This window comes from Emys orbicularis, chromosome 25 (assembly GCF_028017835.1).
Source record: "Emys orbicularis isolate rEmyOrb1 chromosome 25, rEmyOrb1.hap1, whole genome shotgun sequence".
Lineage (NCBI taxonomy): Eukaryota > Metazoa > Chordata > Testudines > Emydidae > Emys > Emys orbicularis.
The window spans coordinates 17688666-17759540 of NC_088707.1; the positions used below are offsets into that span (position 1 = coordinate 17688666).

A 70875-nucleotide genomic window follows, 5' to 3' on the forward strand; every position below is an offset into this window, starting at 1 on the left:
CCATGGAGTATCGCATCCAGCTCTTTGTAGAAACAGGAGCTTGTGGGTGCAGCACCGGAGCGGCGTTTTGCCTCCCACGCCTTGTGGTAGGAGTTCCGCAGCTCCTTCACTTTGACCCTACACTGCAGTGTGTCCTGGTCATGGCCCCTTTCTCTCATGCATCGTGAAATCTGTAGGTATAACTCCTACGGCTGGAGCACAGCTGAGACTGGACAGGCTCCTCTCCCCAAATGCTGATGAGGTTCAGCAGCTCAGCATTGCTCCAAGCAGGGGATCCCCTGGTGCGTGGAGCAGGCATGGTCACTTCGAAAGATGCGCTGAGACCACTGCATGCGTCACCGAGGAAACAGGAAGGGGATTTTCAAAATTCCCAAGTAATTTAAGGGCTGGGTTTCACAGTTGGTCACCTGAGGGCAGTGCAGTAGAGTTCAAACTGATGTCCAGAGAAACAAGAACAGGGAGTGTGGGACACCTCCCGGAGGCCAGTCACAGCACTGTAATCCACCAGGGTGTCTACACTGGCACCACGGCGCTGTAGCCCCGGTGCAGAAAGATGTACAACTCTCATCAGGGTGGGTTTTTTACAGCCCTACAACTGTGCTGTTTCTGCGCACTAAGTGGCTTGACAGTGCGTACACCTCAGAAGTTACACGACAGAAAGCTGCTTTCCTGAGCAGAAACTTGCCAGTGTAGACAAGGCTGTAGATGGCTTACATAAGAATTCAAGACTGGTCATACTGGGTCAGACCAATGGTCCATCTAGCCCAGTGTGCTGCCTGAGAGTGACCAGTGCTAGATGTGTCAGAGGGAATGAACAGAACAGGCTTGTTGACCTGCACGATGAGGGTCTTTCACCCTTACCTTTAACTTCATTATTGTCAATTCCTACTTATCCTATCTTACCACACCTCCCCCGAGGTCTCTGGACAAATCAGGAGTGAACCACTCCTTTGATACAGATGTGTCCCAATCCAGCTGAATTGAGACAGACTTTGAGCCAATGTCAGTTTGGAAAAGGCCCCGTTAACCCAGCAGGTTTCTCAAAGTATCTGTTGCTGTGAACCACATGTAGTCTGGATGTTTGAACCCCAAAGATATCAAACATGAAAGAAACACAAGACCAGTTCTGAGGAGGTTTCCTCACAGATCTTGGGAGACAGACCAGTCCTCGCTTACAGCCCCCCAACCTGAAGCAAATCCTCACCAGCAACCACACACCACAAAACAAAAACACTAATCCAGGAACCTGTCCTTGCAACAAAGCCCGATGCCAACTCTGTCCACATATCTATTCAAGTGACACCATCATAGGACCTAAGCACATCAGCCACACCATCACAGGCTCGTTCACCTGCACATCTACCAATGGGATATATACCATCATGTGCCAGCAATGCCCCTCTGCCACGTACATTGGCCAAACCGGACAGTCTCTACGCGAAAGAATAAATGGACACAAATCTGACATCAGGATTCATAACATTCAAAAACCAGTAAGAGAACACTTCAACCTCTCTGGTCACTCAGTGACAGACTTAAAGGTGGCAATTTTGCAACAGAAAAGCTTCAAAAACAGACTCCAACGAGAAACTGCTGAACTAGAATTAATATGCAAACTAGATACCATTAATTTAGGTTTGAACAGAGAATGGGAATGGCTGAGTCATTACACAGATTGAATCTATTTCCCCATGTTAAGTATCCTCACACCTCTTGTCAACTGTCTGCAATGGCCCATCTTGGGCCTGGTCTACAATATGAGTTTAATTCGAATTTAGCAGTGTTAAATCAAATTAACCCTGCACCCATCCACACAACGAAGCCACTTATTTCAAAATAAAGGGCTCTTAAAACCGATTTCTGTACTCCTCCCCAACGAGGGGAGTAGCGCCAAAATCGATATTGCCATTTCGAATTAGGGTTAGTGTGGCCGCAATTCGATGGTATTGACCTCCGGGAGCTATCTCACAGTGCACCACTGTGACCGCTCCGGACAGCAAACTGAACTCGGATGCACTGGCCAGGTAGACAGGAAAAGCCCTGCGAACTTTTGAATTTTATTTCCTGTTTGCCCAGCGTGGAGAGCACAGGTGACCATGGAGAGCTTATCAGCACAGGTAACCATGCATCCGAGAATCGAAAAAAAGCACCACCATGGACCGTACGGGAGGTACTGGATCTGATCGCTATATGGGGAGAGGATTCAGTGCTAGCAGAACTACGTTCGAAAAGACGAAATGCCAAAACTTTTGAAAAAATCTCCAAGGGCATGATGGAGAGAGGCCACAATAGGGACTCATATCAGTGCCGTGTGAAAGTTAAGGAGCTCAGACAAGCCTTTCAAAAAACAAAGGAGGCAAACGGTCGCTCCGGGTCAGAGCCGCAGACATGCCGCTTCTACGCTGAGCTGCATGCAATTCTAGGGGGGGCCGCCACCACTACCCCACCTCTGACCGTGGATTCCGAGGCGGGGGTAATCTCAGCCACACCTGAGGATTCTGCGGACGGGGAAGAGGAGGAGGACGAGCTTGCGGAGAGCACACAGCACTCCATTCTCCTCAATAGCCAGGATCTTTTTCTCAGCCTGACTGAAGTACCCTCCCAAGGCAGTATCCCAGACCATGACCCCATGGAAGGGACCTCAGGTGAGTTTACCATTTAAAATATAAAACATGGTTTAAAAGCAAGCGTTTTTTAATGATTACTTTGCCCTGAGGACTTGGGATGCATTCGCGGCCAGTACAGCTACTGGAAAAGTCTGTTAATGTGTCTGGGGATGGAGCGGAAATCCTCCAGGGACATCTCCATGAAGCTCTCCTGGAGGTACTCCAAAAGCCTTTCCACAAGGTTTCTGGGCAGTGCAGCCTTATTCCATCCTCCATGGTAGGACACTTGACCACGCCATGCTAGTAGCAAGTAATCTGGTATCATTGCATGACAAAGCCTGGCAGCGTATGGTCCCGGTGTTTGCTGGCATTCAAGCAACATCCGTTCTTTATCTCGCTGTGTAATCCTCAGGAGAGTGATATCGCTCATGGTAACCTGGTTGAAATATGGGAATTTAATTAAGGGGACAGAGGTGGCCCTTCCTACTGGGATGTTTGTCTGTGGCTGAAAAGAAATCCTTCCCTGTAGTTAGCCAAGCACGGGGGGGGGGGGCGGGGGGGCGGGTAATTGGCGCTGAGCTTTTCGCGTTTGGCTAGCAGGGATCTTCCCTGATAACAGCCACGCGGTGGGGGGAGGGATAAAGCGATCATCCCAGAGAATTGGATTGGGGGGGGGGGGGGTTACTTTGTTTTCTGCTGCTGAAGGTTAACAGGAAAACCGCAGTACTCAACGGGCTTTGCTTGCTTTGTGGGAAAGGAGAGGGCAGAAGCCAAAAGACAATGGCTTACCATGGCCGCATGCAAGCCGAATTCTGTTGCCGGGACCTACGTCTGTGATCTCTAACACCAAAGCCACAGGCACTCAATATTAAGATGCAAAATGCGACCTTGCACTGAAATCACATGTGCTATGTAATGTGAATAGCGTTGTTCACCGTGAAAGAGTATAAGCATTGTTCTGTAAAATGTATCTTTTTAAAAACTTCTCTCCTTTTTTCCCTTCCTCCAGCAGTTGCAAATTTTTCAAGCCTCCCTCCTCCGTCCTGAAGGCTATCTCAGATAAGGCGGCAGAAAAAGAGGACGCGAGACGAGATGTTCTCGGAAATCATGGAATCCACCCACAATGAAAGAGCTCATTTGAATGAGTGGAAGGACACGGTATCAAAGTACAGGAAAGATGCCAGTGAACGTGAGGTCATGAGGCACGCTCGAGATGAGAGGTGGCAGGCTGCAACGCTGGGGCTGCTGCGTGATCAAACGGACATGCTCCGGCATCTGGTGGAGCTTCAGGAACAGCAGCAGGATAACAGAGTGTCGCTGCAGCCGCTGTATAACCTCCCTCCCCCCTCACCATGTTCCATAGCCTCCTCACCCAGACGTGTAAGAACGCGGGAGGAGGGGGGGAGGCTCCGTGTACCCTCCCACTCCACCCCAGTGGACAACCCAAGCAAAAGGCTGTCATTATATTGAATTTTTTTAGTGGCCTTTTCCTTCCCTCCTATCCTCCTCCCAAACCCCACCCGGGCTACCTTGTCAGTTCTCTCCCTATGTTTATAATCAAATAATAAAGAATATATGATTTTTAAACGATAGTGACTTTATTTCCTTTGAAAGCAAGCAGTGATCGAAGGGGGGAGGGTGGTTTGCTTACAGGGAATGAGTCAATAAAGGGGGCGGGTTTTCAACAAACAGAACTTTCACACCGTAGCCTGGCCAGTCATGAAACTGGTTTTCAAAGCTTCTCTGATGCGCAGCGCTTCCTGGTGTGATCTTCTAATAGCCCTGGTGTCTGGCTGCACATAATCAGCAGCCAGGCAATTTGCCTCAGCCTCCCACCCCCCCATAAAGGTCTCCCCCTTACTCTCACAGAGATTGTGGAGCACACAGCAAGCAGCAATAACAATGGGGATATTGGTTTGGCTGAAGTCTGACCGAGTCAGTAACGTGCGCCAGCGACCTTTTAAACGTCCAAATGCACATTCTACCACCATTCTGCACTTGCTCAGCCTGTAGTTGAACAGCTCCTGACTACTGTCCAGGCTGCCTGTGTATGGCTTCATGAGCCATGGCATTAAGGGGTAGGCTGGGTCCCCAAGGATGACTATAGGCATTTCAACATCCCCAATGGTTATTTTCTGGTCTGGGAAGTAAGTCCCTTGCTGCAGCCATTTAAACAGAGTAGTGTTCCTGAAGACGCGAGTGTCATGAACCCTTCCCGGCCAGCCCATGTTGATGTTGGAGAAATGTCCCTTGTGATCCACCAGTGCTTGCAGCACCATTGAAAAGTACCCTTTGCGGTTTATGTACTGGGTACCCTGGTGCTCCGGTGCCAAGATAGGGATATGGGTTCCATCTATCGTCCCACCACAGTTAGGGAATTCCATTGCAGCAAAGCCATCCACTATGACCTGCACATTTCCCAGAGTCACTATCTTTTGTAGCAGCAGCTCAGTGATTGCTTTGGCTACTTGCATCACAGGAGCCCCCACAGTAGATTTGCCCACTCCAAATTGATTCCCGACTGACCGGTAGCTGTCTGGCGTTGCAAGCTTCCACAGGGCTATTGCCACTCGCTTCTCAACTGTGAGGGCTGCTCTCATCTTGGTATTCTGGCGCTTCAGGGCAGGGGAAAGCAAGTCACAAAGTTCCATGAAAGTGCCCTTAGGCATGCAAAAGTTTCGCAGCCACTGGGAATCGTCCCACACCTGCAACACTATGCGGTCCCACCAGTCTGTGCTTGTTTCCCGGGCCCAGAATCGGCGTTCCACGGCTATAACCTGCCCCATTAACAGCATGATCTCCAAAGCGCCGGGGCCCGCGGTTTGATAGAATTCCATGTCCATGCCCTCATCACTCTCGCCGCCGCGCTGCTGTAGCCTACTCCTCGTCGCCTGGTTTTGCAGGTTCTGGTTCAGCATAAACTGCACGATAATGTGCAAGGTGTTTACAATGTTCATGACTGCTGTCTTGAGCTGAGCGGGCTCCATGCTTGCTGTGCTATGGCGTCTGCACTGTTCACCCAGGAAAAAGGCGCGAAACGGTTGTCTGCCGTTGCTTTCCTGGAGAGAGGGGGAGGATGTACCCAGAACCAGAATTTTGGAAACAGATTGTATAAAGTCAAATGTATGCGGACACACTAAGCACATTAATTCGGCAGTGTGCATCCATGTACCGGGGCTAGCGTCGATTTCCGAAGCGTTGCACTGTGGGTAGCTATCCCATAGCTATCTCATAGTTCCCGCAGTCTCCTCCGCCCAATGGAATTCTGGGTTGAGGTCCCAATGCCTGACAGGGCCAAAAACATTGTCGCGGGTGGTTCTTCCATCATTTGTCCAGCATGGAAATGCTTCTTGTCCAACAAGGCAGCCAGTTTGGGACCCATAGGCATGGAATGGCTCTGAAGGAATCAGCTGTTTCTCTCTGTGCTTCATCTAACTTTGGATCCAAATGGTAAGAGACAGTTGTTCCCAATTTAATAATGGCATCTTTTAGGAGTGTGATCACTGCCACTTAACTAGGGAGCAGCATTCTAAAAATAGTTTACCTGGGCCACAGATCACCATAGCTTCCATATCTGGGGTGAAAATCAACCACTAGTACCTGCAATTTCTACCTGAGTCCCTATCAAATCTTTGACCTTAAGTATAAAATTACTCCAAGTCTCTGGCGTAGAATTCTTCACCAACCACACAACATATCAGTAGCGATAGTGAGGTATAACGCCCCCAAATATGCCCTTTTATTTCTTTAATCTGGTGGCACAGATTTAAATTAGGGACTAAATTCAGGTGCAGTTTAGAATCCCTGTAAGACAACAAATGTCAGGTATCTATTAAAAATAGGTATCTTTCTGCAGCTATATCACATTCAACACAGATTCCATTTTCTACACATTTGCAGCATCTCCCAGGGGTGAGCTGAACAGAAACATCACTTCCATTTTTCCCATCTCTACCTAGAAAGGGATTGCATTTCCCAAATAATAGGAAACATGCACCTGATTAGGAAGGAGATATCTTAAGGAGAGACCTCATGCAGGGCCTGGGCCACAATTGCTTTGGGAGCCAAATGTATGGGTATTTTGCCTATTTACATGTCATTTACTAAGGAATCCTCTTCCCAACCCTTTAGAAAAAATATTGACCTAACCAACTGAACAACAGGGGGGTGATGGGGAATAAGGGAATCTCTCTGACTTACCCTAACTTCTTCTGTTGTTACAGAGGGTGAAATGACATTTTTCCCTATCCCTGCCCTGTTCCTGCTCTTTGTTATAGTTCAATATATTTTAAGTGAGGAAAATGGTAATAAAAATATCTGCTCTCCAGCAAAACTTGAAGCAACATCAAAGCAACTGGGAATGAAATAATTTGTTCCCGAAGGGGAAACTTGATGACTAACAATTGCTTTGAAAAGGGGGAACAGTATAACCGTGATGCTCAGGGTTTGTTTAGACTAGGAAAAGTGATGGAGTTTAGGTTAGGTCAAGGGGAAAGCTAATGCCAACCACTGCAACTGGGCTGCATCTGCACTACAACTATAATTGTCTTTTTACACCAAGATCACTAACATGAGCAGCCAACGCCATGTACAGTCCTAGTGGATATAAGGCACAGGTAGTTTTTGCCTCAGTGTAGCTTGTTGGGATCAAACCTCTCTCCCCCACCTGGAGCTGATGAACATTCCTGGCTGGAGGGACACACTCTCCTACGACTCAAAAGGAAAGGAGTTGATAGAAAAGATCACAGGACTAACCCCAAAGCAGGGTGAGCTGCAGAAGCAGGCAACTCATCTGGGGGAGCTGAGAGACCCTGGTGAAGATGGTGCAAAGATCACTATATTGGAATTAGCAAATGTGATTTTTTTTTTTTTTTTTTTTAAAGAAATCTTTGGCCAGCCCTAATCAAGGCATTTCTCACAGTTCTCTCCCATTTGGATTTTCTGATGTCTAATAGGGAATGACCTCTGATTGAAGCTTTTCCCACATGCAGAGCATGTGTAGGGTCTCTCTCCACTGTGGATTCTACGATGTCTGCTCAGGCTAGAGCTCTGTTTGAAGCTTTTCCCGCACTCAGAGCATGTGTACGGCATCTCTCCCGTGTGGCTTCTACGATGTGAGATAAGGTTTGAGCTATGATTGAAGCTTTTCCCACATTCAGAGCATGTGTAGGGCATCTCTCCTGTGTGGATTCTCCGATGTGTGATAAGGGCTGACGTCCGACTGAAGCATTTCCCGCACTCAGAGCAAGTGTAGGGTTTCTCTCCTGTGTGGATTCTACGATGTGTGATAAGCTGTGAGTGCCGATTAAAGCTTTTCCCACACTCAGAGCATGTGTAGGGCGTCTCTCCTGTGTGGATTCTCTGATGCGCGATAAGGGCATAGCTCCAACTGAAGCCTTTCCCACACTCACAGCATCCGTAAGGTTTCTCACCCGTGTGGATTCTCCTATGTGTGTTAAGGTATGAGCTCCGACTGAAGCGTTTCCCACACTCAGAGCATCCATAAGGTTTCTCACCCGTATGGATTGTCTGATGTGAGATAAGGTGTGAGCTCCGATTGAAGCATTTCCCACACTCAGAGCACATGTAGGGTCTCTCTCCTCTGTGGATTCCCTGATGTGTGAAAAGTTCTGAGCTCCCATTGAAGCTTTCCCCACACTCATGGCATATGTAGCGTGTCTCTTCCAAGTTGATTCTCTCGTGTGTAATAAGGTCTGAGAGGCTACTTAGGTTTTCCTCTGGCCTCTGCTGAGTCTCACAGATTTTTGCTTTTTCTGGGAGTGCACAACTCCTGGAAACATTCCCTTTGGATCTTCCTGATAACGTTCCATGTGGTTCTACTTTCTCAGCATCGTCCTGCTGGGGATTCTCCTCATTCTCACTCACCATCCCAACACCTGATGGGAGACAGAGAGAATCCAGACATAGGTCACTGCCTGTGCCTGAGAGAAAGGAAATCTCAGAGACAGGAATGGAAAAAGGGATGAACAAACCAAAATATGTGCGGGAGAGATCAAACCTATCAGGAGCTGATTTTCCCCAAACCCTTCCCCAGAGGAGAGAGGAAGGGATCAGTTTTGGTCCGCATCTCACCAGAACACGCAGGGGAAAGTGGGATCAGGGAGGGATCTGCTGCCAGTTGTCAGTCAGGATAGGTGGGAAGCCATGAGTGACATCTGCCTAATGATTCCACATCTGCAGGGAACAATCTTGAACTTGGAGAGCTCACAAGGTCTTTGTAGGGCATCCCAAATGTTTCCTGTTTTCATGGACAGTTTTTGAGTTGGTTTAACCAATTCCTCACCTGTGCAGGCAGCTCTAGGGAGCACTTTTTTCTCAGAGCCGTAGAGGTCTGGAACCCACGGCTCTTCCCCTCGTTCCAGCTGCGAGATCACATCAGGTTTGGAAACTGGAAACCCTGCTCAAGGCAAAGAAAACAAGGGAGGTCAGTGGAATTTGTGGGATACTTGTCACAAACAACATTCCATGGTTTTAACCCCAGCTCATTTTTAAGCAGTAACATCCCAAGGCCAGCTTCCTTGGCTCAAAGTGGCAGGAGAGTTGTTATTATTATAAATCATATTCATTACCTTAGTGCCTAAGGACCAACAGTGGGTCTCCATTGTGCTAGGCAAAGTACAAACACAGAATAGTAGATGGCCCATGCCCTGAAGAATTTACAATCTAAATAGACAAGACAAACACAGAATGGGGGAAGGGGTAGAACCCACTGTGAGAATATAGATATTCAGGCCTCCCTGTAAACCCTATTATTTAAGAACTTAGGTGCATTTTTATCACTTAGCTAGTTACAAGGGTATAAAAACAAAGAATCAAAATCTCAGTCCGCTTGTGTATGGGCCTTCTCTCACTGGGATAGTCTGAGGCCTTGTTCTTAGGCTAAGGCCTTTGGCTAAGCAGCAGGGGCAGCCAAAAGCCGAGAAGCGAACAGTCACGTCCTCACATCCCAAACCAGTCACATTGAAATAAGGTGATATTGGGCTGTTAGGCAGATGATCCTGTCCAGATAGTGCCCATCACCACCAGATAAAGAAACAGATCTTAAGATGGTTAAAGAAAATTTAGTTTGATAGCATCCTGTCTGGCATGAAATCACTTATCAACGGTTGTGGTACCCTCATTTCTGTATTGTTTTATCTTTATGGCCACCACTTTTCTATTGTTAATCTGTCTGGTTCTCTAATTGTTTCTGTCTGCTGTATAATTAGTTTTGCTAGGTGTAAGTTAATTAGGGTAGTAGGATATAATTGGTTAGAGAATTATGTTACAATATGTTAGGACTGGTTAGTTAAATTTCAGTAAAATGATTGTTTAAGGTATAGCTGAAAATATGACTATATAAACTGGGGTCAAACAGGAGGGGGAAGGGAAATTGGAATCAGGTTTATTAATGGGGGGAATGGGAACAGGGACACAGGCAAGGCTCTGCGGCATCAGAGCTGGGAAGGGAACACTGGGGAACAGACTCTCTGGGCATATAGCGATAAACCCGACTGGTGTAACGGACTTTGGAATATGCTTGCTTGGAAACTAACCCCAATAAACATCGCATTATCTGCCCTTCGGACTTTTGCCTTTTGTGGTCTTTTGCTGCTTGCTGTCTGCGTGACAAGAACCAGGGAAGTGGGAGGGTGAAGGGAAAGCCCTCTAACAAAACTGACATGACCTGATAACCAAGAGGTAAGCCTTAGAGGAAGGTTTTCATACACTTTGTAACTGATGAGGGATTCCCTGAGGACTGATGAGGGTGCAATGGTAAATACACATTTAGATCCTTTTCTTGTTTTATATCTTTTTCCCATAAGGCTTAACCTCTGGCACACTGTCATGGATGCATAGCATCTGTGCAATGCCCTGGCTTTTAAACAGTCCTTGAGAGGTGCCCCTTGAGTGCGCTAGACCCCCAGGGGGTCCCACTCTTCCACAAGGATAGGCCATGTAGCTTCAGCACCTGAGACTGAGCCTCTGGCTTCAACACTCCTATTTCAACCTGTGAGCTCTGCCAGCAGGTCCAGCTGAACTACACTCCTGTTCAGAGACTGTTCCTCATTCATGCTTCAGTGCTCCTCAGCAAGTTTTTGCTGTGACACTGGGCAGACTGTTAAAATAGAGCAGGGTTTATTAGTCAACTGAAACACAGCATTAGAAAGTCTTTAGATTAGGACAGAGAAGCAAAGAAGATAATATAGTCCATATTGGCCAATGCTCTTGAGCCATGCTGCTGTTATAAACAGTTTGGTTTCCTTTCAGTTTGCCTGTCCATTTGTCTTCGCTCCAGTAGAGCTCCCTGCATCAGCAAACCCAGTTCTTCCTGCTCCCAGAAACATAACGAGTCCATCTATGCTTCACTCAGCAAAGCTGAGATCCTCCCATGGACAGGTGACAATTATTCCCTTGTCTCTGTCGGGTATTCCATTGATGTAGGTTGGTCCCAGCCTGTCACACATTCGTATCACCCCATAACAGCTACGTGACAAAACACCTCAAGTCTCCTGCTCTTTATAATCATAGCAATACCAATCACAGAAGGAAACTGAGGTGCATATTGGCAACATAGAAATATCACGAAAATTCCCACCTCTATCACACACACACTGCTCACAGCCCTTGGAGAGAAAGCAAAGCACAGGAACTGGATGTTAGTCCAGCAAACACAGTGGAGGACAAGCTGCAATCCTCAAACCCTGGTCGAAAAGGACATGTGGGTCCCTATCCATAGAGAGGGGCTGGCTAGAGGCCTGATACTTGAGAGGGTATTCCTTGAGCAGACCATGGAGGCAGGTAAAAGGCTTAGCTACCCCAGAACTGTGACATTGCAAAAGCACATTTTGGGGAATTAGGAAATCTAGTGACTTAGGTGTAATGGGAGGCAGAATTAAACTCCCCCAGTGTGTGGAGAAGGCTGGGGAATTAAACACTGAAATTCAGGAACAACAGCCTCTAATTCTTCCAGAAAAGGAGAAGGTAAGAAACAAGAACTGGGCCACGCAACGTCAGGAGGGACAGGCTCAAAGATCCAAGGAGCCTGGAGGGAAGACAGCTTGTGGCTGCTGCCGATGGGAGAGTGGGGCCAAGACTCTCGCCAAACTCTCACTCCTGTTGACCCCGACCTGATTTTATGATCTATGACCTAGTCACATGTCTTGTGGCAATTTTATACTTGCTAGAGGTAAAATGTCATTATCAGAGTATTGCTTATTAGCTTGGAATGTGCATGCAGGGGCAAGGAGGTGAACATAAGTAAATGGGTTATTAAGCTTGCTACAGTTAAGGGCCTTATATTAGGTGGAGGCTTTGTGGGAGTAGTTATGCTGAAGTCTGGGATTTACCTGAATAGGACTAAGAAGAGAATCCCAGGTCAGATATTTTGCACCCTGATTTTGAGAGACTAACGAGGAACCACAAACAGGTGCAATACGCCATAGGATTCTGAAAGGAAGTAAGTTTGGGGCGGGCTTTAGCAATTAGGTTGCTATGCAGTATCTCAGCAGTTGGACGCATTCATATATTGGAATTAATAAATAAGTGATGTAAATCATGAGTATTAATGCTTGATGCTTAATTATAGACTTCCCAAATGCCACATATGGGGTGGGGCAGCTATTGACATTATTTTAATCAGAATAAAGGAGCAGATATGGTATATAGCCATCCTATTACCATAAGGAAGCGGATAAAATACCTCTCCTAGTTACTATTTTTTCATTTTGTCAGGTCCCCAAGTAAAGTGAAGCAGGGCCTCCATTCTGATGGTCTCCCTTGCCCCTCGATCTTTGTTTCCAATGGTGTCCATAACTTGTAAGTATGCATAAGGCAAGACCCTCTTTACTATACTTATCTTAGTCTAATCATTATGTGTATTGATCCTTGCCTATGATTTCAATTATAACTGTCTGTATTAAATCAAGTTTCACCAAATTCCATCTTCTCAATTAACTTTGAATAGCAATGTACAAGGGCAAATTGTACCCCAATATGTAATCTTAGAGGTGTAAAAAGTGCCCATTTGTGCCTAGGTAGTGGCCAGGCGATGGGAGGGAGGAATGCAGCAAGGACTCAGGATCGGTGGCAGGGTCGCTGTGCATAGAGATGGGGAGGGGGGTAATGAGCGAGAGAGGGAGGTCAAGAGTTAAAATAATAATATTGGGGGGGGAGGGGAACGTAAAAAGAAGTGAAACAACAGAAATAAAACTGGAGCGTAGGCTCTAAAGCAACAAGACTTGGGTAGGGATTCAGGGTTAAATGTCTCAGATCCTCCACAACTGTAGATCCCAAAACTTCTCCTCCTTTCCACTGACCCACCCAGCCCACTTCCTGGGTGCCCTTCCTCCACACTCCCCTCCCCTTCTTCCCATTGCTCTCAGCCATCACCACCTCCCAGCACCTTGGGAGCTTCTTGTGTTCCCTCCTCATCTCTCACTACCCCCTCCATCCCTGCTGCTTCTTAGCTCTCATCCTGCACACACACACACACACACCATTTCCTGGCACCCCAGAATTATCTACTCCCCCCGCTTCTCCTCCCCTTGCACGGCTCTGTTCTCCCTTCACCCGTGGGGTCCTGAATGGCAATATTATGTGCTCTCCTATCAAAAGATGAGCTCATCTGACTGTCACACAAGCCATGCATCAGTCATTGACCTATTTACTCAATTTAGAATTCTACAGGTGGCATATTTTCCTCTTAAAATGAGGAAATGGCATGAAAGCTGTAGTTATTAATGCAGTTATTAATGTATCCAATAAGGATACATTAAATGCAATTTTAAAATGACTGATGGCACCAAAAAGGCACATGTCCAAAAATTATTTTAGTGGGTGGGAATTAGGAAAAAAAAGGAGGGCAAGGAAACTTGTCAAAACTTCTATGATGAATGAAGGTATAAAGTTATTACTACTCAGGTTCTTTAGAGACCTGACAGCTTCTAATAACAGAGGGGACAGGACTCCTTACCCAGAAAGACCACCATCTCATAGTTCTCCTGCATGACATCCCTGTAGAGGGCTCTCTGAGTGCGGTCGAGCAGAGCCCCCTCTTCCCTGGTGAAATACACAGCCACCTCCTCGAAAGTCACCGGCCCCTGAAAGAGCAAGAATCCAACACTCAGTACCTGCTTCCCCACTCACAACCCCACTACTCACGGAACAGCAGCACGAGGTAAATGGAAGCTCCATGAGGCACATGTTAGCAGAGTCCCACCCCACCTTGCTTAGAGCAGTCAGGAGGCATCAGAGGGTAGAAAGAGAAAACATTTGTGTCTCCCAGCTGACAGACAGGCAGGGTCTTCACATACCTACTAGCCAGAGCTTGATATAGGACAGGGGTCTCAAACACGCGGCCTGCGGGGTGATTTTCTGCGGCCCGCGAACCCCTCGCAGCCCCCCCGCCCTCCCCCAGTGTTTACCAGAGCGGCTCCGGCCGGACGTGCACCGGGAGCAGGGCAGGCTCCCTGCCTGCCTGCCCTGCCCTGCGCAGCTCCGGGAAGAGGCTGGAACATGGGGAAGGGGGGGCGGAGGGGCTGTGTGTGGCTGTTGCTTCAGGCAGCGCCCCCAGCAGCTCCAATTGGCCGTGAACGGGGAACTGCGGCCAATGGGAGTTGCTGGCGGCGGTGCCTCAAGCAACAGAAACACACAGCCCCTCCGCCCCCCCTTCCCCATGTTCCAGCCTCTTGCAGGGGCAGGGCAGGGCAGGGCAGGCAGGCAGCCTGCCCTGCCCCCGGTATGCGCCGGGCCGGAGTCTGCCCCCCGAACCCCTCCTGCAGCTGAACCCCCTGCCCTGAGCCCCCTGCCACACCCTGCACCCCGACCCCCTGCCATACCCTGCACCCCTCCTGCACCCCGACCCCCTGCCTCACCCCGCACCCCTCCTGCATCCCAACCCACTGCCCTGAGCCCCATGCCGCACCCCGACCCCCGCCGTACCCTGCATCCCTCCTGCACCCTGACCCCTGCCGCACCCTGCACCCCAACCCACTGCCCTGATCCCCCTGCTGCACCCTGCACCCCTCTCGCACCCCAACCCCCTGCCCTGAGCCCCCTGCCGCACCCTGCACCCCTCCTGCACCCCAACCCCCTGCCCTGAGCCCCCTGCCGCACCCTGCACCCCTCCTGCACCCCACACCCCAACTCCCTGCCCTGAGCCCCCACCACACCCCACACCCCTCCTGCTCCCCTTGGGGGCAGGGAGGGGGTGGGGATTTTGGGGAAGGGGTTGGAATGGGGGCAGGGAAGGGGTGGGAAGAGGCGGGGCCTCATGGAAGGGGTGGAGTGGGGGCGGGGCTGAGGGCGGCAAGGGGAGGAGGTGTCAGTAATGCAGCCCTCGGGCCAATGTACTAGTCCTCATGTGGCCCTCATGGTCATTTGAGTTTGAGACCCCTGATATAGGAGATGGGGCTGTCTCTGGACCCTGCTGATGGCTCCCTGGTAGGAATCCCAACACACTCCAAATAAAATATATGGAAGAAAGGGGAAGTCCATAGGAAAGAATATAAGTGAGAAGGTCAGAATTGTAGAAAACTGGCTATCAGAAATCAATGACCAATAAATGACAATAAGAAGGAAGTTTTTAAAAAGTATATTAAGTACAAAATTAATCCTAACAATGGTAGTGGTAAATTACTAGACGGAAATGGCAGAATTATAAAAAATAATGCAGAAGAGGTAAAAGTGTTCAATAAATATTTCTCTCCTGGATTTGGAGAAAAATAGATGTTGTACTCATATCATAAGATGTTGACGACGACACTCTTTTCATTCCAACAAGAACTCACAAGGACGTTAAACAGCAGCTATTAAAGTTAGACATGTTTAAATCAGCAGGTCCAGATAACTTGTATCCAAGAGGTTTAAAAGATCTGGTGGAGGAGCGTGGTGGACTGTTAATGTTGATTTTAATTAGAACTTGGAACACTGGGGAAATTCCAGAAGACTGGAATAAAGCTAATGCTGTGCCAATATTTTAAAAGTGTAAAAGAGATGACCCAGCTAAATACAAGAGTGTCAGTCTGACATCGATACTGGACAAGATAATGGAGCAGCCGATACTGGATTTATTAATAAAGAATTAAAGGAGGGTAATATAATTAGTACCCATCAACAAAGGTTTAGAGAAAATAGATCCTATCAAACTAACTGGATATCTTTATTGGATGAGATCAAAAGTTTGGTTGCAGCTAATATTATTGATGTAATATACCTAGACTTCTGTAAGGCATATGACTTGGTTCAGCACAATATTTTGACTAAAAAACTAGAATGATACAAAATAAACACGGCATACATTAAATAGATTAAAAACTGTGATTGTAAATGGGGAACCGTGTTCGAGTGTATTTATTTCTAGCGGGTTCCCACAAGGATTGGATCTTGGCCCTGTGGTATTTAACATTCTTATCAATGACCTTGAAGAGAAGATAAAATCATCACTGATAAAGTTTGCAGTTGCCACAAAGATTGGGAGTGGTGGTAACTAATGAAGTGTCAATAGATTTAGGCTCCAGCACTGGGAGTCTGGGAAGTTTTCCCAGCCCGTGTTGGAGGGCTATTTCCTGTTCCACAAAGAGGGGAAGTTCCATTCCCAACTCCTGTGCCTTGAAATTAGGCCCTATCTGACACTACACCTCATATTCAGTATAGTGGTATGATTATAATAGGATTAGGTCATAATTATGATGCATTATGTGCAAGATGCATCATGTGTGGTGTCATTGGAAAAGTTATGATTTGCTGAATAGGATTATCCTATTTGTGTGCATAGATCATGTTCGTATCTGAAGTTATGAATATTGACTTATGTATCTGTATTTCAAACGTGTTTATTCTGGGTAACACCCATAACTAGCCTTTCAGGTACAACAATAAAGAAGCCAGACAGTGCTGATGGCTCATCAACAAAGACAATGGACCGTGGAAGAGCTTAGCCTTCCTGTGAATGATTCAGCCAGCCTATGAATCATGGCTACTATGACTCAGCAGTGCATGCTAGGTCATGTGACCAGACCACATAACACTGAACTCCATTTTGGTACCTGTATTTTTCCACAAACTGGACTGGGAATTGAGTTTGGAACAAAGGGTTCCCCCCATGTGGAAAAGCTACATAAGGTGGGGTGTGACATCATCTCTTGGCCTCATTCCCCACACAAGAGAACTCCTGGAAACACATGAGGAACAAAGACTGAACTGTGGGAAGTGCTGGTCCCAGGGTAAAGGGATTTCTGGCTTGTGTATGGAAACTTGGTGGACTGCTTGTATCATCAGTCAGGGTGAGAAATTGCTAATTCAAATTCTATCCATCTAGTATGTTAGGCTTACTTTGAGTTTTTGGTTATTTGCTAAGTAATCTACTTTGATCTGTGTGCTATCATTTATAATTGTTGGGATATGTTAGGGTTAAGTAAAAGACCTGGGAAGCTGCTAATGTGCTGACATGGCATTAGGGAAAAAAGGCATAAGCAGGCAGTAATTCTTTGCTTAATAAATAAGTTGCCATACTTTTCCTTTCCCTGTTGCTTGTAAGAATTGATAAGGATGCAGCTGCATGAGAAATGTAGTTGTCGGAATGAATGTACTTTGTGTGAAAGAAAGTAAAAGAAATGTTATCTCCCCCTCCCTTCCTTTCCCAGCTACATAAACAAGCCCTGGCTTATGGTCCCTTTCCCCCTCCCCTGAGAACTGCTGATTAGGGAAATTTGTAGCAACACGTTCATGCAAAGAACTGTATTTTCAAGGTAAAACTGTCTGTATGACATGCGTAATCCTGCAAATAATAGACAGGGATGGGTATACTAACAGTATGGGTGTTTCTATTACTTAATAAGGGTTTTGGGGGTGTTGCAATGGATGTAGGCGTGTACATACTAACTTAGATAAAAGGAGTGTGATGCAACTAATCCAGTGCTTACTTGACAATTGGGTCGAGGGGAACAAGTATTGCAATAAAGAAGCCTGTACTCATATCCGCCTCTGGGCCAACCTGCTCCTTTTTCTTCTAACAATCACTTAAATCTGTCTTTCTGCAGTTAATAAACTTGTTTTATGCTTTATCTTAACTAGTGTTAAGTATTTTGAGTGAAGTGTCTGGGGAAAATCTGAGCTTGGTTAGCAGAAGCTTGTTGTGCATCTCCGTCCCATATCGAGGGGAAGGTGAAATACATTATAGAGATCCCTGTGCACTATAAGATGATATAATTCTGGATTTATACTACAGCAGGTGTGCAAGGTTAAGGGGTTGGGAAATCTGCTGTTGTCTTCTATCTGTTCTTGAGTGGCTTAGGTAAAGCACTTAGGTAGCTTAGTTGGGTGTATGGAGCCACCTGCTGTCGTGTTGGGTGATAACAGGGTCTGGAGAGGCTGGCTGAATCTCCAGCAAAGCAGTGTGAGAAGGGCCAGCCCAGCGTGAGGGTTAGAGGGCACAGCGGTTCCCAGAAGCCCCCCTGATTGCACTCCAGGGGTGACAACCCATCACACCCTAGATTACACAAGTCTCAGTGGGCTTGTCACATCCTGTTATTTCCTGCCTCCCACCACCTGTAGCAACTACCACCTTCCTATGCCTTTACTGCTCCTCTCCCTCCAAGCAGAGCCCAGCACCAGCTCCCTGATAATCTCTTACCTTAGCCAGCTCCATTGCAGCCATTTCCTTCCCCCTGGGAGGATGGGATGATCTGGAGCAAAACGTGGACGTTATTTTGTAGCCTGGCAGGATGAGAAGGGCAATGTGAGAGAATTCAGATGGGGCTTTTGTCCATTCCACAAGCTGATTCCCCCCAGGATTTTTCCCTGCTAATGGACATTCTAGGTTCTGCCACACTGTGAAGCACAGAGTGACCTTATTCCAGTACAGGCCTAGCCCCCTCCCACCAGGGTGTAACCCTCTGAGAAATGGTGATACCCTCCCAGTAACACTTTTAAAGTTTGCGGACGATACCAAGCTGGGAGGGGTTGCAAGAGATTTGGAGGATAGGATTAAAATTCAAAATGATCTGGACAAACTGGAGAAATGGTCTGAAGTAAATAGGATGAAATTCAATAAGGACAAATGCAAAGTACACCGCTTAGGAAGGAACAATCAGTTGCACACATACAGAATGGGAAATGAGTGCCTAGGAAGGAGTACTGCGGAAAGGGATCTGGGAGTCATAGTGGATCACAATCTAAATATGAGTCAACAGTGTAACGCTGTTGCAAAAAAAGGAAACATCATTCTGGGATATATTAGCAGGAGTACTGTAAGCAAGACACGAGAAGTAATTATTTTGCTCTACTTCACACTGATTAGGCCACAACTGGAGTACTGTGTCCAGTTGTGGGTGCCACATTTCAGGAAAGATGTGGACAAATTGGAGAAAGTCCAGAGAAGAGCAACAAAAATGATTAAAGGTCTAGAAAACATGACCTAGGGGGGAAGATTGAAAAAATTGGGTTTGTTTAGTCTGGGGAAGACTCAGAGGGGACATGATCACAGTTTTCAAGTACATAAAAGGTTGTTACAAAGATGCCAGAGAAAAATTGTTCTTCTTAACCTCTGAGGATAGGACAAGAAGCAATGGACTTAAATTACAGCAAGGGCGTTTTAGGATGGAGATTAGGAAAAAAACTTCCTGTCAGAGTGGTTAAGCACTGGAATAAATTGCCTAGGGAGGTTGTGGAATCTCCATCATTGGGGATTTTTAAGAGCAGGCTGGAGAAACACCTCTCAGGGATGGTCTAGATAATACTTAGTCCTACCTTGAGTGCAGGGGACTGGACTAGATGACCTCTCGAGGTCCCTTCCAGTTCTATGATTCTATGAACCAAAGGTGAGAGAAGAGCAGAATCAAAGGAGTCACTTTGGGGATTCTCCCTGTCATTGTCCCCAAGACAGCTGTCTCAGGTTTACAAAGTGGTTTGATGCTCCAGCCTTTATACAGTCTGTCCTGGCAGTGCCCCCTTTCAAGGGCTGGAACTAGTTTTAGGTTTTGACAAGCATGACCCCGGGGGCTCTGAGACTGGGCCTTCTTGCCTCAGCACACCTTGTTTCTTTCTGTGGCTCCCCAGAGGGTCCAAATGAGTAGATATGCCTCATAGAGACTGTGAACATAAGAACTGCCCACTGCATCAGACCAATGGTCCATCTAGCTCAGTGGCCAATGCCAGGTGCTTCGGAGGGAAAGAACAGAACAGGTAACCATCAAGTGATCCATCCCATCACCCATTCCCAGCTTCTGGAAAACAGAGGCTAGAGACACCATACCTGCACATCCTGCCTGTGACACTCTTGCAAAAGCCCCCATGTCTTAATTGAACATGGACAAACACATAGCTGGAATCAGTCTGACTCACCTGTGTTAGTATTGTTAAAACAGGTATTAGGATTATAAGAATGTGTTTCGACTTCATTGAATGCTCGTGAGTTGCTGCCTGGGTTAATATCTGACTAGTTGCATTGTGAGCCTCTGTGGCTATGTAAATCACCAGACAGGAGATTTTTGCACCATGCAAAACAGCTCAGCACAAAACAGAATTATTTCAATGTAGGCATGGACGGGATCTTGAGAGGTCGCCTACTCAAGCCTCCTGTGCTGAGGCAGGACCAAGTATCCCTAGATATTCCCAGGCTGGTGTACCTCTAACCTGATCTTAAAGACCTCCAATGAAGGAAATTCTACAACCTCCCTTGGAAGCCAATGCAATGCAAACACAGACCAAAAGAACGCTGTACACACACAAGCTGGGCTTGGGGTTAAGGGGAGAGGCAAGAATTGAAACAATCTGGGTTCAGTTTCCAGTTTTGCCCCAAATTCTCCATGCAAACTTGAGCAAATTACTTCAGCTCTTTGAGCTTGTTTCCCCATCTGTAAAATGGAGAGTCGCCTCCCACCATTTGCCTATTTAGCCTTTGAGCTTTTTGTGGCAAGGACTCTCTGTCACTGTGGGCATGTCTACACTGCAGTTCAACACCGGCGACTGGTCTGTGCCTGCTGACTTGGGCTCACAGGGCTCAGGCTGTGGGGCCATTTAATTGTGGTATCGATGTTCCGGTTTGGGCTGCAGCCCAAGGTCTGGCACCCTCCCACCTCACAGGGTCCTTCAGCCTAGCTCCAGCCCTAACCCAGACATCAACACTGCAATTAAACAGCCCCTTTGTGTGAGCCTTGTGAGCCTGAATCACTTGGCATGGGCCAGCTGTGGGTTCTTCATGGCAGGGTAGAGATACCCTTGGTGTTTGTTCAGCACCTGTCACAATGGGGACCCTGACCTTGGTCAGTGTCTGTTCAGAGCCCTGCACAACAACTTCCCTGCTCTCAGTAGGCACCTGTGCAGTTCCTGGCACAACGAGTGCCCCAGACTCGGTCAGGGTTTGTGCAGTGCCCGGCACATTGGGGGACCTGATCTCAGGCAAGGCCTGAGTCATGCTCAGTACGATAAGAGCCCTGATCTCAGTCAGACACCTGGAGAGAAAAGCAGGAAGATTTTCAAGAATTTGATATCAGTAGTTCAGAACTGAGGAGAAAATGGGGCACATGCTAAATATTTGCTAATATAAGAGAGAAACACCAACATTGGGGGAGATTTTATGTCACCATTCAACAGTTCAAGAGAAAAGAGGGGGAATTTGAGGGGATTATACAGCAATATTCAATCAACAACAGAATGGGATGGATTCTTCCTGCCTCACATTCACATGGCCAGGAGGGAGCCCTGGGTGATGTCGCTTTCACAGGGGAAAGGAATGGGGCTGGAGTCAGAAAGTCACTGGCTGTGACTGTGAAATCACTGGCTGTGGGGTCTGGAAATGTGACTAGCAGGTGGTGTCTTGGGGGGGCTACTGGGTTGGGCAGGGTGGGGGAGGGGAAGTAGCTGGACTGGGAAACCTGGGGCTGAGCCGTCTCCATGGGGGACGCTTGCTCCTCCCTTCCCTTCCTGGCCTTTCCATGCCCTGTTGCCAGCAGAGAGAGGCCCCCCCAGCCCAGCCCAGCGGTATCCCTATCTCAGGGCTCTCCCTGCCTCTGCCCATTAACCCTCTTCCCAGTTCAGAAATCACTCAGGGGAACGATTTCCCACCTAAACAAGGACAAATCAATGCAGGTAAAAATGGGGGAAACACCCCAAACCTGGGATTTGAACTGGCCATTGGCGAAGTGGAGGGAAAATGGGGCACAATCGGGGGAGGGGAACAGAGACCTGCTCAGGGATTTGAGGGAAAGCGGGGGGGGGGTCATCCTGGATGTTGCTCGTTGCTCTCTAGAGAGAAAGGGGGCAGGGCTGGAGAGGATGGGGGGGTCCCCACGGGAGGGGGCAGCAGTAAATCCATGGGGATCTCAGTCCCCCCTTTCTCTCCCCGCTCCTCGGGGGTCACCTGCTCTTCTTCTTCCCCGCCCATGTCCGGCCTACACAGACATTTTCCATCCGCCCCTTTCCCAGGTCTCCCCCCCGCTCGGCAGCCCCGTCCGGCCCCACGCAGAGACCCCAGTGGGGCTGGTCCCCTCCCCCCGGGACCTCCCGTGGTGCCAAGGCAGAGCCTGGCCGGGCCCAGGGGCGTTGGGCTCCTGCTGGGACAGCAGCTCCAAGCCCCCCGCGGGCGCTGCCCCCCCCCCCCCCCCAGGGAGCAGATCCCGGCGCTGCGAGATGCCGGGTCCCCCCCGGACACTGGGGCAGAGTCACCGCCCCGTCCCCGGCGCTCGCTCAGGTACCTGGAGGCTGCAGTTCCGCAGCGGGGCGGGCCGGGCCCGGTGCCGCCCCAGCGGGAGCGGGGCCCGGGGGCGTTAATGGGTCTCCCCGGCACAGACCCTCCTGCCTGGCCCCGCAGCGCCGGGGAGCAGCAGCGGGTGAGCGCTGCCTCTGCGCATGCCCAGAGCCGGGAGACACAAAACTCTTATCCGGCCCCAGGAGAGGCTCCAACGGCCCCGCACGAGCCAGGCAGAGCCGCAGCGCCCCGCGCGCGTTTGCAGCCCAGCTCGTCTCCCCACCCCCCGCTCAACGTCACTTCTGCTCCCGGAAGGGCAGGAACTACAGCTCCCAGCCTGCCCCGGGGGACGCTTCCGCCCTCTCCAGCCCAGGGAAGGGAGGGTTTTAGAACCTGTCCTCCTCCTCCCTGTCTAACGTCACTTCCGCTCCCTGCAGAGTCAGGAACCACATCTCCCAGAGTGCTCCGGGGGGGTGCTTCCGCCCTCTCCAGCTCAGGTAAGCTGAAATTGCGCATGGTCCGTGCGAGTCCCCGTGGGGGCGGGAGAACAAAGTTGCTGCTGCCGCCTCCGTGTGATCCGGGGCCCGGGCTGAGCAGCTGCTACTCCCCGGGGTCTCTGCTGGGGGAAGCCCGGCATTAACTTCTTCGTGCCTGGCCGGGGGGCTTTCTCCAGCTGGGACTCGCCCCCTGGGCAGCCCCGGGCCGGAGCCCCCCGGTGAGTGAGAGACCCCGCGCTGGGGCCGGGCAGGAAAGTGACTCTCTGCCCCCCGGCGGGGGGGTCCCCTGTGGGAGTTGCGGGGGGGGGGAAGGTCAGTGGGACGCGGGGGGGGGGGAGGGGGTTGAACTGTTTCTGGGCAGCCAGGAAATCCCCCGGGGGGGGAAAGTGGCGGGCGGGGGGAGGTGAGTTAATTGGATCCTGTCCCTGTTTGTGCCACTTGCCTCTCACCCCCTGATACAAATTCTCTCTAGTTCTTCCCTTTTCTCTCTCAATATCTCACACGTGGCTATAAAATCCGGAGAGATTCCCCCCCTTTCCCCTCAAATGATCAGCTCTCTCCTCTCCCCCGATTTCCCCCTGGTCTCTCTATGAGTCTCAATGTCCATTTAAAATCTCTTCGAGGTGGGGGATTTTCCCACCCATTTTATTTGTTGCCTCTTTCTATGTCATCATCAAATGTCAGTTCTTGAACATGGATATAAAATGCTTGCAAATGTTGCCCATTTCCTCTCTCTTCATTGATCAATTATTGATGTGAAATACACTTCGATTTTACCTCATGTCAACAACTGATAGAAAATCCCTCTGATTTTCCACTTTCCTCTCTCTAAATTGCAAAAATGGATCCAAAATCCCTCAGATTTCCACCCTTTCTCTTTCATTTCTGAACATTGATCTCAAATCTCCGGTTTTGCCTCTTTCTATGTCATTATCAAATGTCAATTAAAAGTCTTTTTAGGTTTGGGGCCATTCCCCATGTTTCTAAATCCCAGCAACTTCTCCTTCCTGGGAGGGAACCTGTTGCCCTGAGTCATTCTCCATCCTGGTTGTTGCAGAGGGTTCAATTTCCCAGTGATTCTTTCCCCTCCTCAATTGTTCCCTCCTTTATCTCTGTTAAAATCTTTGCCAAAAAAAGAGACCTGCCCCATATTTAATACACATCAAAGCCAGAGGCCTCCCCCTGTTTGGGGATCAGTAGCCCCCACCTGGTCACAGGAGAGTTGGCTGGATGCTTTTCTTTTCTCCAGCTGGCACGGGATGAGGAGGTTGCTCTGAGTGCAGCGTAGGTCCGGAAGTATCCCAAAGCCCATGATAAATGGTCTCTGTGAGGGGTTGCTTCCCACAGTGCTAAGATGTAACCACCTCTGGGGTGGGTCCATGGCGGGCATTATTTGCCGGTGATAGGGCATGGAAATTTCTTGCCTATTTTAAGGCTCTCCAGGCCTTCCATTCTCCTGTTCAAGAGGCATCCCCTAGGGCTCCCTCTGCCTGTGTGACTGACCAGCAGGGGGTGGTGGTAACTCTCTATCTACTTCTCAGACACTGGGAGGTAACACTGTTGCTCTGGGGGCAAGGGGTGTCTGTGTGGGGAGATTTCAGCTGGAGCTGAAGGGGGCATTGTGGTAGGGGGACGTGTTTGGGTGACTGGGCAGGGGGTACCCTAGTCAGGTTGGTGGGTTTTTGGGGTTTTGGGGGGGTCGTTCTGATGTGCCCAGCCCTGAGGCTATGGGTCCTGGAGGTGGGTATTGCTGGGGGCCTGTTGGCCCCAGAACAGTGGGGGTGGGTGTCTCTTGGGGAGGCGGGGCAGGGGGTTAGAGGGAGCCTGGTGCTGTGCCAGGGGCTCTGTCTGGGCTTCCCCCGCTGGCTCCTGGGATCGTTGCCATGCCCAGTGCACAGAGCTGGGGGGAGGGGGGGGCGGCGGGGGGCGTGGAGCTCTGGCACTAGGTCAGGGAATGCAAGGCAAGCAGAGTGAGGGGTCCCACTGTAAAGCATCAGGGGGTCCCGCTGGGTGGAGGAGGGGGTCCCAGACAAATGGCATAGCAGATTCTGCTGGAGTGCGGGGGGGAGGGGTCCTAGGCAGGCAGTGAGGGATTGAGTTCCCGGTGGGGAGTTCCCTTGGGGGGGGGTCTCCTGGCTGCTGGGGGCTCTTGGTGGGGGGAACCCTTTGGGATTCCCAACCTGGCAGTCATGGTCTGGTGGGGGTTCTCTGGCCAGTGGGGCTTTGAGGAGTATCTGGGGTCCCTGGCCAGGGACTCTGGGGGTTGCATCCCTGGGAATATCTGGTGGGACCCTGGCTGGGGGATGTCTGGGAATTGCTACTAAACATGATCCTTCTCTTTGATCAACTTGTGCCAGAGTCCTGGCTCCAAGCACTGCCCGGCATTCCCCAGTCACATGCCCTGTCACTTTGATAACTTTCTATCCACTTATCGAACACTGCGAGTGTGAAATCACAGATTTTGCTTTTCTCCTCTTTTGAAAACTGCAGGAACTTTCGGTCCCGTTTGGAAAATTTGTGCCCCCAGTCCTTGTTCTTGAGCTTGGGGGTGAGGGAGGTGGGAAGGGGGTTAGCACTGCCACACAATGGTCTCTTCCACAGCATTCTGGACTCATTCTTTCTGAAATCTGGTTTCACTGATACCAATGTTAATCCAGAGTCACTGTATGGAAAGACAAGGAGTGACTCCAGATAGACAGTGGGGCAAATGAGATCAGCAATTCTCCCTGTGAGGAGGGGCTCTCATTAGCTGCTCTCCCCAGAGAGCTAAAGGAGGGAAGGCTGCTCAAATGCTCTGTCCCTCTCTGCTCAGGATATTGGGCTTCAGCTTCCTGGGTCAGACGCTGCAGCCTCCATTGTGATCTGGGAGACCAGGCTTGGCAGCTGCTACTCCCCCAGTGGGGGTTCTGTACTGGGATGTGACCTTAATGAAAGCTTCTTCTCTGCCTGGCCCAGGTGATGACTTTCTCCAGCTGGTACTAGCCCCCTAGGGCAGCCCTGAGCCCTGTTAATACTAAATTCTGAGCCAGACATTCCAAGTAACTGAAAGAAACGAAGGGAAAATGCTGGGGGTCTGGCCTTAAAATGACTCTACACAAACAGGCCCCCCTCATTTCTCATCCCTTTAGCAATTGCAGGAGCAAATCCAGCCATGGGGGAGCAAACTACCCAGGAATGGGACTTTCCTACCAGACAGGCAGGGAGAGAGGACAGGGAAAAAGAGAGAGGAGACAGAGAGACTGAAAGGGGCCGTGGGAGAGAAGAGTTTTGAGAGAGATTTCCAGATCTCTTATCTGCCCAGAAAGATGTATTACTGCACCCTGGATAGAGTCACTTTCCTGTGGAAAAGATGAGAAGCAAACAGAGGAAAATCCAGTTCCTGACTCCATATCCCTCCTGCTGGGGTGTGGCTGCCATGGGGTCAGTGTCTGAGGGAATCCCCCACAGTGAATCCTTTGGTTCTGCTTTTTTCTAGCATTGTGTTCAGAGACTTTCTTATGGGATGGGGGGGGAGGGAGAAGGGAGGTTAAAAAGGTCTCTGTGGGCTTAGCCTGGCAGGAGGGGCCAGGTCTACACTGTATAAAGAGATCAAGCCTTCCTCAGCATGGCAGGCTCTAGGGTGTCTGTCTGCAGGGAAAGGGCCTGGGGGAAGTGTGATGTGAAATTAATTAAAGCCTGTTTTGAAACTTCCACAACTGCCCTTCTCACCCTGCCAGGCTGCAGAATAACGTCCATGTTTTGCTCCAGTTCATCCCGTCCTCTCATTGGACAGGGTAGAGAAATGGCTGCAGAGGAGCCAGTTCAGGTAGGTATTATCAGGGGGTTGCTGGTGGGTTTCTGCAGGAGGGAGGGGGGCAGCAAATACACCGGAGATGGGAAGGTTTGCACAGTCTGGTTTGGAGGTTGGAGCGGGGCAGGAAATGCACAGGGTGGAGAAATGGAGGAGGACAGGGTGTGGCAAACCTGCTGGGAGTTGTTTAATAAGTGGCTTAGATTCTAGGAACAGACCCATGAGGTTCGGTGGTGGAAATGACCTAATTTATTGAACAGAAAATAACCCAGCTACATGGGGCTAGGAAAATTGACCAGACTCGTAGTGCTGAAGCCTGATCTGACTAACCAGTGGCTGCCGTGAGATATGAAAGGGGCACCCACCAGTCAGGCTTAGGGGAGATTCCCCTCCCTTCATATCCAGCTCTTCAGAATGGGGAGGGTGTTGGGCTTCCTACCAGGGAGCTCTCCCTGGACCCTGCTAGGGGCTCCATCTCCTGTATCAGTCTGTGGCTAGTAGGTGTGTGATGGATCTGCTGGGAAAGCGGAGGGGCTCTCTCTTCGTCCCCTCACTCTGGTGTTTCCTGGATGCTCTGAGCAGGGTGGGGGTGGGACTTTGTTGACTGTGATCCACCCAGAGCTTCCATTTGATGGGCTCCTCTTCCCCACGAATACTGGGGCTGTGAGTGGAGCAGCAGGTATTGAGTGTTGGACTCTTGCTATTTCAGGGGCCGGTGACCTTCGAGGAGGTGGCTGTGTATTTCACCAGGGAAGAATGGGCTCTGCTGGACCCCATTCAGAGAGCCCTCTACTGGGATGTCATGCAGGAGAACTATGAGATTGTGACCTCGCTGGGTAAGGGTTACTGTCCCCTTGGTTCTTGGAAGGGGAAATGAAGAGTTAAGGTTCACGCCAGCCCCACAATGCCACCTCTACTCTGTCCTGTTTCAGCATCACCCCAATATGCCAGTGACACACCCACTACCGGAGACCCTCCCCTGCTGCAGAACACTTTGGGAACAGAGCACAGGAGCAGTATCGCACAGTGTCGAATATCTCCGGTTTGCTCAAGTAAAACTGAGGGTTAGGTGCGTCATAATCAACAGAAGGTTCCTACCCCTGACCTCTCAAACCCTGAGCCTTCTCCACCCAAACCTGAATGTGCTTGGGGGTGTAACGAGGAGGCTGTTGGAATCAGAGCTGCTGGTCCAGGGTTACTTATCACACAGACACTCAGTGCGCCCTTGAATGCTGGCTGGGAGTATCCAGAGAAGGAAGCTCAGTGGCGGATTTAGCGTTAGTGGGGCCCTGTGCTCAGCTTCATTTTGGGGGTCCCTCCTTGGGACCCAGGCAAGAAAAAGAACACTCTCATCTCCCCCCACCCCCATTTTTCATTTTTTTTCTTCCTATTACTTATAGGAGGAGGATGAAGTAAATGAAAATAAAGTGAGGTACCTTGCTTGTTTTTTGTAGTCTAACCGATTTTTCCACAGACCACTTGAAAATCACTGAGGGTCTCGGTGCACCACTTAATGATCTTTCCAAATATTGTTTGTGAAGCGCTTTGGATAAGAGCCCTTTATAAAAAAATGTAAAAAATGTTGGGGTGCAGGGTCTGGCCAGGAGTTAGGGTGTGGGAGGGGGCTCAGGGCTAGTGCAGGGGGTTGGGGTGTGGAGCGCTTAACTGGGGCAGCTCCTGTTTCATGCGAACGATGCAGGTGGGGATGTGGGGGGGCAGGAGTCAGGGTGGGCATGAGGCTGTGTGGGAGTGCAGGAGTCAGGGCTGGGGGGGGGTGTGGGGGGGGAAGGGGTTATGGGTGGTTGCAAGAATCAGGGAGGGCAGGGAACTGGGGTGTGTTTGAGAGGGGTGAAGGAGTAAGGGCTGGGGGTGTGAGGGGGTGCAGGAGTCAGAGGAGGGTGGGGCTGTGTGAGGGCAGGAGGTATGGGGGGTTGAAGGAATCAGGGAGGGTAGGGGACTGAGGTGTGTGTGAGAAGGGTTAAGGAGTCATGGCTGGGGATGTGTGAGGGGGTGCAGGAGTCAGGGCTGGGGGTGTGGGCTGGGGTTGTGGGGGTGCTCCCAGCCCCCTACCCTGAGTGGCTCACAGCAGGGGCTGGGGGGGTATGTGATAGGGGAGTGCTTTGTAAAGCAGTCAGCAAGCGACCAGGGAGCTTTGCGACCAGGGCTGCTAACAGGGAATTTCGTTAGGGAGTTTGGAAGGGGAGTGGGAAGGGGGCGAGGTACTCTTGCCATTCTTTAAAACATTTAATCTATAATACAAACTTCTTGATTTAAACAAAAACCCTATTGTTAACCTAGGTAGCTGTAAGAGAGAATGCAGGCAGAAGCCCAGCAGCAGAGTGGGGGCTATCCTGTTTATTGCACTCAATGAAGCATGTCTGATTACCTGCCCTGTGGGTGGATGTCGTATGTGTGCATTCGGTGCAAGGAGCTCCTGGCCCTCAGAGACCGCGTGGAGGCTTTGGAGGCCAGGGTGGCGGAACTGGAGGAGTTAAGGGAGGCAGAGAGGTATGTTGATGAGGCTTTCTGGGACACTGTAGAATTGTCCCACCTCCGGTCAGACAGCCCCTGCGCTGTTGAGGAGGTTGAAAGGCCCAGGGAAGCAGAGCAGTCAACGGGAGCAGAGGGAAACCTTCCCATATTTGGGACCCTCCTTCCAGATGGTGTTGGGGTAATCTCTTGCACCGAGGTTACCTCGCCGGGGGAGGGAACTCCAGTCATTAGGAAAAGGCAGCTGTTAGTAATGGGAGATTCGATCATTAGAAACGTAGATAGCTGGGTTTGTGATGACCGGGAGAACCGTATGGTGACTTGTCTGCCTGGTGCAAAGGTTGCGGATTTCTCGAGGCATCTAGATTGATTTATGTGTAGTGCTGGGGAGGAGCCGGTGGTCGTGGTACATGTAGGCACCAATGACATAAGGAATGCTTCCAGTTCCACACGCAGGGCCAGGTAGGCAGGCAGCGCTTCAGAGTCTCAATGCATGGATGAGACGATGGTGTAGAGAGGAGGGGTTTATATTTATTAGGAACTGGGGGAACTTTTGGGATGGGGGGAGCCTATACAGGAAGGATGGGTTCCACCTAAACCAAATTGAATCAGACTGCTGGCACTTAATATTAATTAAAAAGGTTGCAGAGCAGTTTTTAAACTAAGAGATGGGGGAAAGCTGATGGCTGCAGAGGAGCACGTGGATCGGACAGAGACTTCTCTTAGAGGAGAGTCTAGTGATAGAGACTTTCTAGTTTTAGTCAGGAAGAGAGGCTGGAAAAGGATAAAGTAGGGGCCGATCAGACGAGAAGCATTCACACACAAAAGAATCTGACACCTCAGAAAAGGGCAGACAAATAAACAGTGATAAGTTTTTTAAAGTGCTTGTACACAAATGCTAGAAGTCTGAATAATAAGATGGGTGAACTAGAGTGCCTCGTGATAAAGGAGGATATTGACATAATAGGCATCACAGAAACCTGGTGGAGTGAGGACAATCAATGGGACACAATCATTCCAGGGTACAAAATATATAGCAAGGACAGAGCAGGTCATACTCGGGGGGTGGGTGGCACTGTATGTTAAAGAAAATGTAGACTCTAATGAAGTAAAAATCTTAAATGAAACCGCATGTTCCACAGAATCTCTATGGATTAGTAATTCCATGCTCTAATAAGGATATAACAATAGGGATCTATTATCGACCACCTGTCAAAGACAGTGATAGTGAGAATGAAATGCTAAGGGAGATTAGAGAGGCTATCAAAATAAAGAACTCAATAATAGTGGGAGATTTCAATTATCTCCATATTGACTGGGTACATGTCACCTCAGGACAAAATGCAGAGACTAAATTTCTCGATACTTTAAATGACTGCTTCTTGGAGCAGCTGGTACAAGAACCCACAAGGGGAGAAGCAACTCTCAATTTAGTCCTGAGTGGAGCGCAGGATCTAGTCCAAGAGGTAACTATAACAGGACTGCTTGGAAACAGTGACCATAATATAACAACATTTAACATTCCTGTGGTGGGAAGAACAACTCAACACTGTGGCATTTAATTTCAGAAAGGGGAACTATGCAAAAATGAGGGGGTTAGTTAAATAGAAATTAAAAGGTACAATGACTAGAGTGAAATCCCTGCAAGCTGCATGGACACTTTTCAAAGTCACAGTATTAGAGGCCCAACTTAAATGTATACCCCAAATTAAAAAACACAGCAAAAGAACTAAAAAAGAGCCACTGTGGCTTAACAACCATGTAAAAGAAGCAGTGAGAGATAAAAAGGCATCTTTTAAAAAGTGGAAGTCAAATCCTAGTGAGGTAAATAGAAGGGAGCATAAGCACTGTCAAATTAAGTGTAAAAATGTAATAAACTCCAAAAAGGAGTTTGAGGAACAGCTAGCCAAAAACTCAGAAGGTAATAACAAAATGTTTAAGTACATCAGAAGCAGGAAGCCTGCTAAACAACCAGTGGGGCCCCTGGACGATCAAGATACAAAAGGAGCCCTTAAAGACGATAAAGTCATTGTGGAGAAACTAAATGCATTCTTTGCTTCAGTCTTCATGGCTGAGGATGTTAGGGAGATTCCCAAACCTTTTGTGGGTGACAGATCTGAGGAAGTGCCACAGATTGAAGTGTCACTAGAGGAGGTTTTGGAACTAATTGATAAATTTAACTGTAACAAGTCTCCGGAACCAGATGACATTCACCCAAGAGTTCTGAAAGAACTCAAATGTGAAATTGGGGAACTATTAGCTATGGTTTGTAACCTATCCTTTAAATCAGCTTCTGTACCCAATGACTGGAAGATAGCTAATGTAACGCCAATATTTAAAAAGGGCTCTAGAGGCGATCCTGGCAATTACAGACTGGTAAGTCTAACACCTGTACCAGGCAAATTAGTTGAAACAATAGTAAAGACTAAAATTGTCAGGCACATAGAAGAACAAAAATTGTTGGGCAAAAGTCAACATGGTTTCTGTAAAGGGAAATAATGTCTTACTAATCTATTAGAGTTCTTTGAAGGGGTCAACAAACATGTGGACAAGGGGGATCCAGAAAGCCTTTGACAAGGTCCCTCACCAAAGGCTCTTACATAAATTAAGTTATCATGGGATAAGAGGGAAGATCTTTTAATGGATTGAGAACTAGTTAAAAGACAGGGAACAAACGGTAGGAATAAACAGTAAATGTTCAGAATGGAGAGGGGTAACTAGTGGTGTTCCCCAAGGGTCAGTCCTAGGACCAATCCTATTCAACTTATTCATAAATGATCTGGAGAAAGGGGTAAACAGTGAGGTGGCAAAGTTTGCAGATACTAAACTACTCAAGATAGTTAAAACCAAAGGAGACTGTGAAGAACTTCAAAAAGATCTCACAAAACTAAGTGAATGGGCAACAAAATGGCAAATGAAATTTAATGTGGATAAATGTAAAGTAATGCACATTGGAAAAAATAACCCCAACTATACATACAATATGATGGGGGCAAATTTAGCTACAACTAATCAGGAAAAAGATCTTGGAGTCAGTGTGGATAGTTCTCTGAAGACATCCACGCAGTGTATAGCGGAAGTCAAAAAAGCAAACAGGATGTTAGGAATTATTTTAAAAGGGATAGACAATAATACAGAGAATATCTTATTGCCCTTCTATAAATCAATGGAAACAATTAATTTAGACCCGATCATTTTAGATGTATATTTGGGATTATTTTTTCCAATGGGCTGCAATATGTGCTATCCTGACATTTAGTACTGCTGAGATCCTGCATTCAGTAATATCCCTGCCCTTCCTGTTCCCTTTCTCCACTGAACCCCACCAGCCCATGCTTACTGTTTCCAGCTTCCCCAGGACTCTCTCACTTTGTCACTGGACCTCTCTGTCAGCAAGAAGCAGTGCTAGGGAGACTTGCCCTCTCTCTGGAGACTTCGATTTCTGGGACATGGATTTAGTTTCTCGGTGTTTTAGGAGCCTCTTTGAAATTGAGTGTCTGTGACGTTAACCACAGTGCAATCTGGACTGTTGAACAGCTGTGTCCCCTCAGTTCCCCAGGCTGGGGTGCCTTTTACACTGCTTTACTGTGAGAACGGCCACCCCTGGGCAGGTAACACACAGTCTCCAGCATGTAACTCGCTCCCAGCCACACAGTATTGAGTGCTGCTAGTCAGCAACTCACAAATTCAAGTACACCACAGGAGAACCCCAGAAAATTCTCTGGTCCCAGACTTTCCCCCAGAAATGTGCATCTTGCCCTGTTCAGCACACTACTGAACAATGCAAGCTCATATGAAGTCTGTCATTTCATCAGTGGAAAATGACATGCACCAGCCTTGTTATCCCAAATGGAGTTTCCAACACACTTTAATCCAAACACACTGGTTAGATAAAACAATAAAACAAAATTATTAACTACTGGGAAAAAAAGATTTTAAGTGACTACAAGTAATGAGGCATAAAAGTCAGAATTGTTTACAAAAGAAATGCAAGATAAAACACAAACTAATGTTTAATTTAAACTAAAACGGATTTAAAACAAATGTTTCTCTCACCATATGCTGAGACAGGCTGGCTTTCCTTTCAGCCAGGACTCCCTCTAACCCGCCCCTGCTGCCCAAGTTCAGTTCTTCAGGAGTTGTCATGAGCAGAGGGAAAGGGGAGAGAGAGAGTCTCATGCATTTTCCTCACCTCTTTTTATAATTCAGTCCTTTGTACTAGAAACCACTTCGGTTCTCAGCTGAGTCATGGTGACAAGCTGTCGTAGATACGAGCTTCAAGTGGTCCCTGTGATGGAATGTAAATGTCTTCTTCACACCTTCCCCCTGCTGGAGAATGGTGATTTGACCATATGTTTGCCTTGCTGTCTCTGAGGAACTTAGGGTTAGGGTTGCAACTTTTTCAGTAATATCATACCGTAAAATCTCATAACTTTACGTACAATGTTGCTACACATTTTAACAGGAGGATATTCAATAGATTATGTCTTTTCAAATGATACCTCACAAGCCATACGGTGATAAATGAAGGGGAGGGGAAGGATCTCCCTTTTATAAACACCCAGCCAGCCAGTTTGCTGTAAAATCCCTGTTGGTGTGAGTTCTCTGCTTGCTTTACCTGTAAGGGTTAACAAGCCCACAGGTAAAAGAAAAGGAGTGGGCACCTGACCAAAAGAGCCAATGGAAAGGCTAGAACTTTTTTAAATGGAAAAGTAACTTTCCCTTTGTCTCTTGTTCTCCTTAGAAGGAGACATGGAGTAGCAATGCTGTGCATGGCTTGAAGCCGGTATGAAAATTCATCTTCCATACCTAGAAGAAATCATTTGGATAGGGAATGTTTAGACAGACACAATCAGGTTTATTTTTTATTTTGGCTTTTGGATCTCCTCTGTGCTATCCCAGATGCTTTTGTTTGCTTGTAAGCTTTAAGCTGAACCTCCAAGAAAGCTATTTTGGATGCTTACAACAATTAATTATTTCTTTTAAGAGCTAGCAAAAGCCTAAGTTCCAGATGTATTGTTTTCCTTTTCAATTTTAATAAAATTTACCTCTTTTAAGAACAGGATTGGATTTTTGGTGTCCTAAGAGGTTTGTGCATGTTGTTTGATTATCTGGTAGCCACAGCTAATTTCCTTTGTTTTCCTTCTCAGCTCTTTTCCGGAGGGGAGGTGAAAGGGCTTGAGGGTGCCCCAGAGGGAGGAATTCTCAAGTGCTCCTTCCTGGGTCCAAGGGTTTGGGTTTTTTTTTTGCATCTTGGGAGGTTTAATACAAGCCTAGAGTGGCATGAATTAATTTTTAGAATCCTTGCGGGCCCCCACTTTCTGCACTCGGAGTGACAGAGTGGGGATTCAGCCCTGACACATACTATGTACAAAATTGATCATTATTTTGTAGAAGAGTGAACATAGGGGTACAGACTTGCACAGTGTCTGTCTATGTGTTTTCCCAACATATACGTGGGTATTTCAATCCCTCACAAGTAAGGTGTTCGGCATCTTCAAAGACCTGGGGAGCCGGTCCTGGGAATTCACTGGTTTATTAAGTGTGACACTGTATGGAATTAAGAGACACTTTATATTATTATTATTATTATTATTATTATTATTATGAATACCAATATGATAAAATTGCAATGAATTGTGCTAGATGTGCCACGTAAGGTGTCAATGAAAATGTTATGATTTTCCAAGCATGATAATTTTGTTTCTATCTTTGTATCACCTTTGTATTGTGAGTTATAGATATGTAGGGTATATTTGTATTTCCAGACCTGTGCAGTGTGTGACAAAGTTCCTCCTCTATCTTGGTGGGTCCTGTGCTTATTGGCTGATTTTCTTGCCTCAGAGATTCACCATGTGGGTTGGGGAACAGCCCAGAGACCTTCCTCTCTGGAAAAACCCACAGTCCAGGTCAATTGGGAGGTTTGGGGGGGAACCCAGGCCCGCCCTCTACTCCGGGTTCCAGCCCAGGGCCCTGTGGACTGCAGCTGTCTATAGTGCCTCCTGTAACAGCTGCATGACAGCTACAACTCCCTGGGCTACTTCCCCATTGCCTCCTCCAAACACCTTCCTTATTCTCACCACAGGACCTTCCTCCTGGTGTCTGATAACGCTTGTGCTCCTCAGTCCTCCAGCAGCACACCCTCTCACTCTCAGCTCCTTTCGCCTCTTGCTCCCAGCTCCTCACACTCACACCACAAACTGAAGTGAGCTCCTTTTAAAACCCAGGTGCCCTGATTAGCCTGCCTTAATTGATTCTAGCAGCTTCTTCTTAATTGGCTCCAGGTGTCCTAATTAGCCTGCCCGCCTTAACTGGTTCTAGCAGGTTCCTGATTACTCTAGTGCAGCCCCTGCTCTGGTCACTCAGGGAACGGAAAACTACTCATCCAGTGACCAGTATATTTGCCCTCTACCAGACTCCTGTACCCCACTGGTCTGGGTCTGTCACAAGTGTTTCTGGGTGACACCCCCAGACATATTGGCATCAGTGCTGCCTAGCCTGTTGAATGGCCCATCCAGGGTCATCAGCTGTACAATGAGCCCATGGAAAGGATTAAGGGGATAGACCTATTGAGTCAGCAAGACATGCAGGGGTTTGCCTGTGTACTGAGAACTCCAAGGCTTTTCCATGCCATGTGCTGTGAAGCTTGTGTTTGGGACACAGGAAGTAGAAGCCACACAGCAAAAGGAATATAAAGGGCAGCTGCATCCTCTCCATTTTGTCTTCAATCCCTCTTCCTACCTCTGGATCAACTTCTCTACAAACTGAAGCGTTGAACAAAGAACTGAATAATGTGGATGTGTTCCAGACAGCCTTTCAAGCCAGGAACTCACCAATACTGCTAAGAACCAGATATATAGATTTCTGAATGTATCTGACTGCTTTCCCATTTAACAACTCCCTTCTTTCTTTCTTTCTTTTATAATAAACCTTTAGTTTAGATGCTTTCTTGCTTTCTTATAAACCTTTAGTTTAGATTCTAAAGGATTGGCTGGCATCATAGTAATTTGGGTAAGATCCAAACCTATAGTGACCGGGTAATGTGGCTGACTCTGGGGTCAGAAGAACACTTTGTTTATGTGAGCAGAGTTTTTAAATAACCTCTCATGGTACTGGACCTAGGTGCTGATTGGGAGTCAGAGAACTGGAATGCAATAAAGGGGGCTGTGTGATTTCTTTTTTCAGTTTCTTGATAACCAGTGTGGGGGATCAGAAGCACAGTTCGTGACTGGTCGGTGAATTTAACTTCATTGTTAACCACCAGTTTTGGGAGCATCTGCTCTCCCTTTTTCAGCCTGCCCTGATCTTGGCATTTTCAGTGAGGACTGCCCCAGGCACACTGGGTCACACTAAGTACTGAAGTTAAATTAATAGAGTGTTTTTTATGACACAGTCATATGAAATCAACTGAACTCCTTTATATACTTTCATCTGAGCAGGGTTTCCAGTTTCCAAATCTGATGTGATCTCCCAGCTGGAACAAGGGGAAGTGTCATGGGTCTCAGATCTCCAGGGTTCAGAGGAAAGACAGATCCTGAGAGCTCCCTGCACAGGTGAGGAAATATTAAGCCAACTCAGAATCTGTAAGTGCCTGAAAGAAACATCTGGGATGCCCTACAAAGCCTTTTGGAGGTCTCTCAGTTCATTATTGTCCCTAGCAGGGGTCATATCCTCAGGGTAAATATAGCTCATGGCTTCCTGTAGATCCTAGCAGACACCAGGCAGTAGCTTCCTCCTTCCCCCTGTGAATTTGGATGGGATGTGAAGGCCAAAATGATCTCCTCCTCTCCTATTTAGGGGAAGAATTTGGAGTAGTTCAGTTCCTGATTTTTATTTGACCTCTCTCCAGTACTTGTTTTGGTTTGGCCTTCCCCTTTCCATCCCTGTTTGAGGTTTCTGTCTCTATCACAGCAGGTGATGCAATGGTATGTGAGAAAGAGGAGCAGAATTCTCAGCAGGAAAATGTTGAGCAAGTGGATAAACACAGAGCATTATCGCAAAGATCAAAAAGGAATGTGTCCAGGAGTTATGAGAAGGAAAAATCCTGTGAGTTTCAGCACAGACCAGAAAAAGAGCAGGGAAACCAGCCAGGGGAGAAAATGGGTAAATTTATTTCCTGTCGGGGAACTCAGAAGAGTGTCAAGGAAACCGCAACACAGCAGGAAATCCTCATGGGAAAGAGGAAAAATACATGCAGTGAGTGTGGAAAATGCTTCACTCAAAGATCAAATCTTATTCAGCATGAGAGAATCCACACAGGCGAGAGGCCCTATGAATGCAGTGAGTGTGGGAAAACCTTAACTCAAAGATCAGGCCTTTTACTCCATTGGAGAATCCACACAGGGGAGAGGCCCTACGAATGCCATGAGTGTGGGAAAAGCTTCATTAGCAGCTCAGCCCTTTCTAAACATCAGAGAATCCACACAGGGGAGAGGCCCTATGAATGCCATGAGTGTGGGAAAAGCTTCACTCACAGCTCAGCCCTTTCTAAACATCAGAGAATCCACACAGGGGAGAGGCCCTATGAATGCCGTGAGTGTGGAAAAAGCTTCACTCACAGCTCTCACCTTACTGGGCATCAGAGAATCCACACAGGAGAGAGGCCCTATGTATGCAGTGAGTGTGGGAAAACCTTCAATCACAGCTCGCACCTTATTGGGCATCAGAGAATCCACACAGGAGAGAGGCCCTATGAATGCCGTCAGTGTGGGAAAAGCTTCACTCACAGCTCAGCCCTTTCTAAACATCAGAGAATCCACACACGGGAGAGGCCTGAGGAACCACCTGATCAACATCCTGTACAGTAGACAGGAGAAGATCAAGAATGAGCTCTCAAAACTGGAGACTCTCATACAAAACCAACCTTCCACACAAACTTCCACGTGGCTGGACTTTACAAAAATGAGACAAGCCATTTACAATGCACACTTCACTTCTCTACAGAGGAAAAAGGACAGTAAACTATCTAAACTCCTACCTGCCACAGGGGGCTACAACAGTGGTAACCACAACTCACCTAACAATATTGTTAATCTATCCAACCACACACTTAGTCTGGCAGAAGAGTCTGTCCTATCTCGGGGACTCTTTCTGTCCCACCATCCCCACAAACATGATACAGTTCTGTGGTGATCTGGAAGCCTACTTTCGTCATCTCCGACTCAAGGAATATTTTCAATGCACCACTGAACAGTGCACTGGCCCACAGGAACCCTCCTACACTACAAGAAGAAGAACTCTGCGTGGACTCCTCCTGATGGTCGAAATGACAGACTGGACCTCTACATAGAGTGCTTCCGCAGATGTGCACAGGCTGAAATGGTGAACAAACAACAAGGAGTCTGGTGGTACCTTAAAGACTAACAGATTTATTTGGGCATAAGCTTTCGTGGGTATAAACCTCACTTCTTCGGATGCAAGGTTTTTACATCCGAAGCAGTTTCTCCTCCCTTGGTGTTCACACCTCAACTGCTAGCAGAGCACCTCACCCTCCCTGATTGAACTGACCTCGTTATCTCCATACTGATCTATACCTGCCTCTGGAAATTTCCATTACTTGCATCTGAAGAAGTGAGGTTCTTACCCACGAAAGCTTATGCTCCCAATACTTCTGTTAGTCTCAAAGGTGCCACAGGACCCTCTGTTGCTTTTTACAGATTCAGACTAACACGGCTACCCCCTGATACTTGAACAAACAACATCACTTGCCCCATAACCTCAGCCATACAGAACGCAGTGCCATCCACAGCCTCAGAAACAACTCTGACATAATCAAAGGGGCTGACAAAGGAGGTGCTGTAGTCATAATGAACAGGTCGGATTATGAGCAGGAGGCTGCCAGGCAACTCTCCAAGACCACATTCTACAGGCCACTATCCTCTGATCCCACTGAGGAATACCAAAAGAAACTACACAATCTGCTCAAGAAACTCCTGGCTATAGTACGGGAACAAATCTACACGGGGACACCCCCAGAGCCCTGACCAGGGGTATTCTATCTGCATCCATAAACCTGGAAACCTTGGACGTCCCATCATCTCAGGCATTGGCACTCTTACAGCAGGATTATCTGGCTATTTGGACTCTCTCCTCAGACCCTATGCTACCAGCACTCCCAGGTATCTTCGAGACACCACCGACTTCCTGAGGAAACTACAATGCATTGGTGTACTTCCTGAAAGCACCATCCTGGCCACCATGGATGTAAAAGCGCTTTACACCAATATTCCACATGAGGATGGATTACAAGCTGTCAGGAACAGTATCCCTGATGAGGCCACAGCATGCCTGGTGGCTGAGCTTTATGACTTTGTCCTCACCCACAACCATTTCAGATTTGGGGACAACTTATACCTTCAAGTCAGTGGCACTGCCATGGGTACCCGCATGGGCCCCCAGCACGCCAACATTTTTATGGCTGACTTAGAACAACACTTCCTCATCTCTCGTCCCCTAGCGCCCCTCCTCTACTTGCACTACATTGATGACATCTTCATCATATGGACCCACGGAAAGGAGGCCCTTGAAGAATTCCACCTGGATTTCAACAATTTCCACCCCACCATCAACCTCAGCCTGGACCAGTCCACACAAGAGATCCACTTCCTGGACACTACCGTGCAAATAAGTGATGGTCACATAAACACCACCCTATACCGGAAACCTACTGGCCGCTATACTTACCTACATGCCTCCAGCTTCCATCCAGGACACATCACATGATCCATTGTCTACAACCAAGCCCTAAGATACAACCAATTTTGCTCCAACCCCTCAGACAGAGACAAACACCTACAAGATCTTTATCAACATAAGAAAGGCCGTATTGGGTCAGACCAAAGGTCCATCTAGCCCAGTATCTGTCTACCGACAGTGGCCAATGCCAGGTGCCCCAGAGGGAGTGAACCTAACAGGCAATGATTCTGTTATTTCTCTCTCCTGAGAGAGAGAAATCTCTCTCCTGCCATCCATCTCCATCCTCTGACGAACAGAGGCTAGGGACACCATTCTTACCCATCCTGGCTAATAGCCATTTATGGACTTAGCCACCATGAATTTATCCAGTCCCCTTTTAAACATTGTTATAGTCCTAGCCTTCACAACCTCCTCAGGTAAGGAGTTCCACAAGTTGACTGTGCGCTGCGTGAAGAAGAACTTCCTTTTATTTGTTTTAAACCTGCTGCCTATTAATTTCATTTGGTGACCCCTAGTTCTTGTATTATGGGAATAAGTAAATAACTTTTCCTTATCCACTTTCTCAACATCACTCATGATTTTATATACCTCTATCATGTCCCCCCTTAGTCTTCTCTTTTCCAAACTGAAGAGTCCTAGCCTCTTTAATCTTTCCTCATATGGGACCCTCTCTAAACCCTTAATCATTTTAGTTGCTCTTTTCTGAACCTTTTTAGTGCCTGTATAACTTTTTTGAGGTGAGGAGACCACATCTGTACACAGTATTCGAGATGTGGGCGTACCATGGATTTATATAAGGGCAATAATATATTCTCAGTCTTATTCTCTATCCCCTTTTTAATGATTCCTAACATCCTGTTTGCTTTTTTGACCGCCTCTGCACACTGCGTGGACATCTTTAGAGAACTATCCACGATGACGCCAAGATCTTTTTCCTGACTCGTTGTAGCTAAATTAGCCCCCATCATGTTGTATGTATAGTTGGGGTTATTTTTTCCAATGTGCATTACTTTACATTTATCCACATTAAATTTCATTTGCCATTTTGCTGCCCAATCACTTAGTTTTGTGAGATCTTTTTGAAGTTCTTCACAATCTGCTTTGGTCTTAACTATCTTGAGTAGTTTAGTATCATCTGCAAACTTTGCCACCTCACTGTTTACCCCTTTCTCCAGATCATTTATGAATAAATTGAATAGGATTGGTCCTAGGACTGACCCTTGGGGAACACCACTAGTTACCCCTCTCCATTCTGAGAATTTACCATTAATTCCTACCCTTTGTTCCCTGTCCTTTAACCAGTTCTCAATCCATGAAAGGACCTTCCCTTTTATCCCATGACAGCTTAATTTACGTAAGAGCCTTTGGTGAGGGACCTTGTCAAAGGCTTTCTGGAAATCTAAGTACACTATGTCCACCGGATCCCCCTTGTCCACATGTTTGTTGACCCCTTCAAAGAACTCTAATAGATTAGTAAGACACGATTTCCCTTTACAGAAACCATGTTGACTATTGCTCAAGAGTTTGTTTTTCTATGTGTCTGACAATTTTGTTCTTTACTATTGTTTCAACTAATTTGCCCGGTACCGACGTTAGACTTACCGGTCTGTAATTGCCGGGATCACCCCTAGAGCCCTTTTTAAATATTGGCGTTACATTAGCTAACTTCCAGTCATTGGGTACCGAAGCCGATTTAAAGGACAGGTTACAAACCTTAGTTAATAGTTCCGCAACTTCACATTTGAGTTCTTTCAGAACTCTTGGGTGAATGCCATCTGGTCCCGGTGACTTGTTAATGTTGAGTTTATCAATTAATTCCAAAACCTCCTCTAGTGATACTTCAATCTGTGACAGTTCCTCAGATTTGTCACCTACAAAAGCCTCTATTATGGTGTCTTTAAAAAGGGCCCACGCAACTTGCAGGGATTTCACTTTAGTCACTGTACCTTTTAACTTTTGTCTAACTAACCCCCTCATTTTTGTATAGTTCCCCCTTTTGAAATTAAAGGCCACAGTGTTGGGCAGTTGAGGTGTTCTTCCCACCACAGGGATGTTGAATGCTATTGTATTATGGTCACTATTTCCAAGCGGTCCTGCTATAGTTACCTCTTGGACCAGCTCCTGCGCTCCACTCAGGATTAAATCTAGAGTCGCCTCTCCCCTTGTGGGTTCCCGTACCAGCTGCTCCATGAAGCAGTCATTTAAAGTATCGAGAAATTTTATCTCTGCATTTCGTCCTGAAGTGAAATGTACCCAGTCAATATGGGGATAATTGAAATCCCCCACTATTATTGGGTTCTTAATTTTGATAGCCTCTCTAATTTCCCTTAGCATTTCATCATCACTATTACTGTCCTGGTCAGGTGGTCGATAATAGATCCCTAATGTTATATTTTTACTAGAGCATGAAATTTCTATCCATAGAGACCCTATGGAACCTGTGGATTCGCTTAAGATTTTTACTTCATTTGAATCTACACTTTCTTTAACATATAGTGCTACTCCTCCCCCTGCACGGCCTGTTCTGTCCTTCCGATATATTTTGTACCCCGGAATGATTGTGTCCCATTAATTGCTCTCAGTCCACCAGGTTTCTGTGATGCCTATTATATCTATATCCTCCTTTATCACAAGGCACACAAAATGTCACTTTTACTGTACACTGGGCATCTGCAGGAAGTTTTGTTTAAATTGTAGGATTCTTTTAGTAAAATCAGTTTTTCCCCTTGCAAGCCATTTCTGAACATTTGTGTGCATTTATAGTAAAGCTACTTAACTGTGGTCAGTGTATCAAACAATTGTGATTAACACAAAAACCATAAAGACGGAATTACTTTTTAAGAAATGGAAAGGACAAAACTCAGAAAATACTAAATTGGAAAATCCCCAATAATAAAAGAGATTTCATAGGGCCCTACATAGGTGTGTACCATCTTCCGAAACAACTCCTGGGGGTGGGGATGGGCTCAGGGCTCCAGGCTAGATCGATGGAGGGGGAAGCTCTGGGTTTGGGGCTCTGGTCTCCCACAGCTGGGTCGAGACTCCAGGATCCGGCTATAGCACCCAGGGCGGAGGCGGGGAGGGAGGACTCCGGGCTTGTGTCCAGGTTCAAGCCACCAAGAGAGATGAAGGGAAGAGACCTGGTCTTCGGCTGCCATGGGGGGGGGATCAGGGCTCCAAGCTTCAGCCGCTGGGGAGGTGGAGGGGAGTGGGGGGGTCTGGGCTCTGCGACTCATCCACAGGAGGGCAGGGAGGGATGTTGGGGCTCTGGACTTCAGCCACAAGAGGGGTGAGGGGGTCAGTGCTCCGGGCTTCAGCCACTGGGGTGATAGCCCCTCCTCCAATGCACTGGCCCCCAGACCCTCTCACCTGCTCCAGCAGAGTGAAACCCAGTCCAGCACGTCCCGCTGCAGCTCGCAGACCCCTCAGTACAGCCCCACCATCACCTGGTCCTGCTCAGGGCAGCTGTCAGGCTCCTTGAATTCAAGTTTGTAAACTACTTTGTGATTCCCCAGGTACAATGTGATATATTCTGTACATGCAAAGTATCAGTCCTTTGTGCAGCCTTCCCAGAAATCAAAATTCCTAGAGATTTTGGCCAAGTCTCTCAGTGTTGCTAATGGTACCAGCCTCTGTCTGAATATGTGTGTGTGTGTGTGTGTGTGTGTGTGTGTATGCATAAGTTTATTGTGATGTCATGTGTGACAAGAGCAAAGACCGTTCTGGTTCAGCATTCTTGCCCTGCCTTCAGTCTGCCAACTTGCTTGGTTGACAATGGCTGGTGAACCCAGGAGCTGATAGACGTGTAGTATCCATCTGTCAACAACTTCTTGAATCCGCTATTTCCACAGGTTTTCGAAAGAAGATGAGATTTTACAAAAGGTAATTCCCAGATTCTTTTCCTGCTCCTTAGATCACACATGCCAGGTTGTTGCCTCCTTCATAGATTCATAGATTCTAGGACTGGAAGGGACCTCGAGAGGTCATTGAGTCCAGTCCCCTGCCCTCATGGCAGGACCAAATACTGTCTAGACCATCCCGGATAGATATTTATCTAGCCTACTCTTAAATATCTCCAGAGATGGAGATTCCACAACCTCCCTAGGCAGTTTATTCCAGTGTTTACTGAACAAGTTTTCTCCCTCCTCCTTATGACACCCTTTTAGATACCTGAAAACTGCTATCATGTCCCCTCTCAGTCTTCTCTTTTCCAAACTAAACAAACCCAATTCTTTCAGCCTTCCTTCATAGGTCATGTTCTCAAGACCTTTAATCATTCTTGTTGCTCTTCTCTGGACCCTCTCCAATTTCTCCACATCTTCCTTGAAATGTGGTGGCCAGAACTGGACACAATACTCCAGTTGAGGCCTAACCAGCGCAGAGTAGAGCACAAGAATGACTTCTTATGTCTTGCTCACAACACACCTGTTAATGCATCCCAGAATCATGTTTGCTTTTTTTGCAACAGCATCACACTGTTGACTCGTATTTAGCTTGTGGTCCACTATAACGCCTAGATCCCTTTCTGCCGTACTCCTTCCTAGACAGTCTCTTCCCATTCTGTATGTGTGAAACTGATTGTTCCTTCCTAAGTGGAACACTTTGCATTTGTCTTTGTTAAACTTCATCCTGTTTACCTCAGACCATTTCTCCAATTTGTCCAGATCATTTTGAATTATGACCCTATCCTCCAAAGCAGTTGCAATCCCTCCCAGTTTGGTATCATCTGCAAATTTCATAACCATACTTTCTATGCCAATATCTAAGTCGTTGATGAAGATATTGAACAGAACCGGTCCCAAAACAGACCCCTGCGGAACCCCACTTGGTATACCTTTCCAGCAGGATTGGGAACCATTAATAACTACTCTCTGAGTATGGTTATCCAGCCAGTTATGCACCCACCTTATAGTAGCCCCATCTAAGTTGTATTTGCCTAGTTTATCGATAAGAATATCATGCGAGACCCTATCAAATGCCTTACTGAAGTCTAGGTATACCACATCCACCGCTTCTCCCTTATCCACAAGACTCGTTATCCTAGCAAAGAAAGCTATCAGATTGGTTTGACATGATTTGTTCTTTACAAATCCATGCTGGCTATTCCCTATCACCTTACCACCTTCCAAGTGTTTGCAGATGATTTCCTTGATTACTTGCTCCATTATCTTCCCTGGCACAGAAGTTAAACTAACTGGTCTGTAGTTTCCTGGCTTGTTTTTATTTCCCTTTTTAGAGATGGGCACTATATTTGCCCTTTTCCAATCCTCTGGAATCTCTCCTGTCTCCCATGATTTTCCAAAGATAATAGCTAGAGGCTCAGATACCTCCTCTATTAGCTCCTTGAGTATTCTAGGATGCATTTCATCAGGCCCTGGTGACTTGCAGGCATCTAACTTTTCTAAGTGATTTTTAACTTGTTCTTTTTTTATTTTATCTTCTAAACCTACCCCCTTCCCATTAGCATTCACTATGTTAGTCATTCCTTCAGACTTCTCGGTGAACACCAAAACAAAGAAGTCATTAAGCATCTCTGCCATTTCCAAGTTTCCTGTTACTGTTTCTCCCTCCTCACTGAGCAGTGGGCCTACCCTGTCCTTGGTCTTCCTCTTGCTTCTAATGTATTGTGGAAGCAGAGAAAGAACGGACAGGAAGGGGATTGCAATGCATGACAGTTTGTTAGCGAGAGTTAGGCTAACTGTAACCCTAATAACGCGAGATTTGTAGAAGCGAGGATTGTGTGAGGCGAGTGGGAAAGAACTGTGTGAGAAGTTGTTGCGACCTTGTGTAGATAATATTGTATGTAGACTAGAGTCTAAACAAGTGAGGAAAATAAGATATCAGGATGACCTATGTATAAACAAAATGCAGCTGTTGCTCATTATTGTCTGTAACAAAAGGTATAAATGCTTGCTGTAATTGTTTACCTGGGAGACACCTGCCTAGGAGGGGGAGACCCTGTGTCCTAGTGCACTCTCTCCCTCTATGCAATTGATAGAGAGAGAATAAAGTATCTGATTTTGCTGTACCCAACCAAAGAGTGAGAACTGTGTTTTTCTCCGACAGTATTGATAAAAAGGCTTCTTGTTTCCCTTTATTCCCGTAGCCAGTTTGAGCTCATTTTGTGCCTTTGCCTTTCTAATCTTGCCCCTGCATTCCTGTGTTGTTTGCCTATATTTATCCTTTGTAATCTGTCCTAGTTTCCATTTTTTATATGATTCCTTTTATTTTTTAGATCATGCAAGATCTCGTGGTTAAGCCAAGGAGGTCTTTTGCCACATTTCCTATCTTTCCTACTCAGCGGAATAGCTTGCTTTCAGGCCCTTAATAGTGTCCCTTTGAAAAACTGCCAACTCTCCTCAGTTGTTTTTCCCCTCAGTTTTGATTCCCCTGGGACCTTACCTATCAGCTCTCTGAGCTTACCAAAATCCGCCTTCCTGAAATCCATTGTCTCTATTTTGCTGTACTCCCTTCTACCCTTCCTTAGAACTGTGAACTCTATGATTTCATAACCCTCCCCCTCTACAACAACCCTCCCCAGCACCTCCCCCAAAATCCCCTACCTGAGCTGGATCCACCACAGCCATTTCCCTTCCCCGACCCCTCGGAAGATGGGACGGTCTGGAGCAAAACGGGGTCGTTATTCTGCAGCCTGTCAGGGTGAGAAGGGAAATTCGGGAGGTTTCTCAATTAATGTTAGCCCATTTCACACCCCGATTCCCCCAGGCTCTGTCCTTGCAGACAGACACTCTAGACTCTGCCATGCTGGGAGACGCTTCAGTGACTCTATTACAGCACAGACCCGACCTCTCCCCAAGGACTAAACCCACCAGACGCTATTACACTCTCCCAGGAACAGAGTCTCTGAGCCAAACGCCAGAAAAGAGCAGAATCAAAGGAGCCCCTTTGGGGGATCCCCCGACACTGTCCCCAGAACAGCCCATTCCCTCAGCAGCGCAGGGACCAGGCAGAGGCAGGAACTGGCTTTTCCTTTCTCTGCCCCTCCCCTCTCCCACGAAAGTCACTGCCCCGGGGGGCTGCAGGGAATGGAGCTGGGCAAAGCTGGGTGCCCGGAACCTCCCTCCCCACTGATTGCTCCAGGTGCCCCACCCAGTCTCTCCCCTCTCCCTCCTGCATGAAGAGCCGGTCACTGTCCTGCATTCCCATGGGCGTTTCCTCGCCAATAGCTACAGCCACTGCTAATGGGGTGAGCCTGGGTGTGTTGGGCAGCAGCTCTGAGCCACGCAGAAACTCTGGGGCAGGGATGGGGCGAGCAGGAGCCATTTCTGCAGAGTCACTTTCCAGCCTGGGCCCAGCACTTACCCCAGATCTCTCATATCACCTGCAGTCTCTGGCTCAGGAGCTGATGCCAGCAGAGCCAAGGGGGTGGGGGGAGGGTGTAAACTATTTCCCTGAATCAGGTCTCCTTCGGCAGCTCAGTCACCATTTCAGCTAGAGCAGAGCTGCGGTACCTGGGCATTGGGCCACCCGGGGCCTTTAACACCACAGCCCTGGGGAGGGGGTGCTGAGATGGACCATCCAGTGAGGAACACAAGTCCTTCTAACCTCCACCACACCCTAGTTTGGAACTGCTGCTGATGGCTCCCCCCATCCGTGGTAACTTTTATCCCCTCTGCCTCCCTCTATCTGGAGGTTTTCCCTTCTGCACCTACCTGGCAGGGCAGGCCGCCCCCCACCCCAGTCTGAACCCCTGAGCTTGTCCCAGTTTTGTCCCTCTGCCCATCCCTCCCCTCCGATTTCTCCCCTTCAGGGGGATATTCCCTGCCTTTGATTGCAGGGAGTAGATTCTGATGGCGCGTGAGGGCAGCAACTTGCAGATGTTACTGAGCATGTGAGAAGAACATTAGAAGATAAGGACGGCCAGACTGGGTCAGACCAAAGGTCCATCTAGCCCAGTGTCCTGTCTGCCAACAATGGCCAGTGCCAGGTGCCCCAGAGGGAATGAACAGACAGGAATCATCCAGTGACCCATCCCCTGTTACCCAATTCCCAGCTTCTGACAGACAGAGGTTAGGGACACATCCCTGCACATCCCGGCTAACAGCAATTGCTGGACCTGTCCTCCATGGACCCATCTAGTTCCCCTTTGATCACAGGACCCTGCTCAGGAACAGTGAAGTTGCAAGTTCTAATAGGAAACAGCTTCTGATACAAGGGCAGCTCCTCTTCCTCCTCCCCTCCCATGGGGATGAGCAGCCCCCACAACTGCCACTCTGCCCCAGCCTCCTTCAACCCATTGCCCCTTTCAGCCTCCCACCAAATGTCCCCTTCTCCCCATCGCCCCCTTCAGCCTCCTCCAACTGCCCCCGATCGCCCCGTTCAGCCTCCCCCAACTGTTCCCTTCCCCTCACCGCACCTGGTCACCTTCACTCCCCCGTTGCCCTCTTCAGCCTCCGGCAACTTCCCCCCACTGCCCTGGCTCCACCACTCTCAGGTTCCCTTCCCCCCAACCATCTGCTTCCTTACCATGGGTAAGAGGGGCAGAAAATGCTTTTGAAAAAACCTTTTGCAAAGTAAAAATAAAACAAACCAAACACCCCCTCCCTTGCTTTGTGCAGGGTGCCCAGCTGTGGGCTTGTGTTTGTGTGTGTGTGGGGGGGGCGGGTGTTGTTCTGAGCACACTCTGTTCAGGGAAGGGGTGGAGTTGGCCAAAGGGGCAGGTGGAATCTTTAGCAGAGAATTCCTTTCTCCATTCTGTTAGCTAAGCATTGCTGTTAAATGTCAGCCGACGAATGCAGCATTTGAAGCAATCTGACTCTAAATCCCCGGCCCTCTCGGTTGCTGCAGTTCTCACACCCTCTGCTCTTGTGATGTCACCACATGGCATGGTGTCTTATTCCCATAGTGTCTTATATATTAGACAGGACCAAAGTTTATAAGGTAAAAACTGAAGCATAACTCCTTCCCTTCCCCGTTTTGACTTAGGAAAAACAAATCCTGTCCCCTCCCCCAGCCCCAGCCCAGCCCCACCAGAGCTGCTGCGGCCAGGAGACAGGTGCTCTCTCACCTGGCCCTGAGCTGCTGTGGTGAGAGAGGGCTGGGGGGAGTCCTCTCTCCCTCGGGCAGCCTGCTCCCCAAACCCCTCATTCCAAGCCCCAGCACAGAGCCTGCTTCCCCATCCGGAGCCCTCACCCCCCTGCACCCCAACCCTCTGCTCCAGCCCTGAGCCCCTCATTCCCAGCCCTACCGCAGAGCCCACACCCCCAGCCGGAGCCCTCTCCCCCTGCACCACAACCCTCTGCCCTAGCCCTGAGCCCCTCATTCCTAGCCCCATCCCAAAGCCCGCACCCCCAGCCAGAGCCCTCACCCCCTGCATCCCAACCCTCTGCCCTAGCCCTGAGCCCCTCATTCCCAGCCCCACCCCAGAGCCCACACCCCAACCCTCTGCCCCACTTCAGCCCCCTCCCACACTCTGAACCCTTCAGCCTCACCCCTGCCACACACCGTCCATGTGCAGAATGAATTTTGTGATTTGCAGCAATATACAGGTGATGTGTCACATAACAAAATTGCACATAGTGTTTGACTGCAGATTGAGTGGTCCTTAGTTCACATCCTAGTGCCTCCTTTGAGGTCTTTGTTAATAAGCAGCAGGTTTCACACAAACAAAAGGAAGTATTTTTTCAAACAACGCACAGTTAACCAGTGGAACTCTTTGCCGGAGGACGTTGTGAAGGCCAAGACTATAACAGATTTCAAAAATGGCCTCCATAAATTTATGCAGGAGAGGTCTATTAATGGCTATTAGCCTGGATGGGTAGGGATGGTGTCCCTAACCTCTGTTTGCGAGGAGCCGGAAATGAGCAACAGGAATGGATCACTTGATGATTCCCTGTTCATTCCCTCTGGGCCACTGGCTACTGTCGGAAGACAGGATACTGAGCTAGATGGACCTTTGGTTTGACCCATTCTGGGCGGTCTTGTGTTGCTTATGTTCTTGGTTGTATGAACCAGTGTTGGCTATTAGAGGAGCAGATGGCTTCAAAAGACCAGTCTCTTGGATCTGTGAATCCTGGGCAAACTAATTCCCTTCCTTTAGAGAATGACAGAAAAACCCAAGAACATACTTTATGTTCAATGCCTTGTTATCCTAATGTTTCACAGTTAATGCCTGTAAACAGCATTGGAACTTTTCACAGGGGAAAAGACATTCCAGACCTGATGTGCTGTATGAAAAGGGAAACTAAGGCACACTACCTTATTGCTTTCATGGCTAAATGCCAAGATTCCTATAGTACGGACAACATTAATATCTACATTGGCTTGATGTTAATTGGGTTCCAAACATTTGCCAGAGCTTTTATGAATAAAGTAGCTATGTTCTTTAGCTCTTGGCAAGATCACATGAGACATACAGGAACCATGCTGCAAGAGCAGATCCAATCCACTATTGTTCTAACCAAGTTTTACCTTGAGTTTGTAAAGAGATTCAATCATGTTATTGAACATGACTTTGATAAACCATTTCTGTTATACACTGGTACGGCTTCTAACCCAAGACTAGCTGTAGTGAGACAGAACCCAGGATGGGGAGCTCTTGGGATGCAGTCAGGGATGTTTGTCATCCCTTCCTGCATCAATTTTGCATTTGGGGTGTGACGTTCTTGACATAATCTGTAACTGTATAGATCACTGTTGCGACCACTGTTATATATTTGCAGCAAATATTGTATAAAGGTTGTCGTGTAAGGGGTCTATGGAGAGGTTATGGTTTGTTGGTTATGATTATGCTGTCTATATGTGTGTTTCATTTTTGTAGTTGAAGTTATGAATATTGGCTTTATACTGTCTGTATTTCAAACTTATGCTATGCTTCTGGGAGACACCCCAGACAAGTTGGTGTCAGCTCTGCCTAGCCTGCTTGATGGCCCATTAAGGACCATCAGCTATACAACTGACCCATTGAGAGAAGGCAGATACACCTTGTGACTCAGCAAAGTATGCAGGGACTTTCCCATGTGACGCCAAACTCCATTTTGCTGTAATTTTCCACAGTAAGGACAAAGAGGTGTCCTTGCACCTGGAAGAGACTATAAAAGGCAGATGCCTCACCTCCATCTTGTCTTCAATCCTGCTTCTTACCCCTGGAGGGACTTTGCTACAAACGGAAGCTCTACACAAAGGACTGATGACCCATCCCAGCTGCGGATATTCCAGAGACTTGATTTGAACCTGCAGTTTATTCCATCGTTGCTACAAGCCTGAACTAAGAACTTTGCCATTCCTGTGTGTGTAATTGATTCCATTTAACCAATTCTAGCTCTCATCTCTATCTTTTTCCTTTTATGAATAAACCTTTAGATTTTAGATTCTAAAGGATTGGCAACAGCGTGATTTGTGGGTAAGCTCTGATTTGGACGTTGACCTGGGTCTGGGGCTTGGTCCTTTGGGATTGGGAGAACTTTTTTCTTTTATTGGGGTATTGGTTTTCATAACCATTCATCCCCATAACGAGTGGCACTGGTAGTGATACTGGGAAACTGGAGTGTCTAAGGGAATTGCTTGTGTGACTTGTGGTTAGCCAGTGGAGAAAAACCAAAGTCCTCTCTGTCTGGCTGGTTTGGTTTGCCTTAGAGGTGGGAAGACCCCAGAACCTGGGCTGTAAGTGCCCTGCTTGAAGCGATTTGTCCTGAACTGGCACTCTCCGTTGGGTCCCGCCAGAATCGCCTCGTCACAGCCTGGCTGAGAATTCCCAGCAGCAACAACTGAAGGGCAACACAGTCAGACTCCCCAATAGGCAGCGTTGGTTCTAGGAGCCCTGGCCAGGGTGTTCTCCTGGGTTCGATGGTAACCCTGCCCCACCGTGCAGGCTGGGGCAAGTCACGGAGCTCTCTGGGCTTCAGTTTCCCCAGGTGTCCAATGGGTAGAATTCCTACCTCCCAGGAGGGCAGTGGAGCTTCATTAATCAGGGGGAGTAAATGATGCCGAGAGCCTCCTACCCAGGGGACGTAGAAATGAATTCTGCCAGAGACCTCCCTAGGCCAATCTAATTCACGGGGGAGGCACTCAGATCTGTGGGGATGGGCAACAGGATCAGAGCTTGGGAGAGACAGAGAGAAAAGTGCAAAGCCAAATTCCTCCTGATACTTCAGCTGGACAAACAAGGCCCTGTAGCATGTCTGAGGAAACCATGTCTGATCCTGGAGCCTAATATGGAGGCCCATCAGCAGACAAGGTAAGTGCTGCGCTGCCAGGGCTGGGGCTATCGGCACCTTCAGTGTGGCTGGGCTGTCCTCAGGGACGTGTCAGAGCTCCAGCGGGCAGAGAGCACGTTACAAACCTGACGCCACGGATCCCCATGGCCAAGCGATGAATGGAAGGGGCTGAGCCAACCTTCAAAGCACCATGCCAGCGTGTCCCAGGAATGGTTTCCTAGGAGAGGAAATTCTCCCCTCCCCCTCTCTGCGCAGCATCCCCCTGCCCCACGGCGGGAGTCTCTTACTCTCTCCATCTTGTCTCCGTGTAGAGATACAATGGCCCTCAGCTCTTCCTCTGCGGCTTTAAATCGCTCCAGGGTGGGTGTTGTCAGACCCTTCACGGCTCTCATCAGCAGGGCTTGGAGCTGGGCTGAGGAAAGCTGCTCCCCGGGGGTCTGCAATGAACAGGGACAAAGCCTGTTGGGACTGAGTATTTCCATTGGGCAGCTGCCCTGGAATAGTCTGTCCCCGCGGGAGGCTGGCAGGGCCTAGTGAGCATGGAGACTCCGGCTGAGCCCTTTCCTTAAAAAGCCTCAACAGGTGCCGAGGTTTGAATCCTCACCTGTAAGATCCAGTTTGACTTTTTCTGTATTCTCCTGCAGCTTCACCTCCTCTGACTCCACCTGGGTCTCAGCTGCTTTCTTCTTCAGGGACAAGTGCGTCCACCTTCTTGGTGAGGAAACTGTTCTCTCCTCATCGCTATCTGCCATCGAGGTGTCAGATTGGCTACAGACACAGAGTCTTTTCATGCCTGATAGGATGGTCCATGAGCATTTGCTTCTCTGGGGCTTCTCTGGCAAGGCCTGTTCTTGCTGGCTGAGGACAGAGCATGCCTCAATTGCTGCAGGTTGGACGAACACTTTGTGCACGTAGATCTCTCTCTGCAACCTAGAGGCGAGTCTTTGGAAAAAGGAACGAAGCCTGGAGTAGAAAGAAGGAGGAAATGGGTTTTTCTGTCATTCTCTAAAGGAAGGGAATTAGTTTCCCCAGGATTCACAGATCCAAGATCAGGGCTGGCCTTAGAGCCTTTGAAACTATGAATTTATGAACCTAAGGTTGGCTGTAACTGCTAGTGTGAAGGTTGCTGCTCCTCTCCAAGAGGAGATGCTTTGTCTGAGGTTTCCTTGGGGAGAGGCACCAGGATCCCTGTTCCCTCTTTCTCATAACCTTCCTTGGACAGAGCACATCACAGGTTCTCCCCTTTTGTTCTCTAACAGGAAACCTCCATCCACCAGATCTGTAATTCCTCCCATCCTAGCACAGTCGCTGGCTAAATTTCCTAGCCTGACTCTCACCCCATGGATCTCACGCCTCCTCTGCCATTGGGCAGACATTGAAACAACAAAGGTCAGTTTCTATTTTCTTTGGTCATTGCCTGAGTCTAGTTGCAAAAATGCTTCATTATTAACCCCACTCCTTTGTGCACAGAATGTTGGGACTCTGGGAACAGATAGGGCCAAGCTGAAAACCAATAAACCTCTGTTCCCAGAGAACCCAGGAAAAGGAACAAAAGATTGTCATCGAGAAGGTTTGAGGGTCTGGAAGGATGGATTAGCAGCTGCAAATATGTTGACTTATTCTCAGCTATTTCAATATCTGGATTTTAGTAGCGTGGGGAAAATAACCAGTAAACTTTAAATGTAGAATTTCCCATACTATTTATAACATCCAGTCAGAAGTTGGGCCACCAACAGAATAACAAAGAAATCACACCGAGACCCATGACAAATGTAGGCTACAGTTTATTTAAACCCCGTTCCTGGAAAGGAATTGCAGGGGGGAATTTACACATCTATTGTATATAGCCCAATGGGGGCATAGTAGAATTTGTAGAGAGTTTTGAAGTCTATCTCCATGAGATTATTTCTGAGAGAACTACCAAGATGACAGCCAGGGGATGGGAGTGGAGCTGTATCACTTTCAATAGCTTAAGATTTCTTTCTTCTGCATTATTTGATCTCATTTATGTGTGTTTCAGTCATGTAAATTCTGAGATAGATATTGTCTCAATACACATACATTAGCCAATCATTACATGAGACAAAAGGTTTAGATTCACAACTTGAAGGCAAGGAGTGTATTGAGGCAACTCCAAGGGAAATACTATTTATGGAGATATCAATCTAAATTCTACACAAGTTTTGTTATCTTCCCTTTAGGTTCTATCCCTGGAAATTCACCCATACTCGTCTGCTGAAAGATCAAATAATGAAAATCTGCCTCCAGAGAACGTGGAAGGCTGACGCAGAAGGGGAACTGAAAGATGCCCACATTCAAATCAAAACGGAACGTTGAGAACTGACTGTTGCAACTCTGGCCCCACCAGTCCCTAGGACAGGAGTGGCCAACCTGAGCCTGAGAAGGAGCCAGAATTTACCAATGAACATTGCCAAAGAGCCACAGGAATATGTCAGCAGCCCCCCATCCACTAACCCCCTCCAGCCCCCAGCACCTCCCGCCCACCGCCAGCCCCGCCAATCACCGCCTCCCACTCCCTCCCCACTCCTCCCACCCGCCACAATCAGCTGTTTTGCAGTGCGCAGGAGACTCTGGTGAGGAGGGGGGAGGAGCGAGGGCATGGCAGGCTCGGGGGAAGGGGCAGGGGCCTTGGGTGAAGGGGTGAGGTGGTGGCAGGACCTGGGGCAGAGCAGGGGGTTGAGCAGTGAGCACCCCACAGCATATTGGAAAGTTAGCATCTGTAGCTCCAGCCTCGGAGTCAGCACCTATGCACGGAGCCGCAAAGTAACCTCTGAAGAACCGCATGTGGCTCCGGAGGCACAGGTTGGCCACCCCTGCCCTAGGAAAAGGAGACACCAACCTGTCATGTGCGATCTAATGAGCAGGAAAAGAATCTGGGAGCCTAGAGCACCCACAAGGAAAAATTAGTGGGTGTTTAGCACCCACTGGCAGCCAAGCTCTGCCCTGCCCGCAGTGCATCTCGCCCGCCGGCGGCCCCACTGAGCAACTCCTCCCGCTCCCTCCCAGCACTTCCTGCCCACTGCAAAACAGCTCTTTCATGGAATTCAGCATGCTCCAGGAGGGTAGGGGAGGAGCGGGGACATGGCATACTTGGGGGAGGAGATGGGGAAGAGGCGAGGTGGGGGTTGGGGGAAGGGGTGGGATAGAAGCGGGACAGGGGTGGAGCAGGGGCAAGAAGAGAGGGGGCCGGGGGTTAGAGGAAGGGGTTGATTTGGGGGTTCGGCCGGGGCAGAGCAGGGGCGGGAAAAGGTGGGGCGGAGCTTTGGGGAAGGGGTGGAGTGGGGGCGGGGCCTGGGGCAGAGCGGGAGTTGAGCACCCACTGGCCAGAGGGAAGTCGGTGCCTACTGAGGGGATGGACAAAGGACTGATAGAAAGATAGAATATCAGGGTTGGAAGGGACCTCAGGAGGTATCTAGTCCAACCCCCTGCTCATGGCAGGACCAATCCCCAACTAAATCATCCCAGCCAGGGCTTTGTCAAGCCTGACCTTAAAAACCTCTAAGGATGGAGGTTCCACCACCTCCCTAGGGAACCCAGTCCAGTGCTTCACCACCCTCCTAGTGAAATAGTGTTTCCTAATATCCAACCTAGACCTCCCCCACTGCAACTTGAGACCATTGCTCCGTGTTCTGTCATCTGCCACCACTGAGAACAGCCGAGCTCCATCCTCTTTGGAACCCCCCTTTCAGGTAGTTGAAAGCAGCTATCAAATCCCCCCTCACTCTTTTCTTCTGTAGACTAAATAAGCCCAGTTCCCTCAGCCAATCCTCATACGTCATATGCCCCAGCCCCCTAATCATTTTCCTTCCCCTCCGCTGGACTCTCTCCAATTTGTCCACATCCTTTCTGTAGTGAGGGGCCCCAAACTGGACACAATACTCCAGGTGTGGCCTCACCAGTGCCAAATAGAGGGGAAGGATCACCTCCCTCGATCTGCTGGCAATGCTCCTACTAATGCAGCCCAATATGCCGTTAGCCTTCTTGGCAACAAGGGCACACTGCTGACTCAAATCCAGCTTCTTGTGCATTGTAATCCTCAGGTCCCTTTCTGCAGAACTGCTGCTTAGCCAGTCAGTCCCCAGCCTGTAGCGGGGCATGGGATTCTTCCGTCCAAAATGCAGGACTCTGCACTTGTTCTTGTTGAACCTCATCAGATTTTTTTTGGCCCAATCCCAATTTGTGTAGGTCACTCTGGACCCTATCCCTACCCTCCAGGGTATCTACCTCTCCCCCCAGCTTAGTGTCATCTGCGAACTTGCTGAGGGTGCAATCCATCCCATCATCCAGATCATTAATGAAGATGTTGAATAAAACCAGCCCCAGGAGTGACCCATGGGAAAGCGGGGGAGGGAGTGGAGGAGAGGAGGCACACGGTGAGCGGAAGGGACCCCACAGAGCAGGGGTGTAGTGCAGGAGAGGGGGAACTCAGCCAGGCAGCGGTGGGCGATGGGGGCTGGGAGAAGGGGCTAAGCAGATACAGGAAGAGATGGAGCACAGGAGGGGCCACCGGGGCCCAGGCATCCGGGGCCTGGTCGGCGGCTGTGCCAGGGGAGGCTTAGCCTCCCCGCCTATTATACCCACGGCCTGTGCTTCCTCTGAGGGATCTCCAGTGTCAATGTTCCCCGGAGCTCGCCTTCCCTGACATGCCTGAGCAACCAGAGCTTGTAACTAGACCACTCACAGCCTCCCCGCGGGGAGCGTATGGACACAAACAGGCTGGAGACAAGTGATGGCAGAAATCACTGGGGACTCGGGGAGCTGAGGAGGGGGCCACACCCCACAGGAGCTGAATTTCTGACTCGGGGCTGAGTAGTGCAGGTTGGATGCACAGCACAGCTGTGAGGCTGTCTGCTGCGATTGATCCCCCGGGGGTCGATTTAGTGGGGGTCTAGTGAAGACCCACTAAATCGACAGTGGAGCGCTCTCCGGGCGACTCTGGGACTACACCGGGAACGCCAGGAGTAAGGTAAGTCTCCCGTCGGCCCAGCACAGAGTAGACACAGCAGTAAGTCGACCTAAGCTACGTCGAATCCAGCTGTGTTATTCACGTAGCTGGAGCAGCGTCACTTAGGACGACTTACTGCGGTAGGATAGACACTGCCTGAGGCCTGAGTTTCCACTGCAGTCTGGATGCTCAAACACCGGATTGGCAACACAAGTCACCAAGCCCAGGCCACACAGAGACAGGCTCAGTGTGCAGTGTGGACACCGCCTCACACAAGCCCAGGATTGTCAAATGAGGAAATCATTCCTTTCGTTTGACTTGCTGGCAGAGGAGCCCAGTGATATTGGAGCTCCCCAAGCGTCAGTGACAAACGCAGCACTCCAGCCACTGAGCTCTAGGGCTCCCTGCTGAAAGAAACGATTCATGAAGGACTGGTCAAAGAGAGGTGCTGGTCTTTGGCCAAGGGCAGGGAGTCCCACCCTCAAATATAGACCATTTCCCTCGTTGTCTGTCTGTGCTGGGGCAGGAGCAATAACACGGCCTCCTGCATTTGCTATTGCAGAGAGTGGTTTCTGACGGTCTCCTCAAACACAGGGTGCGAAACAGGCCTCAGACCTGACTGGGTGTAAACAAGAACTATGCAGCAAGACTGAGCCAGCTGAGAATTCAGATGTGCCCCTTGCCTAGAGCGATGGACTGACCTGTGAGGGGACTGGAACCTGAGCTCCCAATGTTTAACTGGCACTCGTTCAGCATCTTTCCTCCGAGTGCCGTCACTGTAGGTTAAATACTCCAGCACCGGACTCCCTGCCAGCTCTGGGCCCCACAAGCTTTCCTTGTGACTGGATTCTGTACAGCAGAGGTGCAGGGAACCAGCAGGTGCATGTGACTCCTTGGTGAGGTTTTGCGTGCAAGGTGTGTGTGTGAATCTTTGTGTGTCAGAAGCAATGAGTGTGGCACTCTCACTGAACCGACAGAGGGCCACGGTGGTTGGAGCGAGACAGCAGAAGAATAAAGGGGCAACGATGGGCATAACGATGATGATTGTGTTGTGTTTCATTCCTTAGAGCTGGTGCCACCGCCCAAACCCTTTAGCCTTGTAGTTTACCAAGGGTAAAACTAACCATCTGTTCAGATACAAGGGAGTGTTTGTGTTCATTTCCGCTAGCTACGCAGGGGCACAATGGGGCTGGTCCCTGAGTGGGGCCTGTACACAATGCTAATAAAAGAAGGCGATTTGTTGGATTACTCTAAATCCCGAGTGGAAAGGTGGAGGTGACAGGGGCAAGCCCTGGACAGATGGGATCTGCCCAACCAGGGCAGCATGTGCAGGACGGGGAAGGGGAAAGGCCATTGGAAGTGTTTCCACAGAAGCAAAAAAATCAGGGAACCAGCCCAACCATGGTGGAGAGAGGCTGTTCCCTGGGCTGGATCTCCACAGACAGCAGTCATGGGCAGGCTGGGAGGGATGGCCTGGATTCACTTTGGATTGGCTCCAGTGTAAATGAGACGAGAATTGTCCCAGAAGGGCCCAGGTACAAGAGTGACAGACACTGTAGGTGGAGCCTGTGAATAAAAAAATTAGGTGCATTATAAAACAGTAGTAAAATAATCCCCCTGCTCCCCTTCTCCTGATGGGTGACCCCAAGTCTGACCTTGTACCTGTCCATGGGGCATCATCACTGAATGGGGGAGCTGTTAACGAGGCACCCCAGGGATTGGCTGTAGCCCCCTCACTATTCAACTTTGTAATTAACCATCTGGAAGTAAATATAAAATCACTGCTGATAAAGTCTGTGGCTAACACAGCTTGGAGGAGTGGTAAATAATGCTAATGATGGGGCAGTTGTACAGAGCAGCCTGGATAGTTTGATAAAATGGGATTAGTAAAACAAATGCAGTTTAATACAGCCAAAAGCCAGGCCCTATAGCTGGGAACGGAGGCTGGTGGCCACACCTAGAGCCTAGGGAACCGTAGCCTGGAAAGCAGGGACTATGAAAAGGATTTAGGGTCATAGAGGACAAACAGCTGAACCTGAGCTTCTGTGAGCTGCTTTCAGGTTAAGCCTGCAGCTTTGGGCAAGTAATTCAGACCCTGGGTCTGTGTTGGAGCAGACGGGCGTGTCTGGCTCAACAAGACAGGGTTCTGGGGTCCTGAGCTGCCAGGGCAGGAAAGCAGGGGCAGAAGAGTCTTGGCACATCGGTTGGCAGCTCCCAAGGGGCTTTCTGTGATCCAACCCATCACAAGGGACAAAACACTCGAATCCCTCCTGGTGGGAGGAGCCAGGTTTGCTCTTCAAATTCTGTCCTTGGTAGATGTCCAGGTCTGGGAATGTCCCACAACAGCATTTCTAATGGGAAGCTGGCTGCAGAACAATTAAACTGCTGAGAGCTCCTATGCAGGTGGGGTGGGAATTCAGTCTCTGTGTTCTGTCAGTGCAGCTAGAGCAATAGGAAAACCTCACCAGTCACTGTAGCAACTGTCTACTCCAAAGTACTACAGGAGCATTTTAAGTGTAGACAGCCTGAGAGTGAGACCAGATCTACCTCCAGTTGGCACTAGGGATGCGCCAGCACTGAGACTACAGCAATGACAACAGTTCAATGCTTCCGGAGTTGGCACGGAGATTCAAATCTACGTGGGAAGGCCCCAAGGGATTTCTAGTCCAGCACCTTAACCCCTCAGCCACAGCTACCTCATGGCCACTGGCTTCCCTACACTATGATTCTCTTAGTGAATTATCACTTCACATTGTTTGCTCAGACCAGCCTCCCCGGCCCACTCACTACTGTGCGGGGCTGTAAGTGTGTCCATTGCTGGACAGCAGGAATTCCTGCCCATTTCCCTTCCGGCTAAAGCAGGATTGGAGTGTGTTTGTGTTAATGACATTGCTGTAGATTGTTGTTCGTTCCCCATCTTGACAATTCAGACAGTCCCTTTCCCATTCAGATCTCCAGCATTTCGTTCCAATAGCAGGGGTCTGGTTTTCTCTCGGGCACTGACATGTTTCAGGGGGTTGGTGAGTGAACTCAACCTTGCATTCCATCCTTGATGGGGCGGGACAAGGGTGGTCAGTTTTGTTGGGCCAGCAAGTTGTCAACCCTAGATCCAGGGGAAACAAACACCCAACGAGGCTGGCCAGGGGCAGGACATCAGCTTGGAGGGGAGGGGTGGGGGTGGCAGTGACATCACAAAGGCCTGTTGCAGGAACTCGGCCTATTGGGCAAAGGTGGTGGGGAGGGGGTGACCTCACAGAGAGACCCTGACATCAGCCGGGCAGGGCCAGGCAAGTCTCTGAGACCCCCCCGCCTTTGCTGCCGCAAATCTCCTTCGCGAGGTCTCTCCTCAAGGACTGAGAGAGAATTAGGATTCACGGATGTGAGCATGGGGAGGAACCTCTGTGGAGTTTTCTCCCTTCCTACCACTGATTGTACCGAAAACAAACTTCCCTTTTCCAAGGTAAGAGGCCCAGAGAGGTTTGGAACCTGTTCAGTCTGATCCCCCTGGTGCAGGCAGCATTCTAGGCCCAGAAAACACTGGCTTAGGTGGCCGAATTTGATTTCCTGCCTAGGACTTTGACGCTTAGAATCCCTGGGGACATTGGGGTTTATCCTTTTTGGTTTCCCTTTTCCTCTTTCCTCCCTCCTTTCTCCTCTTCTCTTCCTTCTTTTTCCCATTTCCCCGGCTTCCCTCCCTCTACCAAGAAGGGGTGTGTGTGGAGTGTGGATGGGGTGGGGGGTGCTCTCATTGCGGGAGGTCCTCACAAAGAGGTGAGGCTGGATCTGAGAGTGATCCCCTCTGATGTCTTTCTGTTAGTCTTAAAGGTGCCACAGGACCCTCTGTTGCTTTTTACAGATTCAGACTAACACGGCTACCCCTCTGATACTTGACCCCTCTGATGGTGACCTGGGCTGTCCTTTGGGACATCTGGTGAGACCTCTCAGCCTCCCGCCCCTCAGAGTCTCAGTGCTGATTGGCCGAGCAGGGGGCTATCGCCAGCGAGGAGACTCAGGTCCTTTTGGCCTCTTTTCAAATCAGGCAAGTAAGTCACAACCAATCCAATGTATGGGATTAACCTTGCTGCTTCTCTCCATTAATTGTCTCTTAGCAGGTCATGATTTCCTCTAATGGTCTAGGTCTTCTAAAATACTTGCTGAATAATTACTATGAACCACTGTTGGTCTGTAGCTCACTTGAGAGCACTTTATTCTGATCAGTCACTGTATGAAATTCAAGATGTCTCAGATAGGTTGAAAGTCAGGAGCAGTGTTTCCTCACATTTTGTATGTCCGTGTGCGGAATGAATTTTGTGATGTGCACCAATATGTGCAATTTTGTTATGTGACACATCACCTGTCTATTGCTGCACATCACAAAATTCATTCTGCACATGGACGGTGTGTGGCAGGGGTGAGGCTGAAGGGCTCAGAGTGTGGGAGGGGGCTGAAGTGGGGCAGAGGGTTGGGGTGTGGGCTCTGGGGTGGGGCTGGGAATGAGGGGCTCAGGGCTAGGTCAGAGGGTTGTGGTGCAGGGGGAGAGGGCTCCGGCTGGGGGTGTGGGCTCTGCAGTAGGGCTGGGAATGAGGGGCTCAGGGCTGGAGCAGAGGGTTGGGGTGCAGGGGGGTGAGGGCTCCGGCTGGGAATGCAGGCTCTTGGCTGGGGCTTGGAATAAGGGGTTTGGGGAGCAGGTTGCCCGAGGGAGAGAGGACTCCCCCCAGCCCTCTCTCACCACAGCAGCTCAGGGCCAGGTGAGAGAGCACCTGTCTCCTGGCCGCAGCAGCTCTGGTGGGGCTGGGCTGGGGCTGGGGGAGGGGACAGGATTTGTTTTTCCTAAGTCAACACGGGGAAGGGAAGGAGTTATGCTTTAGTTTTTACCTTATAAACTTTGGTCCTGTCTAATATATAAGACACTATGGGAATAAGACACCATGTCATGTGGTGACATCACAAGAGCAGAGGGTGTGAGAACTGCAGCAACCGAGAGGGCAGGGGATTTAGAGTCAGATTGCTTCAAATGCTGCATTCGTCGGCTGACATTTAACAGCAATGCTTAGCTAACAGAATGGAGAAAGGAATTCTCTGCTAAAGATTCCACCTGCCCCTTTGGCCAACTCCACCCCTTCCCTGAACAGAGTGTGCTCAGAACAACCCCCCCCACACACACACACACACAAGCCCACAGCTGGGCACCCAGCACAAAGCAAGGGAGGGGGTTGTTTGTTTTGTTTTATTTTTACTTTGCAAAAGGTTTTTTCAAAAGCAATTTCTGCCCCTCTTACCCATGGCAATGGAGCAGATGGTTGGGGGGAAGGGAACCTGAGAGTGGTGGAGCCAGGGCAGTGGGGGGAAGTTGCCCGAGGCTGAAGAGGGCAACGGGGGAGTGAAGGTGACCAGGTGCGGTGAGGGGAAAGGAACAGTTGGGGGAGGCTGAACGGGGCGATGGGGGGCAGTTGGAGGAGGCTGAAGGGGGCGATGGGGTGAAGGGGACATTTGGGGAGAGGCTGAAGGGGGCAATGGGTTGAAGGAGGCTGGGGCAGAGTGGCAGTTGTGGGGGCTGCTCATCCCCATGGGAGGGGAGGAGGAAGAGGAGCTGCCCTTGTATCAGAAGCTGTTTCCTATTAGAACTTGCAACTTCACTGTTCCTGAGCAGGGTCCTGTGATCAAAGGGGAACTAGATGGGTTCATGGAGGACAGGTCCAGCAATGGCTGTTAGCCGGGATGGGCAGGGATGTGTCCCTAACCTCTGTCTGTCAGAAGCTGGGAATTGGGCAACAGGGGATGGGTCACTGGATGATTCCTGTCTGTTCATTCCCTCTGGGGCACCTGGCACTGGCCACTGTTGGCAGACAGGACACTGGGCTAGATGGACCTTTGGTCTGACCCAGTCTGGCCGTCCTTATCTTCTAATGTTCTTCTCACATGCTCAGTAACATCTGCAAGTTGCTGCCCTCACGCGCCATCAGAATCTACTCCCTGCAATCAAAGGCAGGGAATATCCCCCTGAAGGGGAGGAATCGCAGGGAAGGGATGGGCAGAGGGACAAAACTGGGACAAGCTCAGGGGTTCAGACTGGGGTGGGGGGCGGCCTGCCCTGCCAGGTAGGTGCAGAAGGGAAAACCCCCAGATAGAGGGAGGCAGAGGGGATAAATTTACCATGGATGGGGGGAGCCGTCAGCAGCAGTTCCAAACTACGGTGTGGTGGAGGTTAGAAGGACGTGTGTTCCTCACTGGATGGTCCATCTCAGCACCCCTTCCCCAGGGCTGTGGTGTTAAAGGCCCCGGGTGGCCCAGTGCCCAGGTACCACAGCTCTGCTCTAGCTGAAATGGTGACTGAGCTGCCGAAGGAGACGTGATTCAGGGAAATAGTTTACACCCTCCCCCGACCCCCCTGGGCTCTGCTGGCATCAGCTCCTGAGCCAGAGACTGCAGGTGATACGAGAGATCTGGGGTAAGTGCTGGGCCCAGGCTGGAAAGCGACTCTGCAGAAATGGCTCCTGCTCGCCCCATCCCTGCCGCAGAGTTTCTGCGCGGCTCAGAGCTGCTGCCCAACACACCCAGGCTCACCCCGTTAGCAGTGGCTGTAGCTATTGGCGAGGAAACGCCCACGGGAATGCAGGACAGTGACCGGCTCTTTGTGCAGGAGGGAGAGGGGAGAGACTGGGCGGGGCAGCTGGAGCAATCAGTGACTTTCCTGGGAGAGGGGAGGGGCAGAGAGAGTAAAAGCCAGTTCCTGCCTCTGCCTGGTCCCTGCACTGCTGAGGGAATGGGCTGTTCTGGGGACAGTGTCGGGGGATCCCCCAAAGGGGCTCCTTTGATTCTGCTCTTTTCTGGCGTTTGGCTCAGAGACTCTGTTCCTGGGAGGGTGTAATAGCGTCTGGTGGGTTTAGTCCTGGGGGAGAGGTCGGGTCTGTGCTGTAATAGCGTCACTGAGGCGTCTCCCAGCATGGCAGAGTCAAGAGTGTCTGTCTGCAAGGACAGAGCCTGGGGGAATCGGGATGTGAAATGGGCTAACACTAATTCAGAAACCTCCCGAATTTCCCTTCTCACCCTGACAGGCTGCAGAATAACGACCCCGTTTTGCTCCAGACCGTCCCATCTTCCTAGGGGCCGGGGAAGGGAAATGGCTGTGGTGGATCCAGCTCAGGTAGGGGATTTTGGGGGAGGTGCTGGGGAGGGTTGTTGTAGAGGGGGAGGGTCATGAAATCATAGAGTTCACAGTTCTAAGGAAGGGTAGAAGGGAGTACAGCAAAATAGAGACAATGGATTTCAGGAAGGCGGATTTTGCTAAGCTCAGAGAGCTGATAGGTAAGGTCCCAGGGGAATCAAAACTGAGGGGAAAAACAACTGAGGAGAGTTGGCAGTTTTTCAAAGGGACACTATTAAGGGCCCAAAAGCAAGCTATTCCGCTGAGTAGGAAAGATAGGACATGTGGCAAAAGACCTCCTTGGCTTAACCACGAGATCTTGCATGATCTAAAAAATAGAAGGAATCATATAAAAAATGGAAACTAGGACAGATTAAAAAGGATAAATATAGGCAAACAACACAGGAATGCAGGGGCAAGATTAGAAAGGCAAAGGCACAAAATGAGCTCAAACTGGCTACGGGAATAAAGGGAAACAAGAAGCCTTTTTATCAATACTGTCGGAGAAAAACACAGTTCTCACTCTTTGGTTGGGTACAGCAAAGTCAGATACTTTATTCTCTCTCTATCAATTGCATAGAGGGAGAGAGTGCACTAGGACACAGGGTCTCCCAGGTAAACAATTACAGCAAGCATTTATACCTTTTGTTACAGACAATAATGAGCAACAGCTGCATTTTGTTTATACATAGGTCATCCTGATATCTTATTTTCCTCACTTGTTTAGACTCTAGTCTACATACAATATTATCTACACAAGGTCGCAACAACTTCTCACACAGTTCTTTCCCACTCGCCTCACACAATCCTCGCTTCTACAAATCTCGCGTTATTAGGGTTACAGTTAGCCTAACTCTCGCTAACAAACTGTCATGCATTGCAATCCCCTTCCTGTCCGTTCTTTCTCTGCTTCCACAATACATTAGAAGCAAGAGGAAGACCAAGGACAGGGTAGGCCCACTGCTCAGTGAGGAGGGAGAAACAGTAACAGGAAACTTGGAAATGGCAGAGATGCTTAATGACTTCTTTGTTTTGGTGTTCACCGAGAAGTCTGAAGGAATGACTAACATAGTGAATGCTAATGGGAAGGGGGTAGGTTTAGAAGATAAAATAAAAAAAGAACAAGTTAAAAATCACTTAGAAAAGTTAGATGCCTGCAAGTCACCAGGGCCTGATGAAATGCATCCTAGAATACTCAAGGAGCTAATAGAGGAGGTATCTGAGCCTCTAGCTATTATCTTTGGAAAATCATGGGAGACAGGAGAGATTCCAGAGGACTGGAAAAGGGCAAATATAGTGCCCATCTCTAAAAAGGGAAATAAAAACAAGCCAGGAAACTACAGACCAGTTAGTTTAACTTCTGTGCCAGGGAAGCTAATGGAGCAAGTAATCAAGGAAATCATCTGCAAACACTTGGAAGGTGGTAAGGTGATAGGGAATAGCCAGCATGGATTTGTAAAGACCAAATCATGTCAAACCAATCTGATAGCTTTCTTTGCTAGGATAACGAGTCTTGTGGATAAGGGAGAAGCGGTGGATGTGGTATACCTAGACTTCAGTAAGGCATTTGATAGGGTCTCGCATGATATTCTTATCGATAAACTAGGCAAATACAACTTAGATGGGGCTACTATAAGGTGGGTGCATAACTGGCTGGATAACCGTACTCAGAGAGTAGTTATTAATGGTTCCCAATCCTGCTGGAAAGGTATAACAAGGGGGGTTCCGCAGGGGTCTGTTTTGGGACCGGCTCTGTTCAATATCTTCATCAACGACTTAGATATTGGCATAGAAAGTACGGTTATTAAATTTGCAGATGATACCAAACTGGGAGGGATTGCAACTGCTTTGGAGGATAGGGTCATAATTCAAAATGATCTGGACAAATTGGAGAAATGGTCTGAGGTAAACAGGATGAAGTTTAACAAAGACAAATGCAAAGTGCTCCACTTAGGAAGGAACAATCAGTTTCACACATACAGAATGGGAAGAGACTGTCTAGGAAGGAGTACGGCAGAAAGGGATCTAGGCGTTATAGTGGACCACAAGCTAAATATGAGTCAACAGTGTGATGCTGTTGCAAAAAAAGCAAACATGATTCTGGGATGCATTAACAGGTGTGTTGTGAGCAAGACATAAGAAGTCATTCTTGCGCTCTACTCTGCACTGGTTAGGCCTCAACTGGACTATTGTGTCGAGTTCTGGGCACCACATTTCAAGGAAGATGTGGAGAAATTGGAGAGGGTCCTGCATGGTCTAGACAGTATTTGGTCCTGCCATGAGGGCAGGGGACTGGACTCAATGACCTCTCGAGGTCCCTTCCTGTCCTAGAATCTATGAAGGAGGCAACAACCTGTCATGTGTGATCTAAGGAGCAGGAAAAGAATCTGGGAATTACCTTTTGTAAAATCTCATCTTCTTCCGAAAACCTGTGGAAATAGCTGATTCAAGAAGTTGTTGACAGATGGATAGTACACGTCTATCGGCTCCTGGGTTCACCAGCCGTTGTCAACCAAGCAAGTTGGCAGACTGAAGGCAGGGCAAGAATGCTGAACCAGAACGGTCTTTGCTCGTCACACATGACATCACAATAAACTTATGCATACACACACACACACACACACACACACATAGACATTCAGACAGAGGCTGGTACCATTAGCAACACTGAGAGACTCAGCCAAAATCTCTAGGAATTTTGATTTCTGGGAAGGCTGCACAAAGGACTGATACTTTGCATGTACAGAATATATTACATTGTACCTGGGGAGTCACAAAGTAGTTTACAAACTTGAATTCAAGGAGCCTGACAGCTGCCCTGAGCAGGACCAGGTGAAGGTGGGGCTGTACTGAGGGGTCTGCGAGCTGCAGCGGGACGAGCTGGACTGGGTTTCGCTCTGGTGGAGCAGGTGGGAGGGTCTGGGGGCCAGTGCATTGGGGGAGGGGCTGTCACCCCAGTGGCCGAAGCCCAGAGCACTGACCCCCTCACCCCTCTTGTGGCTGAAGTCCAGAGCCCCAACCTCCCTCCCTGCCCTCCTGTGAATGAGTCGCAGAGCCCAGAGCCCCGACTCCCCTCCACCTCCCCAGCGGCTGAAGCTTGGAGCCCTGATCTCCCCCCCATGGCAGCCGAAGACCAGGTCTCTTCCCTTCATCTCTCTTGGTGGCTTGAGCTTGGACCACAAGCCCGGAGTCCTCCCCCCCCCCCACCGCCCTGGGTGCTATAGCCCAGATCCTGGAGTCTCTACCCAGTTGTGGGAGACCAGAGCCCCAAACCCAGAGCTCCCCCTCCATCGATCAAGCCTGGAGCCCTGAGCCCATCCCCACCCCCGGGAGTTGTTTCGGAAGATGGTACACGCCTATGTAGGGCCCTATGAAATCTCTTTTATTATTGGGGATTTTCCAATTTAGTATTTTCTGAGTTTTGTCCTTTCCATTTCTTAAAAATTAATTCCGTCTTTATGGTTTTTGTGTTAATCACAATTGTTTGATACACTGACCACAGTTAAGTAGCTTTACTATAAATGCACACAAATGTTCAGAAATAGCTTGCAAGGGGAGAAACTGATTTTACTAAAAGAATCCTACAATTTAAACAAAACTTCCTGCAGATGCCCAGAGTACGGTAAAAGTGACATTTTTAATTCACCTTTTAAAGTAGCCATCAGTAACACGACCAACTGACATTGCTGAACAGTGACACTACAGTCCACAGCAGTGTGTGTGTGCATGGGGGAGGGAGGTTGTGGGGGGAGTGGAGTGTGTGTGTGTTGGGGGAGAGTATGTATGGGTGTGTTGGGGAGTGGGGGAGGAGTGTGAGTGTGTGGGTGGAAGTTTATGGGGCGCAGTGGAGGTGAGTGTGGGGGTGGGGGTGGGTGGAAGTTTGTGGGGGCAGTGGAGGTGAGGGTGGGGGTGGGTGGAAGTTTGTGGGGGCAGTGGAGGTGAGTGTGTGGGTGGGGGATGGTGGAAGTTTGTGGGGGCAGTGGAGGTGAGTGTGTGGGTGGGAGTTTGTGGGGGCAGTGGAGGTGAGAGTGTGGGTGGGTGAAAATTTGTGGGGGCAGTGAAGGTGAGGGTGACCTATTGGGATCCAGGAAGTGGGCGGGCAAAGCCCGCCCACTGCTAAAGGATCCCCCCCAGCCTAAGGGGGGGTCCACAGGACCTGGAGACCAAAAAATTACGGGGGACAACTAATAAAAGAACAGGGACAGGAGTGATGTCAAAGGGTCAAACGAAGCGAACCAGACGGGGACACCGAGCAGAGAACCCCGGACAGCGCCCACTGCTCCTCGAAGGCGTCAAGGGAGCTAGTGGACGCCGCCCAGAGGAACTCTGCCCGGATACGTGAAAGAACGGAGGACCTGAAATACGCCCCACAGTCACAGGAAACTCCATCGGCCAACCTCCTCACTCTGGTTTTATAGATGGCCAGTTTCGCTAGGGCCAGAAGGAGGTTGACCAGGAGGCCCCGCTACTTTTTGGGGCGACGGATAGGGAGTGCATAAATGAAAAGGTGAGGAGAAAAGTGCAACCAAAATCTTAACAAAATATCTGTGAGGAGCCCGAATAGGGGCTGCAGCCTGGCGCACTCCAGGTAAACATGCGCCAGGGTCTCCCTCACGCCGCAAAAGGGGCAGGTGTCTGGGATAAGGGTAAACCGCGCCAAGTACACGCCCGTGCTCACGGCTCCGTGAAGGAGCCGCCAACTGATGTCCCCGGTGGGCTTCGGGATCAGAGCAGAATAAAGGCTGGCCCACCGGGGCTCCTCACCCTCCAAAGGTGGCAGAAGGTCCCGCCACTTGGTATCGGAGCAGGACGCGAGGGTGAGGACATGAAGAACATGGAGCACGAGCGTGTATAGATGTTTCTTTGGCGCGGTCCAGAACAGAACCGGCTGCAGATCGTGCAGCCGACTCATTGCGAATGGACGGGGAGGGGGCTGGTTGGGTCCACGGGTCAGGGGCCCGATGAAAAAGCCTGGAGGGCTCGGAGTGGAGGGTGGGCGGGGCGTGCCCTCTCGCAGGACCCGGTCGAGATAGTCCCGAGCAGTGGGCGGCAAAGCGGCCCTCACCTCCTGAAGTACGCGTCGGGGAGTACGAGGTCTGGAGAGCCCCATGCGCTGAGCGAGCGTCAGGGGATCCAGCCAGTCTCCCCGGTCGTAGTCCAGGAGGTCTCCGACTTTGGTGACTTCTGCTAGGACCAACCTCTGGCGCACCATGGGGGATTCTGCCACCTGCACACGAAGCTGGGGGTTGTGTAGCAGGGGCTCCGCGAGGAGATCTGCCCCCACGGTGGCCGCCACGGACCTGGTCACTGAAAACAGTTTCCAGGTCTGGAGGAGGTCCTGGTAGAAGACCGGCAGCTCGGAGAGGCCTCGCGGAAGACCTCTCGGATGGAGACAAAGGAGCTGCCGGTCATATCGGAGCCCTCGGAAGCGGCGCAGGAAGGCGTGCGCCAATACGCTCCATGCCGGACTACCTGCACCATAAAGGAGCCTCTGCAGGGCCTGGAGGTGGAAGACGTGGACCTGAGCGTGCAGACACTTCAGGCCCTGCCCTCCCTCCTCCAGGGGTAGATGGAGAACCCCCGCAGAGATCCAGTGCAGTCCTGACCAAAATAACTCCAGAATCAACGTCCGGAGGGTGGTCAGGAAACCCGGGGCCGGGACCAGGGTGTTGAGCCGGTACCAGAGCATGGACAGGACTAGTTGATTGAGCACCAGTGCTCTCCCTCGAAGGGAGAGACACCGGAGCAGTCCTGTCCATTTCCGGAGCCGCTCCGACACCCTGCCCTCTAAACCTAGCCAGTTCTCCGGCGGAGACGGATGCGTGGCAGAAAGGTAAACGCCGAGATAGAGCAGCGGACCCGTGCTCCACCGGATGGCCTGAAGCACGGGTGGGAGGGAACTCGCCTGCCACCCGTCCCCTACCACCAGGCCAGAGCTCTTGACCCAGTTGACCCGGGCGGAGGAGGCCGCCGAATAGATGGTCTGGCAAGCTTCCACCCGCACCAAGTCGCCCGGGTCCTGGACCACGAGGAGCACGTCGTCGGCGTACGCCGACAGGACCAGCCGCAGCTCCGGCTCCCGCAGCACCAACCCTGCCAACCTCCTACGGAGGAGACAGAGGAAGGGCTCGATCGCCAGAGCATACAGCTGGCCCGAGAGGGGGCACCCTTGACGTACTCCTCGCCCGAAGCTGACCGGTTCGGTCAGGGTCCAGTTGAGCCTGACCAAACACTCTGCAGAGGCGTACAGCACCTGGAGAAAACCCACAAACTGGGGCCCGAATCCAAACGCTCGCAGAGTGCCCAGGAGATACCCATGGTCCACCCTGTCGAACGCCTTCTCCTGATCCAGGGACAGGAGGGCGAACGACAGACCATCCCTACACCCGAGTTCCAAAAGGTCCCGGACCAGATACAAGTTGTCAAAGATGGTGCAGCCCGGGACGGTGTAGGTCTGGTCTGGGTGGATCACGTCCTCCAGCACGGACCCTAGCCGCAGCGAGATGGCCTTCGCTACGATTTTATAGTCCGTGCTGAGGAGCGAGATGGGACGCCAATTCCGTAAATCGCGGAGGTCCCCCTTCTTCGGCAATAAGGCGAGCACGGCTCGCCTGCACGAAAGAGGGAGGACCCCGCCCTGCAAGGACTCGGCCCAGACGGTGACAAGGTCCGGGCCGAGGACGTCCCAAAAAACGCGGTAGAACTCCACGGTCAGCCCGTCCATGCCTGGAGATTTATTGGTGGGCATGCGGCGGAGGGCTTCCGAGAACTGGGCCAGAGTGAGAGGTAGCTCCAGCCGGTCTCGGTCGCCCACGCTGACCATC

General features: G+C 49.4%; 2 protein-coding genes across 2 annotated transcripts; one reads left to right on the plus strand and one right to left on the minus strand.

Annotated features, from left to right (window-relative positions):
• Window positions 1–5216: 5216 nt before the first annotated feature.
• Window positions 5217–18318, minus strand: LOC135894432 (zinc finger protein 501-like). Its single transcript, XM_065422512.1, has 4 exons — window positions 18241–18318; window positions 13582–13708; window positions 8911–9024; window positions 5217–8503 (listed from the first exon to the last, which is right to left on the minus strand). Exons 1-4 carry the CDS (start codon window positions 18262–18264, stop codon window positions 7506–7508), a joined length of 1263 nt encoding a protein of 420 aa, XP_065278584.1. The 5' UTR covers window positions 18265–18318; the 3' UTR covers window positions 5217–7505.
• Window positions 18319–22764: 4446 nt separating this feature from the next.
• On the plus strand, window positions 22765–39041 carry LOC135894482 (zinc finger protein 154-like). The gene is made up of 5 exons (XM_065422584.1): window positions 22765–22790; window positions 26507–26595; window positions 27290–27416; window positions 36510–36623; window positions 36982–39041. The coding sequence occupies exons 2-5, from the start codon at window positions 26524–26526 to the stop codon at window positions 37875–37877; spliced, it is 1209 nt and encodes a 402-aa protein (XP_065278656.1). The 5' UTR covers window positions 22765–22790; window positions 26507–26523; the 3' UTR covers window positions 37878–39041.
• The last annotated feature ends 31834 nt before the right edge of the window (window positions 39042–70875 follow it).

What these genes read in the sequence shown, in the direction of transcription:
- LOC135894432 (XM_065422512.1), bottom strand. Translation starts at nt 18,264, where the DNA reads ATGGCTGCAATGGAGCTGGCTAAG. An exon ending in TGAGATGGTGGTCTTTCTGG is followed by an intron (nt 9,025 to 13,581) that starts GTAAGGAGTCCT and finishes TGCCTTGAGCAG; the next exon opens with GGTTTCCAGTTTCCAAACCT. An exon ending in CCCTAGAGCTGCCTGCACAG is followed by an intron (nt 8,504 to 8,910) that starts GTGAGGAATTGG and finishes GTCTCCCATCAG; the next exon opens with GTGTTGGGATGGTGAGTGAG.
- LOC135894482 (XM_065422584.1), top strand. Translation starts at nt 26,524, where the DNA reads ATGTTTTGCTCCAGTTCATCCCGTCCTCTCATTGGACAGGGTAGAGAA. An exon ending in CTGCAGAGGAGCCAGTTCAG is followed by an intron (nt 26,596 to 27,289) that starts GTAGGTATTATC and finishes TTGCTATTTCAG; the next exon opens with GGGCCGGTGACCTTCGAGGA. An exon ending in CCTGAGAGCTCCCTGCACAG is followed by an intron (nt 36,624 to 36,981) that starts GTGAGGAAATAT and finishes TCTCTATCACAG; the next exon opens with CAGGTGATGCAATGGTATGT.